The sequence below is a fragment of the Phyllobates terribilis genome, unplaced genomic scaffold (genome assembly GCF_046119375.1).
Source record: "Phyllobates terribilis strain yellow unplaced genomic scaffold, ASM4611937v1 Scaffold_13__5_contigs__length_258822181, whole genome shotgun sequence".
Lineage (NCBI taxonomy): Eukaryota > Metazoa > Chordata > Amphibia > Anura > Dendrobatidae > Phyllobates > Phyllobates terribilis.
The window spans coordinates 137,440,243-137,512,331 of NW_027362773.1; positions in this window are offsets into that span (position 1 = coordinate 137,440,243).

Sequence of the window (72,089 nt, forward strand, 5' to 3'; positions counted from 1 at the left end):
GAGTAGTTAGAGGAGCCTTTCTGCAGCATTGGGCCCTGCAGCCCCAGCCAGATTAGTATTAGCCTATTTTTTGCAGCCTCATCTATTGCATTGTAGGTTACCTTCCTACATTGTAATAGCTACAAAAAGTTTGTGATACTATCGTTATTACATCTTTAGGCACATCCAGTGTCTTTTTGTGACAAAAAAAACCTAAATAAAGTTCACCAAACACTCCACTTTACAGTTGTGTAGGCCACATTAGCTCATATTAAAGTCTAGTCCACACTTTATAAAATTAGTGTTTCTTATACCTGTTAGCAGCTGTTCAGGAATAAGCACACTAAGCCCTTAGTACTTTTCTGCCTATCTTTATCAGTCTACCAAGATGAAGAAGGCAGGGAGTAAGGCATGTGGTCGTGGGCGTGGGCGTGGAGTTTCTGCAGGGAGAGGACGTGAGGATTCTGTGCCTGCAGGGAGAGGACGTGGGGATTCTGTGCCTGCTGCGGGCACCAGTGACTCAGCATCCCCCAGTTTTACCAGGGAACAGTCCTTTATGCGCAGCTTTGTAGGAGCTAGCCGTACCCCACTGCTGCGCGAGGACCAAATTGAAGCCGTTGTCGGATGGATGGCAGCTAACGCATCGACTTCAATTAGTTCCAGATCCTCTCAGGTCCTGAGCACTGAAGAGCACCCATCTGTCTCTTCACCACCTGCCAAATTGCCCAGGCAGTCAGTCAGAGAGCCCTGGACAGGAGCCATCACTACTTCTGTTCTCTGAATCTCTTGGCTTGGAAAGAGGGGGCCAGCCAAGCAGAATTCTAGAATTTGAAGAAGAGGTAGTATGCAGTGATGCGCAACCGTTTTGTCTCTCTGAATCTGAAGAGGCGGGTGGGCCAGTGCCTATGGTCAGCAGCACACCTCAGTACGCATCTGATGATGAGACTCAGGTGCCACTTTCTGGTGCGTACTGTGCTGTCGAGACTACCCAGGAGAAGCAGTTGTTTGAAGAGGGTGGTGTAGATGATGAGGTCCTTGACCCATCATGGCGTGAGGGACAGGAAGGTGGTGGGAGCAGCTCTGAGGAAGAGATTCCCCGAACGGCCCAAAAAGGAGGGAGAGGGAGGGGGCAGACTTGGTTGCCTGTAGCCTCCACTTCGGCACCCATTAGGAGCATGGCTCTTCCAAAATCCAAAGCAGGCGCTCCCAAGACTTGCAGTGCCTGGTCCTTTTTTGACACAGTTGCAGATGACATTTGCTTTGTCAAATGCAAGCTGTGTAATCAGAAGGTGAAAAGAGGGAAAAGTGTCAGCAACCTCAATACCACAAATATGTGGAAACATGTGCGGACCAAGTACGTGGTGGACTTACAAAAACACACTGAAGACCTAGGCCAACCTACAGCGCCACCTACCACCTCTTCAGTTCGTGTTGTAGCCTCTTCCTCCAGCTCACACACAGCTGGTTCGGCTTCCTCACAGGATCGCCATGGAATAATCTCTGGCACTGTTGTACAGAGACACAGTGTAATTCCACCCACAGCACCACTTTCCCAGTCATCCTCACACTCCTAGGCCAGTCTACAGCCATCGTTAGCACAGGCATGGGAGAAAAGGCGCCCATACTCGGCAAACCACCCCCGAGCACAGGCTCTGAATGCTGGCATTGCTAAACTACTGGCCCTTGAAATGCTATCATTCAGGCTGGTGGAGACTGACACATTCCGTAACTTTATGGCATTGGCAGTCCCACAATACAACGTGCCCAGCCGCATTTATTTCAGCAGGCAAGCCGTCCCTGCCCTGCAACATCATGTGGAGGGAAAAATTAAACATGCGCTACAAAACGCCGTCAGTAGTGTTGAGCCACCCCCGTAGTGTTCGAGTTCGGTTCGGTTCGTCGAACACCCGTGTGTTCGCCGAACTGTTCGTCGAACACCTTCGAACACCGTTAAAACCAATGGCAGGCAAACAAAAACACATAGAAACACATAGAAAACACCTTCAAAGGTGTCCAAAAGCTGACAAACTGCTCAGAAGACACATGGAAAAGTCACATGGAAAAGTGACAAGTACATATAGTCATGCGAAAATAAAAGAGGTGGAGGAGTAAAAGGAGGGGGAGACACAGATATAGGCATGTCATGCCCTTCTAAAATCCAAAAAGTGAGAAGCCGACACGGCCAGTCCGCTCCTGCCCGTGCCACCTCCGTGTCGCCGGGTTTGTGCCAGAGCCGCGGTGAACCCTGACGGCCAGCCTCCCTCTCCCAATACTGGTGCCTGTACGCTGGTGGGTCGAGCGAGCCCCCCTGTGGTGGAGGCAGCTCTAAGCTTTTTAATTTAAATTGTCTCTCTAATTTGAATGAATACACTTTAAATCCATTTACAAGGATCTATTGGAGGGCAAGTCTCATGCCAGCAGCCGCGGTAATTCCAGCTCCAGTAGCGTCCACTAAACTGCTGCAGTTAAAAAGCTTTTATAAGGATCGAGCTCGGCTGTCCACCGCAAGGCATCCTACTGCCAGTCCCAGCCCCTATGCCTTGGGGTGCCTCCTGATGCTCTTCACTAAGTATCCCATGGTCCCGAAGCATTTCCTTTGAAAAAATTAAGTGTCTAAACTACAGGTGGTGCAGCTTGCTTAACAGCCGGGATAATCCGCTGACTAGCAGACACTGCTACTAGGCACAAAGTATTTCCTGGGCTAGATGCAGTTAAAAATTTGTAATTAGATACTCTCGTTGAATGCTGAGAAAGCATTCCATAGAGTCTCCTGGCACGCCATATATGATTCTCTTAAAAAGCTTGGGGTAGGGGTCTAGGGGACCCTTTTATAGCCAAAATCACGGCCCTGTATCGCAATACGTCACCTAGGCTGAAGATAAATGGAACTGTAGCACCCTGAGGGCTCGGTTGCTACAGACGTATTGCACCTCACCCAGAGGTGTGATATCTCACTCTCAGGTAAGGATGGAGTGTGGATCAGGACCCGACACCTGCATGCATTACACCACATTGCCGTGGGGCAGGGCGACCAATATGCCCCTGAGATGGGCACGACAGTCCCTGTCCCTGGCTGGAGTGGGGGGAGGGAACACTGAGGAAGGGGAACCCTGTAGTGCAGGAGCAGGGAGGAAGCAGTTCCTGGGTGCATTGAGAAGGGAGTATAAAAGGTGGGCACCATCTTAGTTCAGTGCAGAGAAGTCTGAGCAGAAGTGGCAGGGAGCAGGGGCTCTGCATGAGCTCTGCTCCGGAGGCGGGCCTAGTAACAGAGGCCCAGGCCTGGAAGAGGGAGAAGGAAGGAAGAGGAGCGGAGAAGGCTCCAGGAACGAGGAATGAAGGGATCCCAGGGGTGCGGACGGGCGAGTCGCCACCGCACGCCCGAATCCACCTGCGTGGAGGGGTCAGGCCAAAGGGGGAGACAGGTGCCCGAACTAGTGGAGGCAGGAAACGACCCTCAGCTAGAAACCGGAGGCTCTGACATTTTATGTGGCGCAGCCCCTCGCTACACCCGCTAGGAAGGCACCACATAGGGTCAGGGAAACTGGCGCCAAGTTTACCAAGAGGAGGCCCGAGGCAGCCGGACAGAAGTGTTGGTAAGAAAGGCCAGACAAAGGACACACAAAGGGGGTCCTGTGAAGTGCTCCAAAGTTATCTGGGAGTTGTCTGTGCCCCTCACCTGGTGAGCACAGTACGACGTGGGCAGCCGTTACCTGCAGACGTGGTCTGGATAATAAGAACTGTGAGTAAAGGCCCTGAACTGCATCACTGACTCCGTGTCGTTACTGCTGCTGCCCTGCACCATCACCCCCATCCTCCGCATACACTGCCCTGAGGCTATACTCCTCCCGTGGGGAGTTATGCTACGCTCTGCTGCACTCACAACACCAGCCTCAGCGGTCTGCCCTGTAGCGGCGGTTCACTCTGACCGCAATCCACGGGTGGCGTAGTCGGACATTTAAACATCAAAACCACATAAATAGTTCCGCCACTGGTTTGACCGCCCTGAGCCACGGAACCGGGTCGCCGCCACGAAGACTACAACCACCAGCATCCACCAAAAAGGGTCCGGCTCCGGGTGTCCCAAGGCCCAGGGGGTGCGTCAGAACATTTTCATCACCTTTCACAATCACCAATGGGACAAGGCAGTGATGTCCTCTGTCCCCTCTCTTATACATCCTAGTGACGGAGCACCTGCTCTCATCAATTCGCCATAACCCCAATATTAGGTGGATTGAGGTGGGAGGCACCGAGTACAAGTGCTCTCTATTTGCTGATGATGTCCTAGTATATATCACTCAATCACATATATCCATCCATGCTGTTATGGCTGAAATAGATCACTTTGTTACATGGTAAAATTTTAAAATCAATGCAGCGAAGTCTGAGGCCCTCGATGTCTCCCTCCCCAAATCCATATAGGATTCCATCCAGTCCAACTTTCCCTTTGCCTGGCCCTCACAGGGTATCAAATACAAAGGAATTCCTATTCATAGAGACCTCTCCCATCTATGTTATCTTAATTTTGGGCCCTTTATTGAACAACTCCATACAGACCACGGTTGGCAAGTTAGAACTGTAAGATTCACTACGTGAACCACTGGTGTTTTGTGGAAAAGCACATGTACACTGCGTTCCAAATTATTATGCAAAAAGTGTTTAGGAGTGATAAGGGAAGAATTTGTTTGTTTGTCAGTTAAACTCATTGATGGTGATGTGTGTCAGGGCTCTTTATATCACTGTAAGCAATTGCAGACACCTGTGCTAATTAGTTTGGCAGGTGTGTCCAATGAAAGGCAAGACTACTTAAGAAGGCTCTCTCACATTATTAAGCAGCCTACATTTTCTGCCAAAATGGGAAAGAAAAAGGATGTGTCGGCTGCTGAGAAGCAACAAATTGTGGAGTGTTTAGGTCAAGGCATGACTACAATCAACATTGTGCGATGATCAGGAAGAAGTGTCTTGGCAATCAAGAAGTATGTAGCTGATTCACAGTACACACGTGTGCGTGCTGATAAGGGCAAATTGAGGACTCTTTCCTACAGGCAATTACGTCAGGTTGAAAGAGCAGCGGCAAAAAAGCCTTGTCATAGCAGCAGACAAGTTTTTGAAGCTGCTTGTGCCTCCAACGTCCCCCGAACAACAAGATGCAGGGTCCTTCAGAGGTTTGCAGCTGTGCATGCGCCATCCTGTCGACCTCCTCTATCCACTTCACACAAGCAGAAACGGCTCCAGTGGGCCAAACATTACATGAAGACTGATTTCAAAACTGTTTTGTTCACGGATGAGTGCCGTGCAGCGCTCGATGGTCCAGATGGATGGAGTGGAGGATGGCTGGTTGATGGACACCCCAAGCAAACACGGCTACAGCGCCAACAAGGAGGAGGTAGAGTAATGTTTTGGGCTGGAATCATGGGGAGAGAGATTGTCGGCCCCTTTAGGATCCCTGAAGGCGCTAAAGATGAACTCCATAATGTATGTGGATTTTCTCAAACAGCACTTCCTGCCATGGTTCAAGAAGAAGAACCGTGTATTTCACAGCAAGATCATTTTTCTGCATGATAATGCACCATCTCATGCTGCACATAAAACATCTGCATCTCTGGCTGATATGGGCATAAAAGGGGACAAACTTATGGTGTGACCCCCATGCTCCCCTGACCTCTACCCCATTCAGAACATTTGGAGCATCATTAAAAGGAGTGTCTATGATGGCGGGAGGCAGTTCACATCTAAGCAACAGCTCTGGGAGGGTATTCTGTCCTCATGCAAAACAATTGAAGCAGAAACCATCCAAAACCTGACAAATTCAATGGACGAGAGAGTTCAGAAGCTCCTTTCGAACAAGGGGTCCTATGTGAAAATGTAACATCACCTAGAATAAAGTTTTGAGTTGAAAACTGTTTGATTTCAGTTTCTAACAACCTGCTAATGCTTATAATTTCAAAAATGACCATTTTTTTGGTCTTTATTAAAATGAAAAGGTTGATCGAAAACTTTGGGGGATCTAAGAGTGTGGCAACCCAGTAGTCATGATTAGAGATGAGCGTTGTTCTACTCGAACTGTTCGCCAATCTCAAATTCGAGCTGTTTTGGGCGGTGTTCGAGCCGTTCGGCGAACACGAACAATTTGAGAAAAATTCGGCTGTTCGAGGTTATGTTCGATAACTGTTCGTGCACCAAAATCATAACTGGATTTTTTCTCAGTAATGATGAAAATTAATGTTAATATGCAGTTTGAGTGTACAGCGGGGTGGGGGGAGGGGCAGGGGATGGATCTCTGCAGGAAAAATGAAGATCTCCATTTTTTTTTCTCTTTCCCGCATTTGCAGTGGGGAGGTGCAATCTGTCAGCCTATCAGCAGCGCACACACGGAGCGAAGTGCTTGTTTTCACACAAGCAAGGGCATGTGTCATTGGCAGTGTATGTCACATGTCCTTGCCCTATAAGACCAAGCCATTTTCATTTTTCCCGTCGCCACCATTTTCTCACTGCTGCAGCTGCGTGTTAGACGGCACCGCTGTTGCTGTGTGCGCTATACCTTGTTAATTTCAAGCCAATTTTCGCACAAATATACAGATAGCTTGGGAGTAGGGAATAGTTGTGATTGCAGTCCTTTTAAGGACTAGGTTACAGCATTTCCTACGACTTTTATCAGGGAGGTCTGTGCTCTTAAATAGATAGGTTGTGGGAGTAAAGACTAATTGTAATTGGAGTCCTTTTCAGGAATAGGTTACATCAGTTCCTATCAGTTTTTGCCAGGCAGGTCTGTGCCAGTGCTGTGCAAGTTTTTTTCACAGCATTTGGCTGAATCTAGCAAAGCTAATCCTTTTTGGCCTATTGCAGAGTGTGTTAGTCAGTGGAGTAGCCTATCTGTGTTGCAAGATATACCACCTGTGTATAGAATACCAATTTTTTTACTGCACCTAGTGAAGTAAAATCTTTTGGGCATAGCATCATTCTATTAGTCCATCTATACTGACCTCCATCAGGTTGCAAATTAAAACTAATTTTTATCTGCATCTACAGTACCTCTGAAAAAATATTTGGGCTTCTACCTGTGTGTGGGACTTGTTGTATTAGTCCATCTATGCTGACCTCCATCAGGTTGCAAACTGAATATATTTTTTTCCTGCATCTACCTCTGAAAAAATACGGGGCTTCTAGCTGTGTGTGGGTCTTGTTCTATTAATCCATCTATACTGACCTCCATCAGGTTTCAAACTGAATATAATTTTTTTCTGCATCTAGCTCTGAAAAAATATTTGGCCTTCTAGTAGTGTATCGGACTTTCTCTATTAGTCCATCTATACTGACCTCCATCAGGTTGCAAACTGAATATAATTTTTTTCTGCATCTATCTCTGAAAAAATATTTGGCCTTCTAGTAGTGTGTCAGACTTTCTCTATTAGTCCATCTATACTGACCTCCATCAGGTTGCAAATTAAAACTAATTTTTATCTGCATCTACAGTACCTCTGAAAAAATATTTGGGCTTCTAGCTGTGTGTGGGACTTGTTGTATTAGTCCATCTATACTGACCTCCATCAGGTTGCAAACTGAATATATTTTTTTCTGTATCTACCTCTGAAAAAATATTGGGCTTCTAGCTGTGTGTGGGACTTGTTGTATTAGTCCATCTATACTGACCTCCATCAGGTTGCAAACTGAATATATTTTTTTCTGCATCTACCTCTGAAAAAATATTGGGCTTCTAGCTGTGTGTGGGTCTTGTTCTATTAATCCATCTATACTGACCTCCATCAGGTTGCAAACTGAATATAATTTTTTTCTGCATCTAGCTCTGAAAAAATATTTGGCCTTCTAGTAGTGTGTCGGACTTTCTCTATTAGTCCATCTATACTGACCTCCATCAGGTTGCAAATTAAAACTAATTTTTATCTGTATCTACAGTACCTCTGAAAAAATATTTGGGCTTCTAGCTGTGTGTGGGACTTGTTGTATTAGTCCATCTATACTGACCTCCATCAGGTTGCAAACTGAATATATTTTTTTCTACATCTACCTCTGAAAAAATATTGGGCTTCTAGCTGTGTGTGGGACTTGTTGTATTAGTCCATCTATACCGACCTCCATCAGGTTGCAAACTGAATATATTTTTTTCTGCATCTACCTCTGAAAAAATATTGGGCTTCTAGCTGTGTGTGGGTCTTGTTCTATTAATCCATCTATACTGACCTCCATCAGGTTGCAAACTGAATATAATTTTTTTCTGCACCTAGCTCTGAAAAAATATTTGGCCTTCTAGTAGTGTGTCGGACTTTCTCTATTAGTCCATCTATACTGACCTCCATCAGGTTGCAAACTGAATATATTTTTTTCTGCATCTACCTCTGAAAAAATATTTGGCCTTCTAGTAGTGTGTCGGACTTTCTCTATTAGTCCATCTATACTGACCTCCATCAGGTTGCAAATTAAAACTAATTTTTATCTGCATCTACAGTACCTCTGAAAAAATATTTGGGCTTCTAGCTGTGTGTAGGACTTGTTGTATTAGTCCATCTATACTGACCTCCATCAGGTTGCAAACTGAATATATTTTTTTCCTGCATCTACCTCTGAAAAAATATTGGGCTTCTAGCTGTGTGTGGGTCCTGTTCTATTAATCCATCTATGCTGACCTCCATCAGGTTGCAAACTGAATATAATTTTTTTCTGCATCTAGCTCTGAAAAAATATTTGGCCTTCTAGTAGTGTGTCGGACTTTCTCTATTTGTCCATCTATACTGACCTCCATCAGGTTGCAAATTAAAACTAATTTTTATCTGCATCTACAGTACCTCTGAAAAAATATTTGGGCTTCTAGCTGTGTGTGGGGCTTGTTGTATTAGTCCATCTATACTGACCTCCATCAGGTTGCAAACTGAATATATTTTTTTCTGCATCTACCTCTGAAAAAATATTGGGCTTCTAGCTGTGTGTGGGACTTGTTGTATTAGTCCATCTATACTGACCTCCATCAGGTTGCAAACTGAATATATTTTTTTATGCATCTACCTCTGAAAAAATATTGGGCTTCTAGCTGTGTGTGGGTCTTGTTCTATTAATCCATCTATACTGACCTCCATCAGGTTGCAAACTGAATATAATTTTTTTCTGCATCTAGCTCTGAAAAAATATTTGGCCTTCTAGTAGTGTGTCGGACTTTCTCTATTAGTCCATCTATACTGACCTCCATCAGGTTGCAAACTGAATATATTTTTTTCTGCATCTACCTCTGAAAAAATATTTGGCCTTCTAGTAGTGTGTCGGACTTTCTCTATTAGTCCATCTATACTGACCTCCATCAGGTTGCAAATTAAAACTAATTTTTATCTGCATCTACAGTACCTCTGAAAAAATATTTGGGCTTCTAGCTGTGTGTGGGACTTGTTGTATTAGTCCATCTATACTGACCTCCATCAGGTTGCAATCTGAATATATTTTTTTCCTGCATCTACCTCTGAAAAAATATTGGGCTTCTAGCTGTGTGTGGGTCTTGTTCTATTAATCCATCTATACTGACCTCCATCAGGTTGCAAATTCAAAATAAGTTTTTTCTGCATCTAACCCAGCCAATAGTTTTGGCCTAATACCACAGTTTGGCCACTCAGCTCTGCTCGGTTACCATCCATTGTTTTTTTGTGCAAACAACTCCAGAGTTGTGAATTAGTTAACCACCAAAATGAGTGGAAAAAGGCCTGCTGCTGGTGGAAAGGGGAATAGGCGTGTTGGGAAGCGGAAAAAAGGTTGTGTCCGTGGGGTAGGTGTTAAAGCAACAGTAACATCTGCAGAAGAAAGACCATCTTCCAGCCAAACTAAAATGTCTACTTCTTTTAGCGGACAATGTGATAAGATCCCTTTCTTACGGCCACGCCAATCGCTACAAATTCCAGATGAGGCACAAAAACAGCAGGTGCTTCAACGGATATCAAGTGCTCCTTTAAGTGGGCTCTCCTCCACATCAACTTCAACATCACAAATACTCCAGTCCTCAAAGGTGTCACCCAAATCGCACTTGCTTCCTCACAGCTCCCAAATCTCCAGCTGCCCGTCTGAGTATGAGGTAGAACAGATGGTTGAGTCTGCAGAGCTGTTTACTCATACTATAGCCTGGGAATCAGAGGTCGACTCCAGCGCTTCTGTGAATCCAGACGAGGAAATGATCTGCACTGATGCCCAGAATCTTTATGAGTCGGATCCAGGACCAGACGCAGAAGGTTCTGACCATAATGTAGACCCTCATTCCCAAACTGTAACTCCTGTTGGTGGAGACAATGAGGAAGACGATGATAAGACTCAAATACCTGATTGGAGCGACAACTTTAGTTTTTTGTCAGGGCAGGAACAGGTTGGCTCTGAGGACGACGGGTGTGATAACGCACAGGGTGATGATGATGAGGTCGGAGATCCCACTTACTGTCAACCCACAGTCAGCCAAGAGATGAGGTCAGCAGAGGAGGTGGAGGAAGATGCTAGTGACGACGAGGTCAGGTTGCGCCTTCCTGGACAGAGACGTAGTACTGGAAGCACGTCAACAACTGCATCCTCAAACACAACTCTGCCTCTCACCACAAGTCGTGGTGGCTCTTCAGGTCGCATAGGTGCTAAGCCTTGCATAGCCTGGGCATTTTTTCAGATCGATAAAGATGACCCAACTCGTGTTATCTGTAACATTTGTCAGCAAAAGCTAAGTAGAGGCCAAAAAATACATAGTTTGAGTACTTCATGCATGAACCGGCACATGGACATGAAGCATAAGTTGCAGTGGGAAGCTCAGTGTGCTACAATGCGGCCTAGCCGGCCGGGCCAACCACCGTCTGCCATATCTTGTGCATCCGCGGCCTCTTCATCCTCTGTGACTGGGGGGACAGCAGTCACACCTGTTTTGGGGCGCAGACCTGCCACCTCTTTACCCGCAACAGCCAGCGTGATTGGCAGGTCATCATTTTCTTTGGAGGTGGTAACACCAGCTGGTGTTGAGCGCTGTCCGACATCGATAGCACCACCTTTGGATCAAGGCAACCTAACATGTCCGCCTGCATCTTCCTCACAGACCGGCAGTTTGCCGGGGACACCCTTATCAACCCCGTCTAAGCACAATAGCCAGCCCTCGGTCCCTCAGATGTGGACAAGTAAAAGACCATTTCCTCCTAGCCATGAGAAAGCTAAGAGGTTGAATTTCACCATCTGCAAGCTCTTGGCTACAGAAATGCTGCCTTTCCGCCTGGTGGACACAGAGGATTTTCGAGACCTTATGTCCGTCGCAGTGCCCCAGTACCAGATGCCCAGTTGGCACTACTTCTCAAAGAAAGGTGTGCCTGCGCTCCACCAGCATGTCGCACATAACATCACCGCTTCTTTGAGAAACTCTGTGTGTGACAGGGTGCATTTCACCACAGACACTTGGACGAGTAGGCATGGACAGGGGCGTTACATGTCGCTGACTGGGCACTGGGTAACTATGGTGACAGCAGGACAAGGGGCTGCTGTCCAAGTCTTGCCGTCCCCACGAGTAGAGATGAGCGGTGTTCGACTAGAACTGTTCGCCAATCTCAAATTCGAGCTGTTTTGGGCGGTGTTCGAGTTGTTCGACGAACCCGAACGATTTGCAAAAAATTCGGCTGTTCGAGGTTATGTTCGATAACTGTTCGTGCACCAAAAGCGTGTCCTGCATGTCTGGCGCTATTTAGAGCACCAATCATGCAGGGATTGTCTGCCACTCACTGTAATGCCACAGCCATGGTGGTTGTGGCATTACAGTGATTGCCCAAATCGATGGGAACAGTGCCAACAGTGAAACATGAAAAGCCGGCAATTCAGCAGCGGCATACACCTGTACCCGACAATTTAGAACCGAAAGAATAGAGCTTCACACATAGATTAGATAGATATAAACATGTCAGCCACATATATACGAAGTACAGTGAAAGTGCTGCTTACTGTACTTGTCATTTAGCGTAAAGGATTTATCAAAAAAAATAATAGTGTTTTCATGCACCGTCTCTTTAAAAAAGCCGGCCGGCAATTCAGCAGCGGTACCCGACAATTTATAACAGACAGAATAGAGCTTCACACATAGATTAGATAGATAGAAACAAGTCAGCCACATATATACAAAGTACAGTGACAGTGTTGCTTACTGTACTTGTCATTTAGCGTAAAGGATTTATCAAAAAAAATAATAGTGTTTTCATGCACCGTCTCTTTAAAAAAGCCGGCCGGCAATTCAGCAGCGGTACCCGACAATTTATAACAGACAGAATAGAGCTTCACACATAGATTAGATAGATAGAAACATGTCATTCACATATATATGAAGTACAGTGATAGTGTTGGTTACTGTACTTGTCATTTAGTATTAAAATAAAGGATTTATTATTAAAAAAATTGGCGTGGGGTTCCCCTTAATTTTAGGCTCTAGCGGAGGTTAAGCAGACGGCTGGGGCAGATGTTTGAAGCCTGGGAAGGGGGTAATACCCACGGAGCTTCCCAGGCTACTAATATCAGCCCCGCTACTAATATCAGCCCCCAGCTGAATACATAGCCTTTACTAGCTATTAAAATGGGGGACCCCCCCAAAAAAATGACGTGGGGTCCCCCCTAATTTAATAGCTAGCAAAGGCTAGGCAGACAGCTGGGGGCTGATATTAATAGCCCAGGAAGGGAGCCATGAATATTGGCCCCCTCCCAGGCTAGAAACACCAGCCGTCAGCCGCCCCAGAAATGGCGCATTCATAGGATGCGCCAATTCTGGCACTTAGCCTCGCTCTTCCACGCTGCCCTGGTGCGGTGGCAGGGGGTAATAGGGTTGGGGTTGATGTCAGCTTATAATGCCAGCTGACATCAAGCCCAGGTTAGTAATGGTGAGGCGTCTATAAGACACCCCCATTACTAACCCCATAGTCAAAGTTAAAAAAAACACAAACACCCAGAATAAAGTCCTTTAATTGAAATAAAGACACAATCCTTTATTGTTCTAAATTAAACCATACTTACCGTCACGCCCATTCCAGCTGAAGCCAACGATCTCCTGCAATAAAAGAAAAATAATAAAGCAACCTCATCCTTACCTTTCCATGGTTCCCACGACAGCTTCAGCTCTGCTACATCGAGATGACAGGCTGGACCGCAGCAGAACGCTGCCATCCAGCCTGTCATCCCGCAGACACTGAGAAGCGCAGGCTTGCTTGCGCTCCACAGTGTCTCTCTGTGAGGGCATCCAGATGAGCCGAGTTAATGTCCAATGAACTCGGCTCACCTCATGCACGTCACTGACAGCGTGGGAAAATTCTCCTGCACTCAGCGCTTCAGCGTGGGAGAATTCTCACACTGAAGCGCTGAGTGCAGGAGAATTCTCCCACGCTGTCAGTGACGTGCAGGAGGTGAGCTGAGTTCATTGGACATGAGCTCACCTTATGCACGTCACTGACAGCGTGGGAAAATTCTCACGCTGAAGCGGTGAGTGCAGGAGAATTCTCCCACGCTGTCAGTGACATGCATAAGGTGAGCTCATGTCCAATGAACTCAGCTCACCTCCTGCACGTCACTGACAGCGTGGGAGAATTCTCCTGCACTCAGCGCTTCAGCGTGAGAATTCTCCCACGCTGAAGCGCTGAGTGCAGGAGAATTTTCCCACGCTGTCAGTGACGTGCATAAGGTGAGCTCATGTCCAATGAACTCAGCTCACCTCCTGCACGTCACTGACAGCGTGGGAGAATTCTCCTGCACTCAGCGCTTCAGTGTGAGAATTCTCCCACGCTGAAGCGCTGAGTGCAGGAGAATTTTCCCACGCTGTCAGTGACGTGCATGAGGTGAGCCGAGTTCATTGGACATTAACTCGGCTCATCTGGATGCCCTCACAGAGAGACACTGTGGAGCGCAAGCAAGCCTGCGCTTCTCAGTGTCTGCGGGATGACAGGCTGGATGGCAGCGTTCTGCTGCGGTCCAGCCTGTCATCTCGATGTAGCAGAGCTGAAGCTGTCATGGGAACCATGGAAAGGTAAGGATGATGTTGCTTTATTATTTTTCTTTTATTTCAGGAGATCGTTGGCTTCAGCTGGAATGGGCGTGATGGTAAGTATGGTTTAATTTAGAACAATAAAGAATTGTGTGTTTATTTCAATTAAAGGACTTTTTTCTGGGTGTTGTGTTTTTTTTAAATACTTTACTAGAAATTCATGGTGGTCATGTCTAATATTGGCGTGACCCCATGAATTTCGGGCTTAGGGCCAGCTGATAATTCCAAGCTGGCCCTAACCCCTTTATTACCCAGTGAGCCACCGCATCAGGGCCCTGGATGAGTTGGGTACAGCGCCAGAAGATGGCGCTTCTATGAACACGCCATTTTCCGGGGTGGCTGTGGACTGCAATTTGCAGCGAGGGTGGCCCAGAAAGCTTGGGCCTCCCTGCGCTGCGGATTCCAGCCCCCAGCTGCCTAGTTGTACCTGGCTGGACACAAAAACAGGGCGAAGCCCCACGTCAATTTTCTTTAAATTATTTCATGAAATAATTAAGAAAAAAAGGGCTTCCCTATATTGTTGTGTCCGGCCAGGTACAAATAGGCAGCTGGTGGTTGGGGGCAGCCCGTTCCTGCCTGCTGTACCTGGCTGGACACAAATATAGTGCGAAGCCCCACGTCAATTTTTTTTTAATTATTTCATGAATTTCCTGAAATAATTTAAAAAAATTGAAGTGGGGCTTCGCACTATATTTGTGTCCAGCCAGGTACAGCAGGCAGGAACGGGCTGCCCCCAACCACCAGCTGCCTATTTGTACCTGGCCGGACACAACAATATAGGGAAGGCCTTTTTTTCTTAATTATTTCATGAATTTCATGAAATAATTAAAAAAAAAGTACGTGGGGCTTCGCCCTATTTTTATGTCCAGCCAGGTACAACTAGGCAGCTGGGGGCTGGAATCTGCAGCGCAGGGAGGCCCAAGCTTTCTGGGCCCCTCCCCGCTACAAATTGCAGTCCGCAGCCACCCCGGAAAATGGCGCGTTCATAGAAGCGCCATCTTCTGGCGCTGTACCCAACTCATCCAGGGCCCTGGTGCGGTGGCTCATTGGGTAATAAAGGGGTTAGGGCCAGCTTGGTATTATCAGCTGGCCCCAAGCCCAAAATTCATGGGGTCACGCCAGTATTAGACATGACCGCCATGAATTTCTAGTAAAGTATTTAAAAAAAACACAACACCCAGAATAAAGTCCTTTAATTGAAATAAAGACACAATTCTTTATTGTTCTAAATTAAACCATACTTACCATCACACCCATTCCAGCTGAAGCCAACGATCTCCTGCAATAAAAGAAAAATAATAAACCAACCTCATCCTTACCTTTCCATGGTTCCCACGACAGCTTCAGCTCTGCTACATCGAGATGACTGGCTGGACCGCAGCAGAACGCTGCCATCCAGTCTGTCATCCCGCAGACACTGAGAAGCGCAGGCATGCTTGCGCTCCTCACTGTCTCGCTGTGACGGCATCCAGATGAGCCGAGGTCATGTCCAATGAACTCGGCTCACCTCATGCACGTCACTGACAGCGTGGGAAAATTCTCACGCTGAAGTGCTGAGTGCAGGAGAATTCTCCCACGCTGTCAGTGATGTGCATGAGGTGAGCTCATGTCCAATGAACTCAGCTCACCTCCTGCACGTCACTGACAGCGTGGGAAAATTCTCCTGCAATCAGCGCTTCAGCGTGAGAATTTTCCCACGCTGTCAGTGACGTGCATGAGGTGAGCCGAGTTCATTGGACATGAACTCGGCTCATCTGGATGTCGTCACAGAGAGACGCTGAGCAGCGCAAGCAAGCCTGCGCTTCTCAGTGTCTGCGGGATGACAGGCTGGATGGCAGCGTTCTGCTGCGGTCCAGTCTGTCATCTCGATGTAGCAGAGCTGAAGCTGTCGTGGGAACCATGGAAAGGTAAGGATGAGGTTGCTTTATTATTTTTCTTTTATTGCAGGAGATCATTGGCTTCAGCTGGAATGGGCGTGATGGTAAGTATGGTTTAATTTAGAACAATAAAGGATTGTGTCTTTATTTCAATTAAAGGACTTTATTCTGGGTGTTTGTGTTTTTTTTAACTTTGACTATGGGGTTAGTAATGGGGGTGTCTTATAGACGCCTCTCCATTACTAACCTGGGCTTGATGTCAGCTGGCATTATAAGCTGACATCAACCCCAACCCTATTACCCCCTGCCACCGCACCAGGGCAGCGTGGAAGAGCGAGGCTAAGTGCCAGAATTGGCGCATCCTATGAATGCGCCATTTCTGGGGCGGCTGACGGCTGGTGTTTCTAGCCTGGGAGGGGGCCAATATTCATGGCTCCCTTCCTGGGCTATTAATATCAGCCCCCAGCTGTCTGCCTAGCCTTTGCTAGCTATTAAATTAGGGGGGACCCCACGTCATTTTTTTTGGGGGGTCCCCCATTTTAATAGCTAGTAAAGGCTATGTATTCAGCTGGGGGCTGATATTAGTAGCCTGGGAAGCTCCGTGGGTATTACCCCCTTCCCAGGCTTCAAACATCTGCCCCAGCCGTCTGCTTAACCTCCGCTAGAGCCTAAAATTAAGGGGAACCCCACGCCAATTTTTTTAATAATAAATCCTTTATTTTAATACTAAATGACAAGTACAGTAACCAACACTATCACTGTACTTCATATATATGTGACTGACATGTTTCTATCTATCTAATCTATGTGTGATGCTCTATCTTTCTGTTCTAAATTGTCGGGTACCGCTGCTGAATTGCCGGCCGGCTTTTTTAAAGAGACAGTGCATGAAAACACTATTATTTTTTTAAATAAATCCTTTACACTAAATGACAAGTACAGTAAGCAACACTATCACTGTACTTATTATATATGTGACTGACATGTTTCTATCTATCTAATCTATGTGTGAAGCTCTATTCTTTCTGTTCTAAATTGTCGGGTACAGATGCTGAATTGCCGGCCGGCTTTTTTAAAGAGACGGTGCATGAAAACACTAATATTTTTTTTAATAAATCCTTTACACTAAATGACAAGTGCAGTAACCAACACTGTCACTGTGTTTCTTATATGTGTGACTGACATGTTTCTATCTATCTAATCTATGTGTGATGCTCTATTCCTTCTTGACTAAATTGTCGGGTACCGGTGTATGCCGCTGCTGAATTTGCCGGCCGGCTTTTTTAAAGAGAGTGTCTTCTGAGCAGTTTGTCAGCTTTTGGACACCTTTGCAGGTATTTTCTATGTGTTTCTATGTGTTTTTGTTTGCCTGCCATTGGTTTTAACGGTGTTCGACGGTGTTCTAACGTGTTCGACGAACAGTTCGACGAACAGTTCCTCGAACATCCCGGTGTTCGACGAACCGAACCGAACCCGAACACTACGGGGGTGGCTCAACACTACCCACGAGTTGTGCGTCAATCCTCTTTATGTCAAAGTTCCTCCACTGCTTCTGCCTTTTCAACCTCCTCTCGGTCTTCCACCTGCACCCAAAGCCTGTCTGGTCATGCCACAAGCTTTCTAACTGCGCAGAAGGGATCCTGCACACCTCCTTACTATGCTGGCAGTAGGGCTCAACGTCATCAGGCGGTTTTTACATTGAAATGTCTGGGAAATGTGAGTCACACAGCTGAGGAGTTGTGGTCAGCTCTGGAGAACCAATTTCATGAATGGTTGTCTCCACTGGACCTGAAACCAGGGAAGGCCGTGTGCGACAATGCTGCAAACCTGGGTGCGGCCCTTCGCCGGGGCAATGTCACACACGTGCCTTGTATGGCTCACGTGTTGAACCTGGTTGTCCAGCAATTTTTAGCCCACTATCCCAGACTAGATGGCCTTCTGCAGAGGGCACGGTCGCTGTGTGCTCACTTCCGCTGTTCGCATCCCGCAGCTCAGCGACTTACATCTCTACAGAAGTCGTTGGGCCTGCCACTTCACCGGCTAAAATGCGATGTGCCTACCCGGTGGAATTCAACTCTGCACATGTTGCAGCGACTGTGGCAGCACCGACAAGCCCTGGTGCAATACGTTCTGACGTATAGCCTGGGCCAACGAGATTCAGAGGTGGGGCAAATCACGCTGGAGGAGTGGTCTCAGATCAGGGACCTATGCACCCTTCTGCACAGTTTTGAAATGGCGACGAAGATGTTTAGTGCTGACGATGCCATTATCAGCATGACTATTCCGGTGATTTACATGCTGGAGCACATGTTAAACAGAATTCGGAGTCAGGTGGTGGCACAAGAGGAGGTGGAGGAAGTAGAGGAGGAGGAGTTGTATGCGGAAGGGCTAACATCTGCAAGGTCCAGACGGTCGGCAGCACCAAGGCGGCAAGCATGTGAGGGTGGGGGAGATGGTTTTACCAGGGCGCATGGTAGCAGCCAAACTAGTGAGGAAGGTGCAGGAGCCCAGGAAGAAGTGGAGGACGAACTGATGGAAGACTCATCAGATGAGGGAGACCTTGATCACATTTCTGTTGTGCGAGGTTGGGGGGAGAGGACAGAGGAAGGAAGCATGATTGTTACCTCGCCACCAACACAACAGGGACTTGGTGCTCCTGGATGCGCAACACACATGAGTGCCTTCTTGCTGCACTACCTGCAACATGACCCTCGAATTGTGAGAATTAGAAATAATCCTGACTATTGGGTTGCCACACTGTTAGATCCCCGGTACAAAAGTAAATTTGCAGAAATTATTCCTGCCATAGAAAGGGATGCACCCATGCAGGAGTATCAGCAGAGACTGTTGCAGAATCTTACATGTGCTTTTCCACAAAATACCAGTGGTGCACGTAGTGAATCTCACAGTTCCAACTTGCCAACCGTGGGACCGTCAAGTGTTCAGCACTCAAACCGTAACAGAACCACAGTATCTGCTGGTAACATCAATTTTGCGGAATCATTTCACCACTTTTTTAGCCCATCCTTTGCAAGGCCACAGGAGACAAGAAGTCTGACACATAGTCAACGCCTAGAGACGATGGTACAGGAGTATCTCCAAGTAAACATTGAAGCCACGACTGTGTCACTGGACCCTTGCTCTTTTTGGGCTTCCAATCTGGATAAATGGCCGGAGCTAGCCACTTACGCCTTGGAGATCTTGTCATGCCCCGCAGCCAGCGTTCTGTCTGAACGTGTGTTCAGCGCTGCTGGTGGTGTGCTGACAGATAAGCGCACGCGGCTCTCCACTGATAATGTAGACAGACTCACGTTCATAAAGATGAACAAATCATGGATCCGAAACGACTTTTCTACCCCTGTGTCATCCTGGGGAGAGTAAAAGCTTGATGATTGGTTAAAATCACCCTACCAACCGTTTTAAGCTTTCAAATTACTAATCATGTTTATCTGTATCTTGACTGGAAAATAATTTGGGCTTTGTAGCAGTGTGCAGCACTGATCCTATTAGGCCATCTATACTAAAGCTTCACCAGATTTAAAATTAAAAATAATTTTTAGCTGCATCTAGCCCGGAAAATAATTTTGGGGCTCCGAGATGCGCAAGGCACATAAGTGCCTTCTTGCTGCACTACCTGCAGCATGACCCTCATATTGTCAGAATTCGAAGTAATCATGACTAGAGATGAGCATTGTTCTACTCGAACTGTTCGCCAATCTCAAATTCGAGCTGTTTTGGGCGGTGTTCGAGCCGTTCGGCGAACACGAACAATTTGATAAAAATTCGGCTGTTCGAGGTTATGTTCGATAACTGTTCGTGCACCAAAATCATAACTGGATTTTTTCTCAGTAATGATGAAAATTAATGTTAATACGCAGTTTGAGTGTACAGCGGGGTGGGGGGAGGGGCAGGGGATGGATCTCTGCAGGAACAATGAAGATCTCCATTTTTTTTTCTCTTTCCCGCATTTGCAGTGGGGAGGTGCAATCTGTCAGCCTATCAGCAGCGCACACACGGAGCGAAGTGCTTTTTTTCACACAAGCAAAGGCATGTGTCATTGGCAGTGTATGTCACATGTCCTTGCCCTATAAGACCAAGCCATTTTCCCCGTCGCCACCAATTTTTTTACTGCACCTAGTGAAGTAAAATCTTTTGGGCATAGCATCATTCTATTAGTCCATCTATACTGACCTCCATCAGGTTGCAAACTGAATATATTTTTTTCTGCATCTACTTCTGAAAAAATATTGGGCTTCTAGCTGTGTGTGGGTCTTGTTCTATTAATCCATCTATACTGACCTCCATCAGGTTGCAAACTGAATATATTTTTTTCTGCATCTACCTCTGAAAAAATATTGGGCTTCTAGCTGTGTGTGGGACTTGTTGTATTAGTCCATCTATACTGACCTCCATCAGGTTGCAAACTGAATATATTTTTTTCTGCATCTACCTCTGAAAAAATATTGGGCTTCTAGCTGTGTGTGGGTCTTGTTCTATTAATCCATCTATACTGACCTCCATCAGGTTGCAAACTGAATATATTTTTTTCTGCATCTACCTCTGAAAAAATATTGGGCTTCTAGCTGTGTGTGGGTCTTGTTCTATTAATCCATCTATACTGACCTCCATCAGGTTGCAAACTGAATATATTTTTTTCTGCATCTACCTCTGAAAAAATATTGGGCTTCTAGCTGTGTGTGGGTCTTGTTCTATTAATCCATCTATACTGACCTCCATCAGGTTGCAAACTAAATATATTTTTTTCTGCATCTACCTCTGAAAAAATATTGGGCTTCTAGCTGTGTGTGGGACTTGTTGTCTTAATCCATCTATACTGACCTCCATCAGGTTGCAAACTGAATATAATTTTTTTCTGCATCTAGCTCTGAAAAAATATTTGGCCTTCTAGTAGTGTGTCGGACTTTCTCTATTAGTCCATCTATACTGACCTCCATCAGGTTGCAAATTAAAACTAATTTTTATCTGCATCTACAGTACCTCTGAAAAAATATTTGGGCTTCTAGCTGTGTGTGGGTCTTGTTCTATTAATCCATCTATACTGACCTCCATCAGGTTGCAAACTGAATATATTTTTTTCTGCATCTACCTCTGAAAAAATATTGGGCTTCTAGCTGTGTGTGGGACTTGTTGTATTAGTCCATCTATACTGACCTCCATCCGGTTGCAAACTGAATATATTTTTTTCTGCATCTACCTCTGAAAAAATATTGGGCTTCTAGCTGTGTGTGGGTCTTGTTCTATTAATCCATCTATACTGACCTCCATCAGGTTGCAAACTGAATATAATTTTTTCTGCATCTACCTCTGAAAAAATATTGGGCTTCTAGCTGTGTGTGGGACTTGTTGTATTAATCCATCTATACTGACCTCCATCAGGTTGCAAACTGAATATAATTTTTTTCTGCATCTAGCTCTGAAAAAATATTTGGCCTTCTAGTAGTGTGTCGGACTTTCTCTATTAGTCCATCTATACTGACCTCCATCAGGTTGCAAATTAAAACTAATTTTTATCTGCATCTACAGTACCTCTGAAAAAATATTTGGGCTTCTAGCTGTGTGTGGGACTTGTATTAGTCCATCTATACTGACCTCCATCCGGTTGCAAACTGAATATATTTTTTTCTGCATCTACCTCTGAAAAAATATTGGGCTTCTAGCTGTGTGTGGGTCTTGTTCTATTAATCCATCTATACTGACCTCCATCAGGTTGCAAATTAAAACTAATTTTTATCTGCATCTACAGTACCTCTGAAAAAATATTTGGGCTTCTAGCTGTGTGTGGGACTTGTTGTATTAGTCCATCTATACTGACCTCCATCAGGTTGCAAATTCAAAATAATTTTTTTCTGCATCTAACCCAGCCAATAGTTTTGGCCTAATACCACAGTTTGGCCACTCAACTCTGCTCAGTTACCATCCATTGTTTTTTTGTGCAAACAACTCCAGAGTTGTGAATTAGTTAACCACCAAAATGAGTGGAAAAAGGCCTGCTGCTGGTGGAAAGGGGAATAGGCGTGTTGGGAAGGGGAAAAAAGGTTGTGTCCGTGGGGTAGGAGTTAAAGTAACAGTAACATCTGCAGAAGAAAGACCATCTTCCAGCCAAACTAAAATGTCTACTTCTTTTAGCGGACAATGTGATAAGATCCCTTTCTTACGGCCACGCCAATCGCTACAAATTCCAGATGAGGCACAAAAACAGCAGGTGCTTCAACGGATATCAAGTGCTCCTTTAAGTGGGCTCTCCTCCACATCAACTTCAACATCACAAATACTCCAGTCCTCAAAGGTGTCACCCAAATCGCACTTGCTTCCTCACAGCTCCCAAATCTCCAGCTGCCCGTCTGAGTATGAGGTAGAACAGATGGTTGAGTCTGCAGAGCTGTTTACTCATACTATAGCCTGGGAATCAGAGGTCGACTCCAGCGCTTCTGTGAATCCAGACGAGGAAATGATCTGCACTGATGCCCAGAATCTTTATGAGTCGGATCCAGGACCAGAAGCAGAAGGTTCTGACCATAATGTAGACCCTCATTCCCAAACTGTAACTCCTGTTGGTGGAGACAATGAGGAAGACGATGATAAGACTCAAATACCTGATTGGAGCGACAACTTTAGTTTTTTGTCAGGGCAGGAACAGGTTGGCTCTGAGGACGACGGGTGTGATAACGCACAGGGTGATGATGATGAGGTCGGAGATCCCACTTACTGTCAACCCACAGTCAGCCAAGAGATGAGGTCAGCAGAGGAGGTGGAGGAAGATGCTAGTGACGACGAGGTCAGGTTGCGCCTTCCTGGACAGAGACGTAGTACTGGAAGCACGTCAACAACTGCATCCTCAAACACAACTCTGCCTCTCACCACAAGTCGTGGTGGCTCTTCAGGTCGCATGGGTGCTAAGCCTTGCATAGCCTGGGCATTTTTTCAGATCGATAAAGATGACCCAACTCGTGTTATCTGTAACATTTGTCAGCAAAAGCTAAGTAGAGGCCAAAAAATACATAGTTTGAGTACTTCATGCATGAACCGGCACATGGACATGAAGCATAAGTTGCAGTGGGAAGCTCAGTGTGCTACAATGCGGCCTAGCCGGCCGGGCCAACCACAGTCTGCCATATCTTGTGCATCCGCGGCCTCTTCATCCTCTGTGACTGGGGGGACAGCAGTCACACCTGTTTTGAGGTGCAGACCTGCCACCTCTTTACCCGCAACAGCCAGCGTGATTGGCAGGTCATCATTTTCTTTGGAGGTGGTAACACCAGCTGGTGTTGAGCGCTGTCCGACATCGATAGCACCACCTTTGGATCAAGGCAACCTAACATGTCCGCCTGCATCTTCCTCACAGACCGGCAGTTTGCCGGGGACACCCTTATCAACCCCGTCTAAGCACAATAGCCAGCCCTCGGTCCCTCAGATGTGGACAAGTAAAAGACCATTTCCTCCTAGCCATGAGAAAGCTAAGAGGTTGAATTTCACCATCTGCAAGCTCTTGGCTACAGAAATGCTGCCTTTCCGCCTGGTGGACACAGAGGATTTTCGAGACCTTATGTCCGTCGCAGTGCCCCAGTACCAGATGCCCAGTCGGCACTACTTCTCAAAGAAAGGTGTGCCTGCGCTCCACCAGCATGTCGCACACAACATCACCGCTTCTTTGAGAAACTCTGTGTGTGACAGGGTGCATTTCACCACAGACACTTGGACGAGTAGGCATGGACAGGGGCGTTACATGTCGCTGACTGGGCACTGGGTAACTATGGTGACAGCAGGACAAGGGGCTGCTGTCCAAGTCTTGCCGTCCCCACGAGTTGTGCGTCAATCCTCTTTATGTCAAAGTTCCTCCACTGCTTCTGCCTCCTCAACCTCCTCTCGGTCTTCCACCTGCACCCAAACCCTGTCTGGTCATGCCACAAGCTTTCTAACTGCGCAGAAGGGATCCTGCACACCTCCTTACTATGCTGGCAGTAGGGCTCAACGTCATCAGGCGGTTTTTACATTGAAATGTCTGGGAATTGTGAGTCACACAGCTGAGGAGTTGTGGTCAGCTCTGGAGAACCAATTTCATGAATGGTTGTCTCCACTGGACCTGAAACCAGGGAAGGCCGTGTGCGACAATGCTGCAAACCTGGGTGCGGCCCTTCGCCGGGGCAATGTCACACACGTGCCTTGTATGGCTCACGTGTTGAACCTGGTTGTCCAGCAATTTTTAGCCCACTATCCCAGACTAGATGGCCTTCTGCAGAGGGCACGGTCGCTGTGTGCTCACTTCCGCTGTTCGCATCCCGCAGCTCAGCGACTTACATCTCTACAGAAGTCGTTGGGCCTGCCACTTCACCGGCTAAAGTGCGATGTGCCTACCCGGTGGAATTCAACTCTGCACATGTTGCAGCGACTGTGGCAGCACCGACAAGCCCTGGTGCAATACGTTCTGACGTATAGCCTGGGCCAACGAGATTCAGAGGTGGGGCAAATCACGCTGGAGGAGTGGTCTCAGATCAGGGACCTATGCACCCTTCTGCACAGTTTTGAAATGGCGACGAAGATGTTTAGTGCTGACGATGCCATTATCAGCATGACTATTCCGGTGATTTACATGCTGGAGCACATGTTAAACAGAATTCGGAGTCAGGTGGTGGCACAAGAGGAGGTGGAGGAAGTAGAGGAGGAGGAGTTGTATGCGGAAGGGCTAACATCTGCAAGGTCCAGACGGTCGGCAGCACCAAGGCGGCAGGCATGTGAGGGTGGGGGAGATGGTTTTACCAGGGCGCATGGTAGCAGCCAAACTAGTGAGGAAGGTGCAGGAGCCCAGGAAGAAGTGGAGGACGAACTGATGGAAGACTCATCAGATGAGGGAGACCTTGATCACATTTCTGTTGTGCGAGGTTGGGGGGAGAGGACAGAGGAAGGAAGCATGATTGTTACCTCGCCACCAACACAACAGGGACTTGGTGCTCCTGGATGCGCAACACACATGAGTGCCTTCTTGCTGCACTACCTGCAACATGACCCTCGAATTGTGAGAATTAGAAATAATCCTGACTACTGGGTTGCCACACTGTTAGATCCCCGGTACAAAAGTAAATTTGCAGAAATTATTCCTGCCATAGAAAGGGATGCACGCATGCAGGAGTATCAGCAGAGACTGTTGCAGAATCTTACATGTGCTTTTCCACAAAACACCAGTGGTGCACGTAGTGAATCTCACAGTTCCAACTTGCCAACCGTGGGACCGTCAAGTGTTCAGCACTCACACCATAACAGAACCACAGTATCTGGTGGTAACATCAATTTTGCGGAATCATTTCACCACTTTTTTAGCCCATCCTTTGCAAGGCCACAGGAGACAAGAAGTCTGACACATAGTCAACGCCTAGAGACGATGGTACAGGAGTATCTCCAAGTAAACATTGAAGCCACGACTGTGTCACTGGACCCTTGCTCTTTTTGGGCTTCCAATCTGGATAAATGGCCGGAGCTAGCCACTTACGCCTTGGAGATCTTGTCATGCCCCGCAGCCAGCGTTCTGTCTGAACGTGTGTTCAGCGCTGCTGGTGGTGTGCTGACAGATAAGCGCATGCGGCTCTCCACTGATAATGTAGACAGACTCACGTTCATAAAGATGAACAATTCATGGATCCGAAACGACTTTTCTACCCCTGTGTCATCCTGGGGAGAGTAAAAGCTTGATGATTGGTTAAAATCACCCTACCAAACGTTTTAAGCTTTCAAATTACTAATCATGTTTATCTGTATCTTGACTGGAAAATAATTTGGGCTTTGTAGCAGTGTGCAGCACTGATCCTATTAGGCCATCTATAATAAGCTCCACCAGATTTAAAATTAAAAATAATTTTTAGCTGCATCTAGCCCGGAAAATAATTTTGGGGCTCCGAGATGCGCAAGACACATAAGTGCCTTCTTGCTGTACTACCTGCAGCATGACCCTCATATTGTCAGAATTCGAAGTAATCATGACTAGTGGGTTGCCACACTCTTAGATCCCCCAAACTTTTCGATCAACCTTTTCATTTTAATAAAGACCAAAAAAATGGTCATTTTTGAAATTATAAGCATTAGCAGGTTGTTAGAAACTGAAATCAAACAGTTTTCAACTCAAAACTTTATTCTAGGTGATGTTACATTTTCACATAGGACCCCTTGTTCGAAAGGAGCTTCTGAACTCTCTCGTCCATTGAATTTGTCAGGTTTTGGATGGTTTCTGCTTCAATTGTTTTGCATGAGGACAGAATACCCTCCCAGAGCTGTTGCTTAGATGTGAACTGCCTCCCGCCATCATAGACACTACTTTTAATGATGCTCCAAAGGTTCTGAATGGGGTAGAGGTCAGGGGAGCATGGGGGTCACAACATAAGTTTGTCCCCTTTTATGCCCATATCAGCCAGAGATGCAGATGTTTTATGTGCAGCATGAGATGGTGCATTATCATGCAGAAAAATGATCTTGCTGTGAAATACACGGTTCTTCTTCTTGAACCATGGCAGGAAGTGCTGTTTGAGAAAATCCACATACATTATGGAGTTCATCTTTAGCGCCTTCAGGGATCCTAAAGGGGCCGACAATCTCTCTCCCCATGATTCCAGCCCAAAACATTACTCCACCTCCTCCTTGTTGGCGCTGTAGCCGTGTTTGCGTGGGGTGTCCATCAACCAGCCATCCTCCACTCCATCCATCTGGACCATCGAGCGCTGCACGGCACTCATCCGTGAACAAAACAGTTTTGAAATCAGTCTTCATGTAATGTTTGGCCCACTGGAGCCGTTTCTGCTTGTGTGAAGTGGATAGAGGAGGTCGACAGGATGGCGTATGCACAGCTGCAAACCTCTGAAGGACCCTGCATCTTGTTGTTCGGGGGACGTTGGAGGCACAAGCAGCTTCAAAAACTTGTCTGCTGCTATGACAAGGCTTTTTGGCCGCTGCTCTTTCAACCTGACGTAATTGCCTGTAGGAAAGAGTCCTCAATTTGCCCTTATCAGCACGCACACGTGTGTACTGTGAATCAGCTACATACTTCTTGATTGCCAAGACACTTCATCCTGATCATCGCACAATGTTGATTGTAGTCATGCCTTGACCTAAACACTCCACAATTTGTTGCTTCTCAGCAGCCGACACATCCTTTTTCTTTCCCATTTTGGCAGAAAATGTAGGCTGCTTAATAATGTGAGAGAGCCTTCTTAAGTAGTCTTGCCTTTCATTGGACACACCTGCCAAACTAATTAGCACAGGTGTCTGCAATTGCTTACAGTGATATAAAGAGCCCTGACACACATCACCATCAATGAGCTTAACTGACAAACAAACAAATTCTTCCCTTATCACTCCTAAACACTTTTTGCATAATAATTTGGAACGCGGTGTACATGTGCTTTTCCACAAAACATCAGCGGTTCACGTAGTGAATCTTACAGTTCTAACTTGCCAACCGTGGTCTGTATGGAATTGTTCAATAAAGGGCCCAAAATTAAGATAACATAGATGGGAGAGGTCTCTATGAATAGGAATTCCTAAGTATTTGATACCCTGTGAGGGCCAGGCAAAGGGAAAGTTGGACTGGATGGAATCCTATATGGATTTGGGGAGGGAGACATCGAGGGCCTCAGACTTCGCTGCATTGATTTTAAAATTTTACCATGTAACAAAGTGATCTATTTCAGCCATAACAGCAGGGATGGATATATGTGATTGAGTGATATATACTAGGACATCATCAGCAAATAGAGAGCACTTGTACTCGGTGCCTCCCACCTCAATCCACCTAATATTGGGGTTATGGCGAATTGATGAGAGCAGGTGCTCCGTCACTAGGATGTATAAGAGAGGGGACAGAGGACATCCCTGCCTTGTCCCATTAGTGATTGTGAAAGGTGATGAAAATGTTCTGACGCACCCCCTGGGCCTTGGGACACCCGGAGCCGGACCCTTTTTGGTGGATGCTGGTGGTTGTAGTCTTCGTGGCGGCGACCCGGTTCCGTGGCTCAGGGCGGTCAAACCAGTGGCGGAACTATTTATGTGGTTTTGATGTTTAAATGTCCGACTACGCCACCCGTGGATTGCGGTCAGAGTGAACCGCCGCTACAGGGCAGACCGCTGAGGCTGGTGTTGTGAGTGCAGCAGAGCGTAGCATAACTCCCCACGGGAGGAGTATAGCCTCAGGGCAGTGTATGCGGAGGATGGGGGTGATGGTGCAGGGCAGCAGCAGTAACGACACGGAGTCAGTGATGCAGTCCAGGGCCTTTACTCACAGTTCTTATTATCCAGACCACGTCTGCAGGTAACGGCTGCCCACGTCGTACTGTGCTCACCAGGTGAGGGGCTCAGACAACTCCGAGATAACTTTGGAGCACTTCACAGGACCCCCTTTGTGTGTCCTTTTTCTGGCCTTTCTTACCAACACTTCTGTCCGGCTGCCTCGGGCCTCCTCTTGGTAAACTTGGCGCCAGTTTCCCTGACCCTATGTGGTGCCTTCCTAGCGGGTGTAGCGAGGGGCTGCGCCACATAAAATGTCAGAGCCTCCGGTTTCTAGCTGAGGGTCGTTTCCTGCCTCCACTAGTTCGGGGACCGGTCTCCCCCTTTGGCCTGACCCCTCCACGCAGGTGGATTCGGGCGTGCGGTGGTGACTCGCCCGTCCGCACCCCTGGGATCCCTTCATTCCTCGTTCCTGGAGCCTTCTCCGCTCCTCTTCCTTCCTTCTCCCTCTTCCAGGCCTGGGCCTCTGTTACTAGGCCCGCCTCCGGAGCAGAGCTCATGCAGAGCCCCTGCTCCCTGCCACTTCTGCTCAGACTTCTCTGCACTGAACTAAGATGGTGCCCACCTTTTATACTCCCTTCTCAATGCACCCAGGAACTGCTTCCTCCCTGCTCCTGCACTGCAGGGTTCCCCTTCCTCAGAGTTCCCTCCCCCCACTCCAGCCAGAGACAGGGACTGTCGTGCCCATCTCAGGGGCATATTGGTCGCCCTGCCCCACGGCAATGTGGTGTAATGCATGCAGGTGTCGGGTCCTGATCCACACTCCATCCTTATCTGAGAGTGAGATATCACACCTCTGGGTGAGGTGCAATATGTCTGTAGCAACCGAGCCCTCGGTGCTACAGTTCCATTTATCTTCAGCCTAGGTGACGTATTGTGATACAGGGCCGTGATTTTGGCTATAAAAGGGTCCCCTAGACCCCTACCCCAAGCTTTTTAAGAGAATCATATATGGCGTGCCAGGAGACTCTATGGAATGCTTTCTCAGCATCCAACGAGAGTATCTACTTACAAATTTTTAACTGCATCTAGCCCAGGAAATACTTTGTGCCTAGTAGCAGTGTCTGCTAGTCAGCGGATTATCCCGGCTGTTAAGCAAGCTACACCACCTGTAGTTTGGACACTTAATTTTTTCAAAGGAAATGCTTCGGGACCACGGGATACTTAGTGAAGAGCATCAGGAGGCACCCCAAGGCATAGGGGCTGGGACTGGCACTAGGATGCCTTGCGGTGGACAGCCGAGCTCGATCCTTATAAAAGCTTTTTAACTGCAGCAGCTTTAGTGGACGCTACTGGAGCTGGAATTACGCGGCTGCTGGCATGAGACTTGCCCTCCAATAGATCCTTGTAAATGGATTTAAAGTGTATTCATTCAAATTAGAGGGACAATTTAAATTAAAAAGCTTAGAGCTGCCTCCACCACAGGGGGGCTCTCTCGACCCACCAGCGGACAGGCACCAGTATTGGGAGAGGGGGGCTGGCCGTCAGGGTTCACCGCGGCTCTGGCACAAACCCGGCGACACGGAGGTGGCACGGGCAGGAGCGGACTGGCTGTCTCGGCTTCTCACTTTTTGGATTTTAGAAGGGCATGACATGCCTATATCTGTGTCTCCCCCTCCTTTTACTCCTCCACCTCTTTTCTTTTCGCATGACTATATGTACTTGTCACTTTTCCATGTGTTAGTTGTGTCTTCTGAGCAGTTTGTCAGCTTTTGGACACCTTTGAACGTGTTTTCTATGTGTTTCTATGTGTTTTTGTTTGCCTGCCATTGGTTTTAACGGTGTTCGAAGGTGTTCGACGAACAGTTCGACGAACAGTTCGGCGAACACACGGGTGTTCGACGAACCGAACCGAACTCGAACACTACGGGGGTGGCTCAACACTACTTGTCACTTTTCCATGTGTTAGTTATGTCTTCTGAGCAGTTTGTCAGCTTTTGGACACCTTTGAAGGTGTTTTCTATGTGTTTCTATGTGTTTTTGTTTGCCTGCCATTGGTTTTAACGGTGTTCGAAGGTGTTCGACGAACAGTTCGACGAACAGTTCGGCGAACACACGGGTGTTCGACGAACCGAACTCGAACACTACGGGGGTGGCTCAACACTAGTCATGATTACTTCGATTTCTGACAATATGAGGGTCATGCTGCAGGTAGTGCAGCAAGAAGGCACTTATGTGCCTTGCGCATCTCGGAGCCCCAAAATTATTTTCCGGGCTAGATGCAGCTAAAAATTATTTTTAATTTTAAATCTGGTGAAGCTTTAGTATAGATGGCCTAATAGGATCAGTGCTGCACACTGCTACAAAGCCCAAATTATTTTCCAGTCAAGATACAGATAAACATGATTAGTAATTTGAAAGCTTAAAACGGTTGGTAGGGTGATTTTAACCAATCATCAAGCTTTTACTCTCCCCAGGATGACACAGGGGTAGAAAAGTCGTTTCGGATCCATGATTTGTTCATCTTTATGAACGTGAGTCTGTCTACATTATCAGTGGAGAGCCGCGTGCGCTTATCTGTCAGCACACCACCAGCAGCGCTGAACACACGTTCAGACAGAACGCTGGCTGCGGGGCATGACAAGATCTCCAAGGCGTAAGTGGCTAGCTCCGGCCATTTATCCAGATTGGAAGCCCAAAAAGAGCAAGGGTCCAGTGACACAGTCGTGGCTTCAATGTTTACTTGGAGATACTCCTGTACCATCGTCTCTAGGCGTTGACTATGTGTCAGACTTCTTGTCTCCTGTGGCCTTGCAAAGGATGGGCTAAAAAAGTGGTGAAATGATTCCGCAAAATTGATGTTACCAGCAGATACTGTGGTTCTGTTACGGTTTGAGTGCTGAACACTTGACGGTCCCACGGTTGGCAAGTTGGAACTGTGAGATTCACTACGTGCACCACTGGTATTTTGTGGAAAAGCACATGTAAGATTCTGCAACAGTCTCTGCTGATACTCCTGCATGCGTGCATCCCTTTCTATGGCAGGAATAATTTCTGCAAATTTACTTTTGTACCGGGGATCTAACAGTGTGGCAACCCAGTAGTCAGGATTATTTCTAATTCTCACAATTCGAGGGTCATGTTGCAGGTAGTGCAGCAAGAAGGCACTCATGTGTGTTGCGCATCCAGGAGCACCAAGTCCCTGTTGTGTTGGTGGCGAGGTAACAATCATGCTTCCTTCCTCTGTCCTCTCCCCCCAACCTCGCACAACAGAAATGTGATCAAGGTCTCCCTCATCTGATGAGTCTTCCATCAGTTTGTCCTCCACTTCTTCCTGGGCTCCTGCACCTTCCTCACTAGTTTGGCTGCTACCATGCGCCCTGGTAAAACCATCTCCCCCACCCTCACATGCCTGCCGCCTTGGTGCTGCCGACCGTCTGGACCTTGCAGATGTTAGCCCTTCCGCATACAACTCCTCCTCCTCTACTTCCTCCACCTCCTCTTGTGCCACCACCTGACTCCGAATTCTGTTTAACATGTGCTCCAGCATGTAAATCACCGGAATAGTCATGCTGATAATGGCATCGTCAGCACTAAACATCTTCGTCGCCATTTCAAAACTGTGCAGAAGGGTGCATAGGTCCCTGATCTGAGACCACTCCTCCAGCGTGATTTGCCCCACCTCTGAATCTCGTTGGCCCAGGCTATACGTCAGAACGTATTGCACCAGGGCTTGTCGGTGCTGCCACAGTCGCTGCAACATGTGCAGAGTTGAATTCCACCGGGTAGGCACATCGCATTTTAGCCGGTGAAGTGGCAGGCCCAACGACTTCTGTAGAGATGTAAGTCGCTGAGCTGCGGGATGCGAACGGCGGAAGTGAGCACACAGCGACCGTGCCCTCTGCAGAAGGCCATCTAGTCTGGGATAGTGGGCTAAAAATTGCTGGACAACCAGGTTCAACACGTGAGCCATACAAGGCACGTGTGTGACATTGCCCCGGCGAAGGGCCGCACCCAGGTTTGCAGCATTGTCGCACACGGCCTTCCCTGGTTTCAGGTCCAGTGGAGACAACCATTCATGAAATTGGTTCTCCAGAGCTGACCACAACTCCTCAGCTGTGTGACTCACATTTCCCAGACATTTCAATGTAAAAACCGCCTGATGACGTTGAGCCCTACTGCCAGCATAGTAAGGAGGTGTGCAGGATCCCTTCTGCGCAGTTAGAAAGCTTGTGGCATGACCAGACAGGCTTTGGGTGCAGGTGGAAGACCGAGAGGAGGTTGAGGAGGCAGAAGCAGTGGAGGAACTTTGACATAAAGAGGATTGACGCACAACTCGTGGGGACGGCAAGACTTGGACAGCAGCCCCTTGTCCTGCTGTCACCATAGTTACCCAGTGCCCAGTCAGCGACATGTAACGCCCCTGTCCATGCCTACTCGTCCAAGTGTCTGTGGTGAAATGCACCCTGTCACACACAGAGTTTCTCAAAGAAGCGGTGATGTTGTGTGCGACATGCTGGTGGAGCGCAGGCACACCTTTCTTTGAGAAGTAGTGCCGACTGGGCATCTGGTACTGGGGCACTGCGACGGACATAAGGTCTCGAAAATCCTCTGTGTCCACCAGGCGGAAAGGCAGCATTTCTGTAGCCAAGAGCTTGCAGATGGTGAAATTCAACCTCTTAGCTTTCTCATGGCTAGGAGGAAATGGTATTTACTTGTCCACATCTGAGGGAACGAGGGCTGGCTATTGTGCTTAGACGGGGTTGATAAGGGTGTCCCCGGCAAACTGCCGGTCTGTGAGGAAGATGCAGGCGGACATGTTAGGTTGCCTTGATCCAAAGGTGGTGCTATCGATGTCGGAGAGCGCTCAACACCAGCTGGTGTTACCACCTTCAAAGAAAATGATGACCTGCCAATCACGCTGGCTGTTGTGGGTAAAGAGGTGGCAGGTCTGCGCCCCAAAACAGGTGTGACTACTGTCCCCCCAGTCACAGAGGATGAAGAGGCCGCGGATGCACAAGATATGGCAGACGGTGGTTGGCCCGGCCGGCTAGGCCGCATTGTAGCACACTGAGCTTCCCACTGCAACTTATGCTTCATGTCCATGTGCCGGTTCATGCATGAAGTACTCAAACTATGTATTTTTTGGCCTCTACTTAGCTTTTGCTGACAAATGTTACAGATAACACGAGTTGGGTCATCTTTATCGATCTGAAAAAATGCCCAGGCTATGCAAGGCTTAGCACCCATGCGACCTGAAGAGCCACCACGACTTGTGGTGAGAGGCAGAGTTGTGTTTGAGGATGCAGTTGTTGACGTGCTTCCAGTACTACGTCTCTGTCCAGGAAGGCGCAACCTGACCTCGTCGTCATTAGCATCTTCCTCCACCTCCTCTGCTGACCTCATCTCTTGGCTGACTGTGGGTTGACAGTAAGTGGGATCTCCGACCTCATCATCATCACCCTGTGCGTTATCACACCCGTCGTCCTCAGAGCCAACCTGTTCCTGCCCTGACAAAAAACTAAAGTTGTCGCTCCAATCAGGTATTTGAGTCTTATCATCGTCTTCCTCATTGTCTCCACCAACAGGAGTTACAGTTTGGGAATGAGGGTCTACATTATGGTCAGAACCTTCTGTGTCTGGTCCTGGATCCGACTCATAAAGATTCTGGGCATCAGTGCAGATCATTTCCTCGTCTGGATTCACAGAAGCGCTGGAGTCGACCTCTGATTCCCAGGCTATAGTATGAGTAAACAGCTCTGCAGACTCAACCATCTGTTCTACCTCATACTCAGACGGGCAGCTGGAGATTTGGGAGCTGTGAGGAAGCAAGTGCGATTTGGGTGACACCTTTGAGGACTGGAGTATTTGTGATGTTGAAGTTGATGTGGAGGAGAGCCCACTTAAAGGAGCACTTGATATCCGTTGAAGCACCTGCTGTTTTTGTGCCTCATCTGGAATTTGTAGCGATTGGCGTGGCCGTAAGAAAGGGATCTTATCACATTGTCCGCTAAAAGAAGTAGACATTTTAGTTTGGCTGGAAGATGGTCTTTCTTCTGCAGATGTTACTGTTGCTTTAACACCTACCCCACGGACACAACCTTTTTTCCCCTTCCCAACACGCCTATTCCCCTTTCCACCAGCAGCAGGCCTTTTTCCACTCATTTTGGTGGTTAACTAATTCACAACTCTGGAGTTGTTTGCACAAAAAAACAATGGATGGTAACCGAGCAGAGCTGAGTGGCCAAACTGTGGTATTAGGCCAAAACTATTGGCTGGGTTAGATGCAGAAAAAAATTATTTTGAATTTGCAACCTGATGGAGGTCAGTATAGATGGATTAATAGAACAAGACCCACACACAGCTAGAAGCCCAATATTTTTTCAGAGGTAGATGCAGGAAAAAAATATATTCAGTTTGCAACCTGATGGAGGTCAGTATAGATGGACTAATACAACAAGTCCCACACACAGCTAGAAGCCCAAATATTTTTTCATAGGTACTGTAGATGCAGATAAAAATTAGTTTTAATTTGCAACCTGATGGAGGTCAGTATAGATGGACTAATAGAGAAAGTCCGACACACTACTAGAAGGCCAAATATTTTTTCAGAGGTAGATGCAGAAAAAAATATATTCAGTTTGCAACCTGATGGAGGTCAGTATAGATGGACTAATAGAGAAAGTCCGACACACTACTAGAAGGCCAAATATTTTTTCAGAGCTAGATGCAGAAAAAAATTATATTCAGTTTGCAACCTGATGGAGGTCAGTATAGATGGATTAATAGAACAAGACCCACACACAGCTAGAAGCCCAATATTTTTTCAGAGGTAGATGCAGAAAAAAATATATTCAGTTTGCAACCTGATGGAGGTCAGTATAGATGGACTAATACAACAAGTCCCACACACAGCTAGAAGCCCAATATTTTTTCAGAGGTAGATGCAGAAAAAAATTATATTCAGTTTGCAACCTGATGGAGGTCAGTATAGATGGACTAATAGAGAAAGTCCGACACACTACTAGAAGGCCAAATATTTTTTCAGAGCTAGATGCAGAAAAAAATTATATTCAGTTTGCAACCTGATGGAGGTCAGTATAGATGGATTAATAGAACAAGACCCACACACAGCTAGAAGCCCAATATTTTTTCAGAGGTAGATGCAGGAAAAAAATATATTCAGTTTGCAACCTGATGGAGGTCAGTATAGATTGACTAATACAACAAGTCCCACACACAGGTAGAAGCCCAAATATTTTTTCAGAGGTACTGTAGATGCAGATAAAAATTAGTTTTAATTTGCAACCTGATGGAGGTCAGTATAGATGGACTAATAGAATGATGCTATGCCCAAAAGATTTTACTTCACTAGGTGCAGTAAAAAAATTGGTATTCTATACACAGGTGGTATATCTTGCAACACAGATAGGCTACTCCACTGACTAACACACTCTGCAATAGGCCAAAAAGGATTAGCTTTGCTAGATTCAGCCAAATGCTGTGAAAAAAACTTGCACAGCACTGGCACAGACCTGCCTGGCAAAAACTGATAGGAACTGATGTAACCTAGTCCTGAAAAGGACTCCAATTACAATTAGTCTTTACTCCCACAACCTATCTATTTAAGAGCACAGACCTCCCTGATAAAAGTCGTAGGAAATGCTGTAACCTAGTCCTTAAAAGGACTGCAATCACAACTATTCCCTACTCCCAAGCTATCTGTATATTTGTGCGAAAATTGGCTTGAAATTAACAAGGTATAGCGCACACAGCAACAGCGGTGCCGTCTAACACGCAGCTGCAGCAGTGAGAAAATGGTGGCGACGGGGAAAATGGCTTGGTCTTATAGGGCAAGGACATGTGACATACACTGCCAATGACACATGCCCTTGCTTGTGTGAAAAAAAGCACTTCGCTCCGTGTGTGCGCTGCTGATAGGCTGACAGATTGCACCTCCCCACTGCAAATGCGGGAAAGAGAAAAAAAAATGGAGATCTTCATTGTTCCTGCAGAGATCCATCCCCTGCCCCTCCCCCCACCTCAAACTGCGTATTAACATTAATTTTCATCATTACTGAGAAAAAATCCAGTTATGATTTTGGTGCACGAACAGTTATCGAACATAACCTCGAACTGCCGAATTTTTCTCAAATTGTTCGTGTTCCCCGAACGGCTCGAACACCGCCCAAAACAGCTCGAATTTGAGATTGGCGAACAGTTCGAGAAGAACAACGCTCATCTCTAGCCGTCAGTAGCAAGGTCCACCTGACCACCGAAGCGTGGACCAGTAAGCATGGACAGGGACGATACCTTTCCCTCACTGCCCATTGGGTAAATGTTGTGGAGCCGGGTGCAAATCTTGAGAGTGGCGCTGTACGTGTTCTGCCAACTCCAAGGATTGCAGGAATCCAGTCTGTACACATTGACTCCTCCTCATACTCCAGTTCCTCTGAATCAGCGCTGCAGGAGCCGTCACGGTCTACCTCCACATCGACCCGTGAACGGTTACCTGTTATGGTGACCGATATGAGCACAGCCGTGGCCAAACGTCAACAGGCCGTATTAAAATTAATTTCTTTGGGGAATCGAAGCCACACAGCGCAGGAGCTCTGGAATGCCATCAAGCAGCAGAGCGACGTGTGGTTTGTGCCAGCGAATCTCCAGCCAGGCATGGTAGTGTGTGACAATGGCCGAAATCTGGTGGCAGCTCTGGGCCTAGGCAACCTCACTCACATCCCATGTCTGGCACATGTGCTCAACTTGGTCGTGCAGAGTTTTTTGAGGGACTATCCGGATCTTGATGCACTGCTTCACAAGGTCCGCATAGAGTGCGCTCACTTGCGGCGTTCCAGCAATGCAAGATCACGCATTGCAGCTCTGCAGCGCCGATTACGTCTTCCGGAACATCGCATCATATGTGACCTACCCACCAGGTGGAATTCAACGTTACATATGTTGGAGAGGTTGTGTGAGCAGCAGGCAGCAGTAATGGAGTACCAGCTGCAGCAGGCGCAAACAAGTCGCAGTGCGCGCCGTTCACACTTCACCACCACTGAGTGGGCCTCTATGAAGGACATTTGCCACGTTTTGCGTGCCTTCGATTATTCCACGTGGATGGCGAGTGCAGATGATGCACTAGTCAGCATGACTATCCCCCTTATCTGCCTGCTTGAAAAAACACTGCAAGCACTAAGGGACGAGGTTTTGGAAGAGGTGGAGGATGAGGAGTCACAAATGCCATCTGCTTCTCTACAGTCTGCGCAACGTGGTTCCTCACAAAGGCCTAGGCAGGGGACACTTTGTGAGGAGGATGAGGAGGAGTCAATGGATGAGGAAGACATCTGTCCAGAGGAGGGAGGTACACAATGCTCTAGTAGTCAGTATCTAGAGCGAGGGTGGGGTGATGCAGAGCAGGCAGAGATCACGCCTCAAGCAGGGGACAGCGTTTCTTGGCCAGTTGGCAGTCTGCAGCACATGGTTGATTTCATGCTGCAGTGCCTGAGAAACGACCGCTGCATCGCCCACATTCTCAACACGGCTGATTATTGGGTGTCCACCCTCCTAGATCCTCGCTACCGGGACAACTTACAAAGCCTTATAACACCGTTTAACCGTGAGCGTAAAATGCGGGAGTACCAAGACGCACTGGTGCATTCCATCATGTTCTCCATTCCAACCGAGAGCAGTGCTGCTAGTGCTTTACAAAGCAGCTCAGTGCGTCGAGGCAGTGGAGGAAGCTCTGCACAAAGAGGGAGCAGAAGCAGCGCCTCAGCACAAGGCAAGACAAGTATGGCCGAAATGTGGCAAAGTTTTGTGTCCCCGCCGCCACAAATGTCTACACCATCACAGACGGCTCCAGTCAGCAGGAGGCAACGTTTCCGTCAGATGGTGACAGACTACATGTCTTGCCCTCTTAGTGTACTCCCAGATGGCTCTTCTCCCTTCAAGTTTTGGGTCTGTAAGCTGGATACATGGCCAGAGCTTAGTCAGTATGCATTGGAGGTGCTAGCTTGCCCTGCTGCTAGTGTATTATCGGAACGCGTCTTTAGTGCCGCAGGTGGTGTACTAACAGACCGTCGCATGCGACTATCCTCCGATAACGTTGACCGGCTTACTTTTCTCAAAATGAACAAGGCCTGGATCTCTCATGAATTTGCCAGTCCTCTTCCAGAATAAATAATTGGTTGGCAACAGTATCCAGGTCTCCTGTTCTGTTCATGTTTCTACCACCTGAACTGTAATCCCTGAGCTCCAACACCGCCAGTTGGCGCTCGGAAGTGCCGTCTGCACAGTCAACACTTGCTGCCGTATTATTGGGGTTCAGTAACGTCAGCTGTTCCCCTGCTGTGCGGATGGCAATTTCTCCTGCTCTGTCCACATTTTCACTACTACAGATTTGAAAGTTTCTCCAATTACACCTCTGGCTCCTCTGTTTTCAGTATTATCCCTGAGCTCCAACACCGCCAGTTGGCGCTCGGAAGTGCCGTCTGCACAGTCAACACTTGCTGCCGTGTTATTGGGGTTCAGTAACGTCAGCTGTTCCCCTGCTGTGCGGACGGCAATTTCTCCTGCTCTGTCCACATTCTCACTACTACAGATTTGAAAGTTTCTCCAATTACACCTCTGGCTCCCCGTGTTTTCAGTATTATCCCTGAGCTCCAACACCGCCAGTTGGCGCTCGGAAGTGCCGTCTGCACAGTCAACACTTGCTGCCGTGTTATTGGGGTTCAGTAACGTCAGCTGTTCCCCTGCTGTGCGGACGGCAATTTCTCCTGCTCTGTCCACATTCTCACTACTACAGAATTGAAAGTTTCTCCAATTACACCTCTGGCTCCTCTGTTTTCAGTATTATCCCTGAGCTCCAACACCGCCAGTTGGCGCTCGGAAGTGCCGTCTGCACAGTCAACACTTGCTGCCGTGTTATTGGGGTTCAGTAACGTCAGCTGTTCCCCTGCTGTGCGGACGGCATTTTCTCCTGCTCTGTCCACATTCTCACTACTACAGATTTGAAAGTTTCTCCAATTACACCTCTGGCTCCTCTGTTTTCAGTATTATCCCTGAGCTCCAACACCGCCAGTTGGCGCTCGGAAGTGCCGTCTGCACAGTCAACACTTGCTGCCGTGTTATTGGAGTTCAGTAACGTCAGCTCTTCCCCTGCTGTGCGGACGGCAATTTCTCCTGCTCTGTCCACATTCTCACTACTACAGATTTGAAAGTTTCTCCAATTACACCTCTGGCTCCTCTGTTTTCAGTATTATCCCTGAGCTCCAACACCGCCAGTTGGCGCTCGGAAGTGCCGTCTGCACAGTCAACACTTGCTGCCGTGTTATTGGGGTTCAGTAAAGTCAGCTGTTCCCCTGCTGTGCGGACGGCAATTTCTCCTGCTCTGTCCACATTCTCACTACTACAGATTTGAAAGTTTCTCCAATTACACCTCTGGATCCTCTGTTTTCAGTATTATCCCTGAGCTCCAACACCGCCAGTTGGCGCTCGGAAGTGCCGTCTGCACAGTCAACACTTGCTGCCGTGTTATTGGGGTTCAGTAACGTCAGCTGTTCCCCTGCTGTGCGGACGGCATTTTCTCCTGCTCTGTCCACATTCTCACTACTACAGATTTGAAAGTTTCTCCAATTACACCTCTGGCTCCTCTGTTTCAAGTATTATCCCTGAGCTCCAACACCGCCAGTTGGCGCTCGGAAGTGCCGTCTGCACAGTCAACACTTGCTGCCGTGTTATTGGGGTTCAGTAACGTCAGCTGTTCCCCTGCTGTGCGGACGGCAATTTCTCCTGCTCTGTCCACATTCTCACTACTACAGATTTGAAAGTTTCTCCAAATACACCTCTGGCTCCTCTGTTTTCAGTATTATCCCTGAGCTCCAACACCGCCAGTTGGCGCTCGGAAGTGCCGTCTGCACAGTCAACACTTGCTGCCGTGTTATTGGGGTTCATTAACGTCAGCTGTTCCCCTGCTGTGCGGACGGCAATTTCTCCTGCTCTGTCCACATTCTCACTACTACAGATTTGAAAGTTTCTCCAATTACACCTCTGGCTCCTCTGTTTTCAGTATTATCCCTGAGCTCCAACACCGCAGTTGGCGCTCGGAAGTGCCGTCTGCACAGTCAACGCTTGCTGCCGTGTTATTGGGGTTCAGTAACGTCAGCTGATCCCCTGCTGTGTGTCCGGCAAATTCTCCTGCTTTGTCCACATCCACTGTACTACGGATTTAAAACCTCCTCCAAATACACCTCTGGCTCCTCCGTTTTTAGTATTTACCCTTGGCTCCAATACCGCTAGTTGCTGCTCAGAAGTGCTGTCTGCACAGTCAACGCTTGCTCCAGTGTTATTGGGGTTCAGTAACGTCAGCTGATCCCCAGCTGTGTGTCCGGCAAATTCTCCTGCTTTGTCCACATCCACTGTACTACGGATTTAAAACCTCCTCCAAATACACCTCTGGCTCCTCCGTTTTTAGTATTTACCCTGGGCTCCAATACCGCTAGTTGCTGCTCAGAAGTGCTGTCTGCACAGTCAACGCTTGCTCCAGTGTTATTGGAGTTCAGTAATGTCAGCTGATCCCCAGCTGTGTGTCCGGCAAATTCTCCTGCTTTGTCCACATCCACTGTACTACGGATTTAAAACCTCCTCCAAATACACCTCTGGCTCCTCCGTTTTTAGTATTTACCCTGGGCTCCAATACCGCTAGTTGCTGCTCAGAAGTGCTGTCTGCACAGTCAATGCTTGCTCCAGTGTTATTGGGGTTCAGTAACGTCAGCTGATCCCCTGCTGTGTGTCCGGCAAATTCTCCTGCTTTGTCCACATCCACTGTACTACGGATTTAAAACCTTCTCCAAATACACCTCTGGCTCCTCCGTTTTTAGTATTTACCCTGGGCTCCAATACCGCTAGTTGCTGCTCAGAAGTGCTGTCTGCACAGTCAACGCTTGCTCCAGTGTTATTGGGGTTCAGTAACGTCAGCTGATCCCCAGCTGTGTGTCCGGCAAATTCTCCTGCTTTGTCCACATCCACTGTACTACGGATTTAAAACCTCCTCCAAATACACCTCTGGCTCCTCCGTTTTTAGTATTTACCCTGGGCTCCAATACCGCTAGTTGCTGCTCAGAAGTGCTGTCTGCACAGTCAACGCTTGCTCCAGTGTTATTGGGGTTCAGTAACGTCAGCTGATCCCCAGCTGTGTGTTCGGCAAATTCTCCTGCTTTGTCCACATCCACTGTACTACGGATTTAAAACCTCCTCCAAATACACCTCTGGCTCCTCCGTTTTTAGTATTTACCCTTGGCTCCAATACCGCTAGTTGCTGCTCAGAAGTGCTGTCTGCACAGTCAACGCTTGCTCCAGTGTTATTGGGGTTCAGTAACGTCAGCTGATCCCCAGCTGTGTGTCCGGCAAATTCTCCTGCTTTGTCCACATCCACTGTACTACGGATTTAAAACCTCCTCCAAATACACCTCTGGCTCCTCCGTTTTTAGTATTTACCCTGGGCTCCAATACCGCTAGTTGCTGCTCAGAAGTGCTGTCTGCACAGTCAACGCTTGCTCCAGTGTTATTGGAGTTCAGTAACGTCAGCTGATCCCCAGCTGTGTGTCCGGCAAATTCTCCTGCTTTGTCCACATCCACTGTACTACGGATTTAAAACCTCCTCCAAATACACCTCTGGCTCCTCCGTTTTTAGTATTTACCCTGGGCTCCAATACCGCTAGTTGCTGCTCAGAAGTGCTGTCTGCACAGTCAACGCTTGCTCCAGTGTTATCGGAGTTCAGTAACGTCAGCTGATCCCCAGCTGTGTGTCCGGCAAATTCTCCTGCTTTGTCCACATCCACTGTACTACGGATTTAAAACTTGCTCCAATTACACCTCTGGCTCCACTCTGTTTTTAGTATTTACCCTGGGTTCCAGCACCGCCAGCTGGTTCTCGGTAGTTCCATTTGCTCTTGTACCTTCTACTACCCATCCGGGTTCCAGTACCGTCAGCTGGTTCTCGGCAGTGACTTTGGCACGGGTACTCCCTCCTGCCCAGCCTGGTTCCAGCACGCCAGCTGTTTCCGGGTAGTGTCAACGTCACTTTGCCTCCAATGCGTTGTCCTGTCGTGTTGCGGTCGGGTTAGCCGACTCTATGGTGCCTGCAGTTTAGGTGACTCCTATGTGGGCTGCGGGATCTGGCAATGAAGGCTGGTTCCATAGTGCCAATAGGACAAGCACCCCCTGTAGGACTGTGGGTTTTGGTAACTGCGGCCGGCTCGCGGCCTTGAACTTTTTTTTACATGGGTACCTTCTGCTACCCATCCGGGTTCCAGTACCGTCAGCTGGTTCTCGGCAGTGCCTTTGGATTAGGTGCCTCCTTCTCGGTATCCAAGTTCCACCAACGTCTGCTGGTCCTTGGTAGTGCTTTCTGGCACAGGTACCTCCTGCTTAGTAACCGAGTTCCAGTACCGTCAGCTGGTCTTCGGCAGTTCCATTGGCTCTTGTACCTTCTGCTACCCATCCAGGTTCCAGTACCGTCAGCTGGTTCTCGGCAGTGACTTTGGCACGGGTACTCCCTCCTGCCCAGCCTGGTTCCAGCACGCCAGCTGTTTCCGGGTAGTGTCAACGTCACTTTGCCTCCAATGCGTTGTCCTGTCGTGTTGCGGTCGGGTTAGCCGACTCTATGGTGCCTGCAGTTTAGGTGACTCCTATGTGGGCTGCGGGATCTGGCAATGAAGGCTGGTTCCATAGTGCCAATAGGACAAGCACCCCCTTTAGGACTGTGGGTTTTGGTAACTGCGGCCGGCTCGCGGCCTTGAACTTTTTTTTACATGGGTACCTTCTGCTACCCATCCGGGTTCCAGTACCGTCAGCTGGTTCTCGGCAGTGCCTTTGGATTAGGTGCCTCCTTCTCGGTATCCAAGTTCCACCAACGTCTGCTGGTCCTTGGTAGTGCTTTCTGGCACAGGTACCTCCTGCTTAGTAACCGAGTTCCAGTACCGTCAGCTGGTCTTCGGCAGTTCCATTGGCTCTTGTACCTTCTGCTACCCATCCGGGTTCCAGTACCGTCAGCTGGTTCTCGGTAGTTCCTCAGCTTTCTTGTACCTTCTGCTACATTTCCAAGTTCAAGCTTTTTGAAATGGTTCTTGGTAATCACTCTAGATCTCCCTGACGAGGACGCTGAAGACGAGGACCCCGAAGACCAACCCTAAGAAGACGAGGACCCCGAAGACGACGACCCTGAATACGAGGACCCTGAAGACCACCCCGAAGAAGACGAGGACCCTGAAGACCACCCCGAAGAAGACGAGGACCCTGAAGACCACCCCGAAGAAGACGAGGACCCTGAAGACCACCCCGAAGAAGACGAGGACCCCGAAGACGAGGACCCAGAAGACCAACCCGAAGAAGACGAGGACCCCGAAGACGAGGACCCCCGAAGACGACGACCCTGAAGACCACCCCGAAGAAGACCAAGAAGATGACCCTGAAGAAGTTGACCAAGAGGACAAAGAAGAGAAGACAAGCACCAAGATACAGAAGAACAAGAGACAGAAAGCCAAGAAGCAGAAATACAAGACGCTGCAGAACAAAAAGCGGAAGAACATTAAGCATAAGACTAAAAATCAGAACAAAAGATAATATCTAAATTATAAGCAGAAGATGACTAAGCAGTGTATGGGGGTGAGTCCGTTCCTCCTCGTGGTGCCCCTGGAAAAGACCTGCTGCTGCAGGCCAAACTGAACGCGGACAAATCCTGTTGTAAATCTTTTGTGACGGGCAGAACGAAAGGTGTAATGTCCAACCTTTTATAGATAACAACTACAGGAATGCCTGCCACAAATAAGAATATGATGAAGAAGAAGAAGATGAAGAAGATGAAGAAGTAGAATATGAAGAATGTAAAAAAAAAGAATAATACGAAGAAGGTGAAGAAGAAGAAGCATGGAAGTAGTGAAACATAAATATATAAAAATACTTAACATAGTCAATATTTCCGTAACTCAGAACGTCTTAAAAAAAAATAATAATTCCTGCAATTCCATTTGATTGGGCTAAACCTCTATGCCTTTATTGTCTCCCCCACCTCCCCCAATACATTCTACATTATTCTTAGTTGTTTTCCTTCATGTAGAATTAACCTACAAGGAAAGAAAGGGTTTATTTTCATTCCGATATTTCTGTCCCATTGACTTGCATTGGTTTCCGGTATCGGAATCGGCGATATCCGATACTTTTTCGGTATCGGTCCGATCCAATCCGATCCGATATTTCCCGATATCGGAAGGTATCGCTCAACACTAGTGATAAGGGAAGAATTTGTTAAACTCATTGATGGTGATGTGTGTCAGGGCTCTTTATATCACTGTAAGCAATTGCACACACCTGTGCTAATTAGTTTGGCAGGTGTGTCCAATGAAAGGCAAGACTACTTTAGAAGGCTGTCCCACATTATTAAGCAGCCTAAATTTTCTGCCAAAATGGGAAAGAAAAAGGATGTGTTGGCTGCTGAGAAGCAACAAAGTGAGGAGTGTTTAGGTCAAGGCATGACTACAATCAACATTGCCAAGACACTTCATCCTGATCATCGCACAATCAAGAAGTATGTATCTGATTCACAGTACACATGTGTGCTTGCTGATAGGGGAAAATTGAGGACTCTTTCCTACAGGCAATTACATAAGGTTAAAAGAGCAGCGGCAAAAAAGCCTTGTCATAGCAGCAGACAAGTTTTTGAAGTTGCTGGTGCCTCCAACGTCCCCCGAACAACAAGATGCAGAGTCCTTCAGAGGTTTGCAGCTGTGCGTAAGCCATCCTGTCTACCTCCTCTATCCACTGCACACAAGCAGAAACGGCTCCAGTGGGCCAAACAATACATGAAGACTGACTTCAAAACTGTTTGGTACACCGATGAGTGCCATGCAACGCTCGATGGTCCAGATGGATGGAGTGGAGGATGGCTGGTTGATGGACACCCCACGCAAAGACGGCTACAGCGCCAACAAGGAGGAGGTGGAGTAATGTTTTGGGCTGGAATCATGGGGAGAGAGATTGTCGGCCCCTTTAGGATCCCTGAAGGGGTAAAGATGAACTCCAAAAAATGTATGTTGAATTTCTCACACAGCACTTCCTGCCATGGTTCAAGAAGAAGAAGCATGTATTCCACAGCAAAATCATTTTCATGCATGATAATGCACCGTCTCATGCTGCACATAACACATCTGCATCTCTGACTGCTATGGACATAAAAGGGGACAAACTTATGATGTGACCCCCATGCTCCCCTGACCTCAACCCCATTGAGAACCTCTGGAGCATCATCAAAAGGAGTGTCTATGATGGCGGGAGGCAGTTCACATCTAAGCAACAGCTCTGGGAGGGTATTCTGTCCTCATGCAAAACAATTGAAGCAGAAACCATCCAAAACCTGACAAATTCAATGGACGAGACAGTTCAGAAGCTCCTTTCGAACAAGGGGTCTTATGTGCAAATGTAACATCACCTCGAATAAAGTTTTGAGTTGAAAACTGTTTGATTTCAGTTTCTAATAACCTGCTAATGCTTATAATTTCAAAAATGACCATTTTTTTGTTGTTTATTAAAATGAAAAGGTTGATCGAAGAGTGTGGGGGATTTATGAGTGTGGCAACCCAGTAGTCAGGATTACTTCGAAATCTGACAATCTGAGGGTCATGTTGCAGGTAGTGCAGCAAGAAGGCACTCATGTGTCTTGCGCATCTAGGAGACCCAAAATAATTTTCCGGGCTAGATGCAGCTAAAAATTATTATTAATTTGAAAGCTGGTGGAGCTTAGTATAGATGGCCTAATAGAATCAGTACTGCACACTGCTACAAAGCCCAAATTATTTTCCAGCCAAGATACAGGTTAACATGATTAGTAATTTTAAATCTGGTGGAGCTTAGTATAGATGGCCTAATAGAATCAGTACTGCACACTGCTACAAAGCCCAAATTATTTTCCAGCCAAGATACAGATAAACATGATTAGTAATTTTAAATCTGGTGGAGCTTAGTATAGATGGCCTAATAGAATCAGTACTGCACACTGCTACAAAGCCCAAATTATTTTCCAGCCAAGATACAGATAAATATGATTAGTAATTTTAAAGCTTAAAACGGTTGGTGAGGTGATTTTAACAAATCATCAAGCTTTTACTCTCCCCAGGATAACACAGGGGTAGAAAAGTCATTTCGGATCCATGATTTGTTCATCTTTATGAACGTGAGTCTGTCTACATTATCAGTGGAGACAAAACCTACAAAAGACAAAAAATATATCTCATACCCTACCATCATTATATATACATGTAAAGCAAAGTTGCATATTAAATATAGGGTACTTAGTGAACTATTTTTGATCAAAAAAAGTATACAAGCCGTCCCACCAATGACAAGGGACGGCTTGTATACTTTTTTTGATCAAAAATAGTTCACTAAGCACCCTATATTTAATATGCAACTTTGATTTACATTTATATATAATGATGGTAGGGTATAAGATATATTTTTTGTCTTTTGTAGGTTTTGCTTCTTTTTGCTAGTGTGAACATGCTCCTATTTCTGGCATGTGTACCATCTTAGACCTCAGTTCACATTGCTTGGTTTTTTGTCTTGCTTTCATTCTGTGCAAATTAAGGGTGTGGCATCCCCTTTGTTGAGCTGATTAGTATATATGTAGCTTACCACTAGAGATGAGCGGTGTTCGACTAGAACTGTTCGCCAATCTCAAATTCGAGCTGTTTTGGGCGGTGTTCGAGTTGTTCGACGAACCCGAACAATTTGCAAAATATTCGGCTGTTCGAGGTTATGTTCGATAACTGTTCGTGCACCAAAAGCGTGTCCTGCATGTCTGGCGCTATTTAGAGCACCAATCATGCAGGGATTGTCTGCCACTCACTGTAATGCCACAGCCATGGTGGTTGTGGCATTACAGTGATTGCCCAAATCGATGGGAACAGTGCCAACAGTGAAACATGAAAAGCCGGCAATTCATCAGCGGCATACACCTGTACCCCACAATTTAGAACCGAAAGAATAGAGCTTCACACATAGATTAGATAGATATAAACATGTCAGCCACATATATACGAAGTACAGTGAAAGTGCTGCTTACTGTACTTGTCATTTAGCGTAAAGGATTTATCAAAAAAAATAATAGTGTTTTCATGCACCGTCTCTTTAAAAAAGCCGGCCGGCAATTCAGCATCTGTACCCGACAATTTATAACAGACAGAATAGAGCTTCGCACATAGATTAGATAGATAGAAACATGTCAGCCACATATATACGAAGTACAGTGACAGTGTTGATTACTGTACTTGTCATTTAACGTAAAGGATTTATCAAAAAAAATAATAGTGTTTTCATGCACCGTCTCTTTAAAAAAGCCGGCCGGCAATTCAGCAGCGGTACCCGACAATTTATAACAGACAGAATAGAGCTTCACACATAGATTAGATAGATAGAAACATGTCAGTCACATATATATGAAGTACAGTGATAGTGTTGGTTACTGTACTTGTCATTTAGTATTAAAATAAAGGATTTATTATTAAAAAAATTGGCGTGGGGTTCCCCTTAATTTTAGGCTCTAGCGGAGGTTAAGCAGGCGGCTGGGAAGGGGGTAATACCCACGGAGCTTCCCAGGCTACTAATATCAGCCCCCAGCTGAATACATAGCCTTTACTAGCTATTAAAATGGGGGACCCCCCCAAAAAAATGACGTGGGGTCCCCCCTAATTTAATAGCTAGCAAAGGCTAGGCAGACAGCTGGGGGCTGATATTAATAGCCCAGGAAGGGAGCCATGAATATTGGCCCCTCCCAGGCTAGAAACACCAGCCGTCAGCCGCCCCAGAAATGGCGCATTCATAGGATGCGCCAATTCTGGCACTTAGCCTCGCTCTTCCACGCTGCCCTGGTGCGGTGGCAGGGGATAATAGGGTTGGGGTTGATGTCAGCTTATAATGCCAGCTGACATCAAGCCCAGGTTAGTAATGGAGAGGCGTCTATAAGACACCCCCATTACTAACCCCATAGTCAAAGTTAAAAAAAACACAAACACCCAGAATAAAGTCCTTTAATTGAAATAAAGACACAATCCTTTATTGTTCTAAATTAAACCATACTTACCGTCACGCCCATTCCAGCTGAAGCCAACGATCTCCTGCAATAAAAGAAAAATAATAAAGCAACCTCATCCTTACCTTTCCATGGTTCCCACGACAGCTTCAGCTCTGCTACATCGAGATGACAGGCTGGACCGCAGCAGAACGCTGCCATCCAGCCTGTCATCCCGCAGACACTGAGAAGCGCAGGCTTGCTTGCGCTGCTCAGCGTCTCTCTGTGACGACATCCAGATGAGCCGAGTTCATGTCCAATGAACTCGGCTCACCTCATGCACGTCACTGGACATGAACTCGGCTCATCTGGATGTCGTCACAGAGAGACGCTGTGCAGCGCAAGCAAGCCTGCGCTTCTCAGTGTCTGCGGGATGACAGACTGGATGGCAGCGTTCTGCTGCGGTCCAGCCTGTCATCTCGATGTAGCAGAGCTGAAGCTGTCGTGGGAACCATGGAAAGGTAAGGATGAGGTTGCTTTATTATTTTTCTTTTATTGCAGGAGATCGTTGGCTTCAGCTGGAATGGGCGTGACGGTAAGTATGGTTTAATTTAGAACAATAAAGGATTGTGTCTTTATTTCAATTAAAGGACTTTATTCTGGGTGTTTGTGTTTTTTTTAACTTTGACTATGGGGTTAGTAATGGGGGTGTCTTATAGACGCCTCTCCATTACTAACCTGGGCTTGATGTCAGCTGGCATTATAAGCTGACATCAACCCCAACCCTATTACCCCCTGCCACCGCACCAGGGCAGCGTGGAAGAGCGAGGCTAAGTGCCAGAATTGGCGCATCCTATGAATGTGCCATTTCTGGGGCGGCTGACGGCTGGTGTTTCTAGCCTGGGAGGGGGCCAATATTCATGGCTCCCTTCCTGGGCTATTAATATCAGCCCCCAGCTGTCTGCCTAGCCTTTGCTAGCTATTAAATTAGGGGGGACCCCACGTCATTTTTTTGGGGGGGTCCCCCATTTTAATAGCTAGTAAAGGCTATGTATTCAGCTGGGGGCTGATATTAGTAGCCTGGGAAGCTCCGTGGGTATTACCCCCTTCCCAGGCTTCAAACATCTGCCCCAGCCGTCTGCTTAACCTCCGCTAGAGCCTAAAATTAAGGGGAACCCCACGCCAATTTTTTTAATAATAAATCCTTTATTTTAATACTAAATGACAAGTACAGTAACCAACACTATCACTGTACTTCATATATATGTGACTGACATGTTTCTATCTATCTAATCTATGTGTGATGCTCTATCTTTCTGTTCTAAATTGTCGGGTACCGCTGCTGAATTGCCGGCCGGCTTTTTTAAAGAGACAGTGCATGAAAACACTATTATTTTTTTAAATAAATCCTTTACACTAAATGACAAGTACAGTAAGCAACACTATCACTGTACTTATTATATATGTGACTGACATGTTTCTATCTATCTAATCTATGTGTGAAGCTCTATTCTTTCTGTTCTAAATTGTCGGGTACAGATGCTGAATTGCCGGCCGGCTTTTTTAAAGAGACGGTGCATGAAAACACTAATATTTTTTTTAATAAATCCTTTACACTAAATGACAAGTGCAGTAACCAACACTGTCACTGTGCTTCTTATATGTGTGACTGACATGTTTCTATCTATCTAATCTATGTGTGATGCTCTATTCCTTCTTGTCTAAATTGTCGGGTACCGGTGTATGCCGCTGCTGAATTGCCGGCCGGCTTTTTTAAAGAGAGTGTCTTCTGAGCAGTTTGTCAGCTTTTGGACACCTTTGCAGGTGTTTTCTATGTGTTTCTATGTGTTTTTGTTTGCCTGCCATTGGTTTTAACGGTGTTCGACGGTGTTCTAAGGTGTTCGACGAACAGTACGACGAACAGTTCCTCGAACATCCCGGTGTTCGACGAACCGAACCGAACCGAACACTATGGGGGTGGCTCAACACTACTTACCACGGGCCTAGGTGGTCTGAAGTTGGGACCCGGTCCTATTTGTCTACCCTTTTATATGCATTACTTCAACTTTGATATACAGTAAGGTTTTTAATATAGACAGTGTAGGTACCGTCCCAATTTAGGGTCACCTTGTCGCTGGTGTGACAGCTTGTATCCTTTTATTGATAAAAAATAGTTCACTAAGTACCCTATATTTAATATGCAACTTTGCTTTACATTTATATATAATGATTAGTGTTGAGCGAGCACTAAAATGCTCGGGTGCTCGAAGCTGGGGCCGAGCTCACTGTGATACTCGGGTGCTCGACCCGAGCAACGAGCCCAATGTTAGTCTATGGGAGACCCGAACATTTTTGTGGCGGCTCCCCCGGCAGTCTGTAGAAAGCCTAAAAAGTGCCCAAAACGATAGTGACAGTGCTCAAATGACATGGGGACAGCATGGGGATCGCCCCTGGAAGCATTTCTGACCCCCAGGTCACTGCTGTCAACAACGTGGTCAGAGGTATTAAGCCACTTTTACAGGCTCACAATAAAATGTTCAAAAACGAAATTGAAAGTGCTTTCCTGTGAAATATGTTAACCCCTTAACGACCATGGGTCTTTCTGTTTTTGTGTTTTCCTTTTTTGCTCCCCTTCTTCCCAGAGCCAGAACTTTTTTAATTTTCGTTCAATATGGCCATGTGAGGGCTTATTTTTTGCGGGACGAGTTGTACTTTTAAACGCCATCACTGGTTTTACCATATCCTGTGCTGGAAAATGGGAAAAAAATTCCAAGTGCAGTGAAACTGCAAAAAAAATGCAATTCCACAGTTGTTTTTTGGGTCCTTTTTTTACCACGTTCACAGATTGCTAAAACTGACCTGCCATCATTATTTTCCAGGTCGTTACGAGTTCATAGACACCAAACATGTATAGGTTATTTTTTATTTAAGTGGTGAAAAAAAAATCCAAAGCTTGCTAAAAAAAACAAAAAAAATGACGCCATTTTCCGAGACCCTTAGCTTCTCCATTTTTCGGGATCTGGGGCTAGGTGAGGGCTTATTTTTTGCGTGCCGGGCTGACGTTTTTATTGATACCATTTTGGGGTAGATCCGATGTTTTGATCGCCCGTTATTGCATTTTATTGCAAAGTTGTAACGACCAAAAATACTTAATTCTGGCGTTTAAAATTTTTTTCTCGTTACGCCGTTTACTGATTGTATTAATTCTTCTTTTATATTGATAGATCGGGTGATTCTGACCGCGACGATACCAAATATGTGTATGTGGTTTTTTTTTTATATATATTTTTATTTTGAATGGGGCGAAAGGGGGTGACTTAAACTTTTATATATTTTTTATTTTTTAATTTTTCTAAAAACTTTTTTTTACACTTTCTGCTTGCTTCTATAGTCTCCAGAGGACACTAGAAGCAGCAGTTGTCTGATTGCTTCTACTGCATACAAGCGATGAGCAGATCGCTTGTATGCAGGAGAAATGCTCACTTGCTATGAGCGCTGACCACTAGGTGGCGCTCATAGCAATTGAGAAATGACAACCACAGGCGTCTGCTGCAGACCCTGAGTTGTCATGCCCACCCATTGGTGACCCGCGATCACGTGACGGGGTCACTGATGGGCGGGGCTTAGGACTCCCGGAAGCGCGAGTTAAATGCCACTGTCAGAGATTTAACATGTTAACAGCCGCGGGTGGATTGCGATTCCAATAATCAGCTGACATGTGCTCACTTCAGTGCGGGCTCACCGCTGGAGCCCCCGCTGAACCGGCCTTCCCGACCTGGTGCGTACTATTACTGACCAGGTCGGAAAGGGGTTAAGGAACATCCTTTCCAGGGTAAAGACTTGTGTATAAGGTAAAATAAATAACCAAAAACAAAAATACTCCTCCACACCTTGGGCTATGTTCACAAGTAGCATTTTTTATGCGTTTTTGCACGTTTGTATTGCTTTCAACCGTGACAAATGCATTCACCGGGAAATGTCATTTTAACATTTTACAACCTTATCTGGCCATGTGCTGTGTGACACATGCATACAGTGCTAAAAAGACATGGGAACAGCATGGGGAAGACCCCTGGAAGCATCTCTGACACCCAGGTCACTGCCTAAAAGTGTGACCATCAGAAGTGATCCTTGCCGCATCAGAAGATGCAGACTTGCAACTATCCCTGTGCAAGTCCTTGTCCCAGGTCAGTGTTCAATTGTACCTCCCCAGTAACTTGCAATACAAGCGCAAGTATGCAGCCTGCCACCCACCCACCCCCAGGCTGCAATACCATACTGCTAGCTTGCTTGCACTTGAAATTGGGCCTTTTATGCATGTGGAGTTGGAATCTGGCCACCTCGTCATGGCTGCGTCGGTAGCCTGGTGTTCATACTCAGTCCCCAGCCGCCCGGCGGCCGGGTGTCCACGCTTGGTCCCCAGCCGCCTGGGGGCGGCCGGGTGTCCATACTCAGTCCCCAGCCGCCCCGCGGCCGGGTGCCCACACAAAAGTCCCCAGCCGCGTGGGGGTGGCCGGGTGTCCATAAACGGTCCCCAGCCGCCCCTATTTGTCCCTGTGCGCCTTATACACAAACGTGCATACCAAAACATTACCTGTGCCCTCCCCAGTGCATTTAGTGGGAAGGACAGCCTAACCACAAACACGTGGACAAGTGAATGTGGCCAGGAATGGTCCATCTCACTGACGCCTTCACACTGGGTTAATATTGTGGAAGCCGGGACACAGTTTTACACTGGGATGCAACACGTCCTCCAGACATAGAGGATTGCGGGTCCTGGGTCAATCAGGCTTCAACACAAAGTTCAGAAGGTAGACAGCAGCAGTGGTCGGCCTCCTACACAACGAGTAAATTATTCATGATAATGAGGCCATCCACCTCCTTAGCTTTCTGTTCCTTGGAATGCAAGCGCATGTATGTAGTACCAGCTAGGTCTTAGGTGGTCAGCGTTTTGGCACATATTCTACCTCCTTCGAGGATTGCTGGATGTTTTCCTGCTACTATCCCAGTTCTATGACTCCCGATAAAACAAAGTTTAGGTGATGAATGATGGATGAGGTGGTGGCAAAGGAGAAAGAGCAGGAGGAACAGGGACCATTCACATCAATATCAGGCCAGACAACCACACAAGTCTTGTAGGATATGTTTCTGTACCAAAAGGAGCGGTTCAGCTACACAGTTATAAGGCATACAGTGAATGCAATGCCTACCAAAAATTTCGAGGCACTCCAGTGCCCCTTGGAAGTGACATGGAAGTCAGAGGGCCTTAACTAAACCGTTTTTTCCATTTATAGCAACTGGGTCTCCTATACACTGTTGGCCTAAGCAGGGAATGGAAGGCTTTCCAAAAATTATTAGGCACTGCAATGCCCCTTGAAACAGACGTGGATTACAGCGTATTAAAAACCTTCTACCCATTATTGGGGAGTGGGTCTCCCTTAGTGTTCGCCTATGCATTGAAAAGAAAAAGCTGACAAAAATTAGGAGGAAATGCAATGCCCGTTGCAAGAGTCGTGGAGGTTAGAAGTAATTAAAAACAACATGTCAATGCCCCTTGGAAGAGCTGTGGAGTTCAGAGTGGTTTAACAAGACGGTTTTAATGCCCCTTAGAAGAGACGTGGAGTTCAGAGTGGTTTAACAAGACAGTTTTAATGCCTCTTGGAAGAGATGTGGAGGTCGCAGTAGCTTAACAAGACAGTTTTAATGCCCCTTGGAAGAGTGGTGGAGGTCGCAGTGGAATAAAAAGACAATATCAATGCCCCTTGGAAGAGTGGTGGAGGTTACAGTGGAATAAAAAGACAATATCAACGCCCTGTGGAAGAGACGTGGAGGTCACAGTAGCTTAACAAGACGGTTTTAATGCCCCTTGGAAGAGTGGTGGAGGTCGCAGTGGAATAAAAAGACAATATCAATGCCACTTGGAAGAGTGGTGGAGGTTACAGTGGAACAAAAAGACAATATCAACGCCCTGTGGAAGAGACGTGGAGGTCACAGTAGCTTAACAAGACACTTTTAATGCCCCTTGGAAGAGTGGTGGAGGTTACAGTGGAATAAAAAGACAATATCAACGCCCTGTGGAAGAGACGTGGAGGTCACAGTAGCTGAACAAGACGCTTTTAATGCCCCTTGGAAGAGTGGTGGAGGTCGCACTGGAATAAAAAGACAATATTAACGACCCTTGGAAGAGACGTAGAGGTCACAGTAGCTTAACAAGACTATTTTAATGCCCCTTACAAGAGCCATGCAGTACAGCATATTAAAAACATTATTCCCATTATTGGGGTGTGGGTCTCCCATAGTCTTTGCCTATGCCTTCCAAGCAAAAGCTGCCAACAATTAGGAAGGGGGAACTTGCAATGTCCCTTACAAGAGCCATGCAGTACAGCATATTAAAAACATTATTCCCATTATTGGGGAGTGGGTCTCCCATAGTCTTTGCCTACGCCTTCCAAGCAAAAGCTGCCAAAAATTAGGACAGAGGAACTTGCAATGCTGGCAACATGGACCACGGTCAACCTGGTGGTATAGTGGTCGTGGAGGCTGAGGATAAGGAGAAGAGCAAAAAACAGCCGAAATGAGGAAGCGTATACCCATGTGTGTGTCACGCTGTCTCAGCGTGCAGGAGGTCAGGGGCCTGAGCTGACCCTAAACGGGGGCCCTGACTAATCCCTCAACCTGGAGGTACTGTTAATGGTACAGAGGTCCAGGCCGCCAGCGTAACCCTAAACTCATGAATATCCCTGAACCTCAGTAATCTAGTCCTGAGAAGGACCCCGATCACAACAATGGGGAACAGGATAGAAAATGCCCAAAACACAGTACTAGACAAACGAGACAGTACAAGGGGAAAAGCAAAAACCACCTTGCATACAAAAACTCACACCACAATTACAGAGGGAACAACAACAGGTTAGAAGATAAATTATAAAGGGAGGAAGGGAAGAAACCACACCGTATACTCTTCGCTCCGAACTCCACCAAACAACAATCCGCTCTGAAGGTCTGCAAGAAATGCTTTCACCGACAACTTCCCTATCAGACCAGCAGGTATTTGAAGGAATCCCAATACTGCAGCATTAACTGCAGTTGGGCGAGGCTGAGCCTCGTCAAGCACAGAGAGAGAGAATTAACTCCCTCACTACCAAAAAACACAAAGCACCAAAAACTCAGCTGCGAGAAGTCAGGCTGTGTAGTCGCGATGATCTTCGTGGCGACACACCCATGACAGTGTGGGTGTGAAGCGATGCATGGGAATACACCTCCCGAAATAACACAGTGGATTTGACTTTATGTTACTCTGCTGTCATTTGGTGGTGATGAGAAGTCTGGCCCAATCCAGCCCTTGTTCATTTTGATAAGGGTCAGCTTGTCAGCATTGTCAGTTGACAGGCGAGTGCGCTTATCAGTTATAATGCCCCCAGCGGCACTAAAAACACGCTCCGATAACACGCTAGCAGCAGGGCAGGCCAGGACCTCCAAGGCATACAGAGTGAGTTCATTCCAAGTGTCCAGCTTGGATACCCAATAATTAAAAGGCACAGAGGAATCACGGAGGACGCTGGTACTCACTCACCATCTTTTGAAACTTTCCACCCCTTGTGAGAGTACCCTGCACCTCAGGGCCTGTAAGCTGGGCAGGTCTCAGAAAACTGTCCTAGAACATTGACAGTGTTCCCCTGCCTCTGCTGGATTGGAGTTGCGTCTCTCTCGCCTGTATGCCTTAGTTGGGCAGCGAACTATGACCTCTGCAACTACCGTGTTCAGATGGGAATTTTTTTAATAGTTCTGCAGCAAGGGCCTTCTGGTACTGCTCCATTTTTGTAGACCTCTCCAACTCAGGAATAAGAGAGTGAAAGTTCTCCTTGTAGCGGGGGTCTACAAGTGTCATCAACCAGTAATGACTGTCACCCAACATTTTGACAACGCGAGGGTCACGGTTAAGGCAGCGTAACATAAAGTCAGCCATGTGTGCCAGACTGGTAACAGGCAAGACTTCCGTGTCCTCACCAAGATGACTACTGACCATGCTCTCCTCCTCCTCCTCCTCTTCCTCCTCCTCCCTGTCCCCAGGCCACCCACGCTGAACCGACGGTATGACACTTGTACAGGTACTACCATCTACAACGCATGATAGCAGCTCCTGTTCTTCCTCCTCCTCCTCCTCTCCCTCATTGTCCCCCAATGCACGTTGGGATGAGATGAGGCTGGGCTGTGTGTAATCGCCCGCTATGGCTTCTTGATCCATCTCATCATACTCTGGCTGCAATGCCTCCTCTTTAATTCTTTGCAGAGAGCGTTGCAAAAAGCCAGACAAGTGGGATGCTGACACTAATGATGGCGTCATCGCCACTCACCATCTTGGTGGCCTCCTCAAAGTTTTTCAGGATGGTACATATGTCAGACATCCAGGTCCACTCCTGAGGTCTTATGTGTGGAGTCTGACCTGAATATCGACGGCCTTGTTGCAGCTGGTACTCCACAACTGCTCTCTTCTGCTCACAAATCCTCTGTAACATGTGGAGGGTAGAGTTCCAACGTGTGGGGACATCACACACCAGTCGGTGTGCCGGAAGCTGCAAACACTGCTGCAACACAGCAAGGGCGGCGGAAGCTGTAGCCGACTTGCGAAAATGAGCTGACAGGTGGCGTACTTTGACGAGCAGATCTGGCAACTCGGGGTACGATTTAAGAAACCGCTGAACCACGAGGTTAAGCACATGAGCCAGGCATGGTACGTGTGTGATCTCACCTCGCCTCAGAGCCGCCACCAGGTTACGGCCATTGTCACACACGACCATGCCGGGATGTAGGTTCAGCGGTCTCAGCCACAGATCTGCCTGCTCTTTCACAGCTGTCCACAACTCACAAGCAGTGTGAGGTTTATCACCTAAGCTTATGAGTTTCAGCACAGCCTGTTGCCGCTTGGCGGAGGCAGTACTGCAATGCTTCCAGCTTGTAACTGATGTGGTGATATCTGAGATGGAGGCTGAACATGAGGAGGAGGAGGAGGAGGATGCGCAGGAGCTGTACACAGTGGGGGCAACTCTGACTGACATAGGGCCCGCAATCCTCGATGTGGGGAGGATGTGTTCCGACCCAAGGTCCGACTGGGTCCCGGCTTCCACTATGTTTACCCAGTGTGCCATCAGAGAGATGTACCGTCCCTGGCCAAAAGCACTTGTCCACGTGTCCGTTGTCAGGTGGACTCTCCCAGTAACTGCGTTGTTGAGGGCACGGCAGATGCTTTGGGACACGTGCTTGTGTAGTGCGGGGATGGCACACCGGGTAAAATAGTGTCGGCTGGGGACCGAGTACCGAGGGACGGCCACCGCCATAAGATGTGGGACGTGGACGTTGATGCTGTTTCTTGAGAAACTGCCATAACAAGTGAAGACTGAGAGGAGGGGGCATCTTTACATGCAGTATGGAAAGGGGATTGCCTTGCACACACAACAGGGGGTTCTATTGCACGCACAACAGTGGAAGAAGCAGTGGTGACACCCGCTGACACTGGTCGTGGACCCTGGGTTTCGCCCCACAAAGTCGGGTGCTTTGCTGCCATGTGCCTGATCATGCTGGTGGTGGTCAGGCTGGTAGTTTTGTCACCCCTGCTGATGCTGGCATGGCAGGTGGAACATATGGCCTTTTTGGGGTTATCAGCAGAGTCTTTAAAAAAATTCCAGACTCTGGAAGACCTACCGCTTGTACTGGCAACGTCCCTCATGTTGGTGTTACGGGGAACGGTTGCCTGCCTTCTGTCTGCGGCCACCACACTGCTTCTTCCTGCCTGTTGGGGTACTCTGCCTCCCTCCCCCTGTGTGCTGCTGGCCTCACTCTGCATGTCCTCCTTCCACGTTGGGTCAGTTACTAGATCATCCACCACCTCCTCCTCTTCCACTTGAGCACCACGATCCTCCTCCTCACTTCCTGGTAATTGTGTCTCGTCATCGTCCACCTCTTGTGACAGATTGCCAACGTCGACTTCCTGTGGCCTTGGCTGTTCAAATTTTTGGGCATCGCAACATGGGATCTCCTCTTCCACCACTTCAAGCGTATCAGGCGAGGGGTCCAAATATGGAAATGGACCAGTGAACAGCTCTTCAGAGTGTCCAAGTGTGGGATCACTTGCTGTCTGACGACACTCGACATGGTGGGAGGAAGGAGCATCAGGGTGAGGAGGAGTATGCGGTCGAGTCTCACGGCTACTAAGAGTTGACCGTGTGGAAGACAGACCGGAGGAGGTGGTGCCCAGGTAACTGGAAGTATTATCTGCTATCCAATTAATAACCTGTTCACACTGATCAGTTCTCAATACTGGTGTTGTTCTGTGCTTCCCTAGTAATTCGGTCAAGAAGTGGGAGCGAGAAGATGTGGCTGTTGGTTGTGGCACATTTTCACCTTGGCCACGGCCCCGTCCTCTGCACGAACCATCACCAGAACGTCCACTTCCACGTCCCTTGCCACGCGCCTTGCCCATTGTAAATGAAGTAAAATATCTTACACTTGCACTATCAATGGAAAAAGGGTAATAAAGAGTAGATTAGAACCGTGGAAGAGGAAAACCACAGTTATTGTTTACTGGGGTATACCACACTTTTTTAAATAGAGATATTTGCGGCTGAACAGTGAGCGACACACTCAAACTGCTTTTTTTTTAGATACCAAAGGCCCAAAACTGGATAGTACAGCGATTTGACCCATGGAACTGCGAAACCACACTGGGATGTCGGGCCTACACAAGACTATTTTCAACAGATATATTTTTGTGTCACAACAGTCAGGAGACATTACTGTTTTTCTTTACGGAAAAAACTACCAAAACCTAAATAATAGAGATTTTTTTACCGTGGGATGGCAAAACCGCAGTTATAATTTACTGGTGTATACCAGGCTTTTTAAAATATATATATATTTGCGGCTGAACAGTGAGCGACACACTCAAACTGTTTTTTTTAGATACAAATGGCCCATAGAACTTCAAAACCACACTTCTATTTCTCTGGCCTACACCAGACTATTTTCAACAGATATATTTGTGTCTGAAAAATCAGAGGCACACTTTTTTTTTTTTGGGGGGGGGGGACACCAAAAGGTTAATAAGATGGGTATTTGTACATTGTGAAGGAGGAAAAAAAAAAGAGGCTTTAGATAAAAAAAAAAAGGATTTTTCCTGGCCCCCGGGACCTGGAGCTAAGTCCAGCAATTTCAGCAACAGGAGCAGCACACAGGACTGTAATGCAGCGTTTGCTGGTATAACCACTGCGTCTCCTATACAGCCTGCCTGCCTGCCTGCCTGATATACCTGGGATGGATATTAGTCCTGAGAAGGACTGTTTGTTTGATCTGGCAGCCTTTACAGACCCTACACTAACTATTTTGCAGGATATATCTCTCCCTAAATCAGCAGCGCTGTCCCTACACTGTCTGATCTGGAGCAACTGTGTCCAAGATGGCGGCGCCCGATTTTAAATACTCGAGGTGACGCTGTGCGGCCAGCCAATTACTGTAATGCCCACAAACAACATGGCTGCGGCATTACAGTGACTGGCTGGCAATCCCTGCATGTTCATTGGCTCTGTAAAGAGCGCCAAACATGCAGGGCGGAGACCCGAGCTCCCGCCCGAGTAATCCGGAAATGCTCGGTGCTCGCCGAACATCCCGAGTAGCATGATGCTCGGGCGAGTACCGAGCAGTGTCGAGCATGTTCGCTCAACACTAATAATGATGGTAGGGTATGAGATATATTTTTTGTCTTTTGTAGGTTTTGCTTCTTTTTGCTAGTGTGAACATGCTCCTATTTCTTGCATGTGTACCATCTTAGACCTCAGTTCACATTGCTTGGTTTTTTGTCTTGTTTGCATTCTGTGCAAATTAAGGATGTGGCATCCCCTTTGTTGAGCTGATTAGTATATATGTAGCTTACCACGGGCCTAGGTGGTCTGAAGTTGGGACCCGGTCTTATTTGTCTACCCTTTTATATGCATTACTTCAACTTTGATATACAGTAAGGTTTTTAATATAGACAGTGTAGGTACCGTCCCAATTTAGGGTCACCTTGTCGCTGGTGGGACGGCTTGTATACTTTTTTTGATCAAAAATAGTTCACTAAGTACCCTATATTTAATATGCAACTTTGCTTTACATTTATATATAATGATGGTAGGGTATGAGATATATTTTTTGTCTTTTGTAGGTTTTGCTTCTTTTTGCTAGTGTGAACATGCTCCTATTTCTTGCATGTGTACCATCTTAGACCTCAGTTCACATTGCTTGGTTTTTTGTCTTGTTTGCATTCTGTGCAAATTAAGGGTGTGGCATCCCCTTTGTTGAACTGATTAGTATATATGTAGCTTACCACGGGCCTAGGTGGTCTGAAATTGGCACCCGGTCCTATTTGTCTACCCTTTTATATGCATTACTTCAACTTTGATATACAGTAAGGTTTTTAATATAGACAGTGTAGGTACCGTCCCAATTTAGGGTCACCTTGTCGCTGGTGGGACGGCTTGTATAATTTTTGATCAAAAATAGTTCACTAAGTACCCTATATTTAATATGCAACTTTGCTTTACATTTATATATAATGATGGTAGGGTATGAGATATATTTTTTGTCTTTTGTAGGTTTTGCTTCTTTTTGCTAGTGTGAACATGCTACTATTTCTTGCATGTGTACCATCTTAGACCTCAGATCACATTGCTTGGTTTATTATCAGTGGAGAGCCACATGCGCTTATCTGTCAGCACACCACCAGCAGCGCTGAACACACGTTCAGAGAGAACGCTGGCTGCGGGGCATGAAAAGATCTCCAAGGCGTAAGTGGCGAGCTCCGGCCATTTATCCAGATTGGAAGCCCAAAAAGAGCAAGGGTCTAGTGACACAGTCATGGCTTCAATGTTTACTTGGAGATACTCCTGTACCATCGTCTCAAGGCGTTGACTATGTGTCAGTCTTCTTGTCTCCTGTGGCCTTGCAAAGGATGGGCTAAAAAAGTGGTGAAATGATTCCGCAAAATTGATGTTACCAGCAGATACTGTGTTTCTGTTACGGTTTGAGTGTTGAACACTCGACGGTCCCACGGTTGGCAAGTTGGAACTATGAGATTCACTACGTGCACCACTGGTGTTTTGTGGAAAAGCACATGTAAGATTCTGCAACAGTTTCTGCTGATAATCCCGCATGCGTGCATCCCTTTCTATGGCAGGAATAATTTCTGCAAATTTACTTTTGTACCGGGGATCTAACAGTGTGGCAACCCAGTAGTCAGGATTATTTCTAATTCTCACAATTCGAGGGTCATGTTGCAGGTAGTGCAGCAAGAAGGCACTCATGTGTCTTGCGCATCCAGGAGCACCAAGTCCCTGTTGTGTTGGTGGCGAGGTAACAATCATACTATCATCCTCTGTCCTCTCCCCCCAACCTCGCACAACAGAAATGTGATCAAGGTCTCCCTCATCTGATGAGTCTTCCATCAGTTCGTCCTCCACTTCTTCCTGGGCTCCTGCACCTTCCTCACTAGTTTGGCTGCTACCATGCGCCCTGGTAAAACCATCTCCCCTATCCTCACATGCCTGCCGCCTTGGTGCTGCCGACCGTCTGGACCTTGCAGATGTTAGCCCGTCTGCATACAACTCCTCCTCCTCTACTTCCTCCACCTCCTCTTGTGCCACCACCTGACTCCGAATTCTGTTTAACATGTGCTCCAGCATGTAAATCACCGGAATAGTCATGCTGATAATGGCATCATCAGCACTAAACATCTTCGTCGCCATTTCAAAACTGTGCAGAAGGGTGCATAGGTCCCTGATCTGAGACCACTCCTCCAGCGTGATTTGCCCCACCTCTGAATCTCATTGGCCCAGGCTATACGTCAGAACGTATTGCACCAGGGCTTGTCGGTGCTGCCACAGTTGCTGCAACATGTGCAGAGTTGAATTCCACCGGGTAGGCACATCGCAGTTTAGCCAGTGAACTGGCAGGTCCAACGACTTCTGTAGAGATGTAAGTCGCTGAGCTGCGGGATGCGAACGGCGGAAGTGAGCACACAGCGACCGTGCCCTCTGCAGAAGGCTATCTAGTCCGGGATAGTGGGCTAAAAATTGCTGGACAACCAGGTTCAACATGTGAGCCATACAAGGCATGTGTGTGACATTGCCCTGGCGAAGGGCCGCACCCAGGTTTGCAGCATTGTCGCACACGGCCTTCCCTGGTTTCAGGTCCAGTGGAGACAACCATTCATGAAACTGGTACTCCAGAGCTGACCACAACTCCTCAGCTGTGTGAATCACATTTCCCAGACATTTCAAAGTAAAAACCGCCTGATGACGTTGAGCCCTGCTGCCAGCATAGTAAGGAGGTGTGCAGGATCCCTTCTGCGCAGTTAGAAAGCTTGTGTCATGACCTGACAGGCTTTGGGTGCAGGTGGAGGACCGAGAGGAGGTTGAGGAGGCAGAAGCAGTGGAGGAACTTTGAGATAAAGAGGATTGACGCACAACTCGTGGGGACGGCAAGACTTGGACAGCAGCCCCTTGTCCTGCTCTCACCATAGTTACCCAGTGCCCAGTCAGCGACATGTAACGCCCCTGTCCATGCCTATTCGTCCAAGTGTCTGTGGTGAAATGCACCCTGTCACACACAGAGTTTTTCAAAGAAGCTGTGATGTTGTGTGCGACATGCTGGTGGAGCGCAGGCACACCTTTCTTTGAGAAGTAGTGCCGACTGGGCATCTGGTACTGGGGCACTGCGACGGACATAAGGTCTCGAAAATCCTCTGTGTCCACCAGGCCGAAAGACAGCATTTCTGTAGCCAAGAGATTGCAGATGGTGAAATTCAACCTCTTAGCTTTCTCATGGCTAGGAGGAAATGGTCTTTTACTTGTCCACATCTGAGGGACCGAGGGCTGGCTGTTGTGCTTAGACGGGGTTGAGAAGGGTGTCCCCGGCAAACTGCCAGTCTGTGAGGAAGATGCAGGCGGACATGTTAGGTTGCCTTGATCCAAAGTTGGTGCTATCGATGTCGGACAGCGCTCAACACCAGCTGGTGTTACCACCTCGAAAGAAAATGATGACCTGCCAATCACGCTGGCTGTTGCGGGTAAAGAGGTGGCATGTCTGCGTCCCAAAACAGGTGTGACTGCTGTCCCCCCAGTCACAGAGGATGAAGAGGCCGTGGACGCACAAGATGTGGCAGACGGTGGTTGGCCCGGCCGGCTAGGCCGCATTGTAGCACAGTGAGCTCCCTACTGCAACCTATGCTTCATGTCCATGTGCCGGTTCATGCATGAAGTACTCAAACTATGTATTTTTTGGCCTCTACTTAGCTTTTGCTGACAAACGTTACAGATAACACGAGTTGGGTCATCTTTATCGATCTGAAAAAATGCCCAGGCTATGTAAGGCTTAGCACCCATGCGACCTGAAGAGCCACCACGACTTTTGGTCAGAGGCAGAGTTGTGTTTGAGGATGCAGTTGTTGACGTGCTTCCAGTACTACGTCTCTGTCCAGGAAGGCGCAACCGGACCTCGTCGTCACTAGCATCCTGCTCCACCTCCTCTGCTGACCTCATCTCTTGGCTGACTGTGGGTTGACAGTAAGTGGGATCTCCAACCTCATCATCATCACCCTGTGTGTTATCACACCTGTCGTACTCAGAGCCAACCTGTTCCTGCCCTGACAAAAAAACTAAAGTTGTCGCTCCAATCAGGTATTTGAGTCTCATCATCGTGTTCCTCATTGTCTCCACCAACAGGAGTTACAGTTTGGGAACGAGCGTCTACATTATGGTAAGAACCTTCTCGTCTGGTCCTGGATCCGACTCATAAAGATTCTGGGCATCAGTGTAGATCATTTCCTCGTCTGGATTCACAGAAGCTCTGGAGCCGACCTCTGATTCCCAGGCTATAGTATGAGTAAACAGCTCTGCAGACTCAACCATCTGTTCTACCCCATACTCAGACGGGCAGCTGGAGACTTGGGAGCTGGGAGGAAGCAAGTGCGATTGGGGTGGCATGTCTGAGGACTGGAGTATTTGTCATGTTGAAGTTGAGGTGGAGGAGAGCCCACTTAAAGGAGCACTTGATATCCGTTGAAGCACCTGCTGTTTTTGTGCCTCATCTGGAATTTGTAGCGATTGGCGTGGCCGTAAGAAAGGAATCTTATCACCATGTCCGATAAAAGAAGTAGACATTTTAGTATGGCTGGAAGATGGTCTTTCTTCTGCAGATGTTACTGTTGCTTTAATACCTACCCCACGGACACAACCTTTTTTCCCCTTCCCAACACGCCTATTCCCCTTTCCACCAGCAGCAGGCCTTTTTCCACTCATTTTGGTGGTTAACTAATTCACAACTCTGGAGTTGTTTGCACAAAAAAACAATGGATGGTAACCGAGCAGAGCTGAGTGGCCAAATTGTGGTATTAGACCAAAAGTATTGGCTGGGTTAGATGCAGATAAAAATTATATTGAATTTGCAACCTGATGGAGGTTAGTATAGATGGACTAATAGAACAAGTCCCACACACTGCTAGAAGCTGAAATATTTTTTCAGAGCTAGATGCAGAAACAAATTATATTGAATTTGCAACCTGATGGAGGTTAGTATAGATGGACTAATAGAACAAGTCCCACACGCTGCTAGAAGCTGAAATATTTTTTCAGAGCTAGATGCAGAAAAAAATATATTGAATTTGCAACCTGATGGAGGTCAGTATAGATGGACTAATAGAACAAGTCCCACACACTGCTACAAGCTGAAATATTTTTTCAGAGCTAGATGCAGAAAAAAATTATATTGAATTTGCAACCTGATGGAGGTCAGTATAGATGGACTAATAGAACAAGTCCCACACACTGCTACAAGCTGAAATATTTTTTCAGAGCTAGATGCAGAAAAAAATTATATTGAATTTGCAACCTGATGGAGGTCAGTATAGATGGACTAATAGAACAAGTCCCACACACTGCTACAAGCTGAAATATTTTTTCAGCGCTAGATGCAGAAAAAAATTACATTGAATTTGCAACCTGATGGAGCTTCGTATAGATGGACTAATAGTACAAGTCCCACACACTGCTAGAAGCCTAAATATTTTTTCAGAGCTAGATGCAGAAAAAAATTATATTGAATTTGCAACCTGATGGAGGTTAGTATAGATGGGCTAATAGAATGATGCTATGCCCAAAAGGTTTTACTTCACTAGGTGCAGTAAAAAAATTTGTATTCTATACACAGGTGGTGTAGCTTGCAACACAGATAGGCTACTCCACTGACTAACACACTCGGCAAGAGGCCAAAAAGGATTTGCTTTGCTAGATTTAGCCAAATGCAAAAAATGAAAAAAACTTGCACAGCACTGGCACAGACCTGCCTTGCAAAAAGTGATAGAAACTGATGTAACCTAGCCCTGAAAAGGACTGCAATTACAATTAGTCTTAGAAAAAAATGAACATTTTAATTTTTCTAACAAAAATTTTCTTTTAGCCTAAATTTTTTAATTTTCCCATGGGTAATAGGATAAAATGCATCCTAAAATTTGTTGGGCAATTTCTCCTGAGTACACTGATACCTCACATGTGGTCATAAACCACTGTTTGGGCACATGGCAGGGCTCAGAAGGGAAGGAGCGCAATTTGACTTTTGGAGCTAATTTTCCATTCAAAAAGTGAAATGGCGCTCCTTCCCTTATGAGCCCTGCCATGCGCCCAAACAGTGGTTTATGACCACATATGAGGTATTGGTGTACTCAGAAGAAATTGCCCAACAAATTTTAGGATGCATTTTTTCCTGTTACCCATGCGAAAATTAAAAAATTTAGGCTAAAAGAAAATTTTTGTTAGAAAAATTAAAATGTTCATTTTTTTCTTCCATGTTGCTTTAGTTCCTGTGTTGCACCTGAAGGGTTAATAATCTTCTTGAATGTAGTTTTGAGTAGCTTAAGGGGTGCAGTTTTTGGAATGGTGTCACTTTTGGGTGTTTTCTGTCATGTACACCCCTCAAAGGGACTTCAAATGTGATGTGGTCACTAAAAAAATGGTTTTGTAAATTTTACTGGAAAAAAGATAAATTGCTGATGAACTTTGAACCCTTCAAACTTCCCACCCCCCAATTTTTTTTCCAAAATTGTGCTGATGTAAAGTAGACATGTGGGAAATGTTATTTATTAACTATTTTGTGTCACATCATTCTCTGATTTAGCAGAATAAAAATTCAAAATTTGAAAATTGCGAAATTTTCAAATTTTTTTGCAAAATTTTTGATTTTTTCACAAATAAACACAAAAATTATCGACCTAAATTTAATACTAACATGAAGCCGAATATGTCACGAAAAAACAGTCTCAGAATCGCTAGGATCCGTTGAAGTGTTCCAGAGTTTTTACTTCGTAAAGGGACACTGGTCAGAATTGACAAAAATGCCAAGGTCTTTAGGGTCAAAATAGGCTGGGTCCTGAAGGGGTTAAGAATGGTAAGGGCCGCCTGATGATCCTATAAAAATAGGCTTTGTGACTTTCAGAGTCCCTCTATCATAAATAAAACAGGATGTGTCTGATGATGTGTCACACACCACATGGCCAGATAAGGTTGTAAAATGTTAAAATTACATTTCCTGGTGAATAATAATAATCTTTATTTTTATATTGCGCTAACATATTCCGCAGCGCTTTACATACATTATCGTCGCTGTCCCCATCGGGGCTCACAATCTAGATTCCCTATCAGTATGTCTTTGGAGTGTGGGAGGAAACCAGAGAACCCGGAGGAAACCCACGCAAACACAGGGAGAACATACAAACTACTTGCAGATGTTGTCCTTGGTGGGATTTGAACCCAGGACCCCAGCGCTGCAAGTTTGCAGTGCGAACCACTGTGCCCCCGTGCCACCCATGGTGAATGCATTTGTCTTAAAAAATAATGTCAAATAAAATAAAATAAAAAATAAACACAGTAGGATCTTTGTTTAGTATTATAACTAGACTCGCCAATGTAACCTCAATGTAATCACATTGTTCAGCTCCTGCACCTCCTCCTGCATGGAGAAATGACAGCTGGAGTAGATAGACTTTCCCTCTATGCCAGTCCTTTCACTGAGCTAAAGAATATGGCTGTGGTGAAATACAACTCCCACTGAGAAGCAGTTTCAAACTAAAAAACATTGGGCTCACCAGAGGATTTGATTCTGAGGGCCCACCTTTCTCCCCCGCTCAAGAGCCACATAACAACTGCAAAGTTTGAACCTATCATGAACTCTGCTGATGGAGAAGCCAGGGCCCAGCAGAGGATTCTCGGTTGGGCCTGTCCAACCCTGCCATGAAGCAGCCCTGGCTAAGAAATGTGTTTGGGAAGGTTCCGGGACACTCTGTGGCTGCATTTTTAATGTGGACTGGCTCCGTACTGTCCCTGGCCACATTCACCTGTCCACGTGTCTGTGGTTAGGCGGTACTTCCCACTTAAGCGCACTGGGGAGGGCACCGGTAATGTTATGGGACCCGTGCTTGTGGAAGGCGGAGACGACACTGGGAGAAATAGTGGCGGCTGGGGACCGAGTATGGACACCAGGCCATCACCATGAGGTTGTGGACAGCTTCCGCCTCCACGAGCCTAAAAGGCCACATTTCAAGTGCAAGCAGCTGCCCAGAAATCTGGCAGTTTACTATTGTGGCCTGTGGGTGGGTGGATGGCTCACTGCATACTTGCGCTTGCATTTCAAGTAACAGAAAACTAAGCAGATGGTGGCATCTATTATCATCATGGCCTCACCTCGGCACTATAACCTCTCCCAATGGAGAAGCCAGGGCCCACCGGAGGAGTCTCCGGTTCTCTGTTGGGCCCGTCCAACTCTGCCGAGAAGCAGCCCTGGCTAAGAAATGTGTGTGGGAAGGTTCCCGGACACTCTATGGCTTCTTTTTTAATGTGAATTGGACATGCTTATGCATGTTATTTCTTAAACCGCATTGCAGATCAGTCCATTGCCCAACTCTGTAATCATGAAATTAAAGGCTCAAAGAAAGATGTTTGTATGTCGAATCATCACCGACAAGTGCAAGCTGATGTTGGACAGGCTGTCATTGCTTAGAGGACTTCCTGTGAGAAATGACACCCAGAGTAAATACGGTTTTCCTCTATGCCAGTCCTTTCACCAAGCTAAAGAATATGGCTGGGGTGAAATACAACTGTCACTGAGAAGCAGTGTCAGACTGAAAAACATTGGACCCACCAGAGGATTTGATTCTGAGGGCTCACCTTTCTCCCCCAATCAAGAGCTCCATAGCAGCTGCAAAGATTGCGCCTATCATGAACTCTCCTGATAGAGAAGCCAGAGCCCACTCGAGAATTCTCTGGTGGGCCCATTCAACCCTGCCGAGAAGCAGCCCTGGCAAAGAAATGTGTTTGGGAAGGTTTCTGGACACTCTATGGCTGCATTTTTAATGTAGACTGGCTCCGTACTGTCCCCAGCCACATTCACCTGTTCACGTGCTTGTGGTTAGGTGGTACTTCCCACTTAAGTGAACTGGGGAGGGCACGGGTAATGTTCTGGGACCCGTGCTTGAGGAAGGCGGAGACGACACCAGGAGAAATAGTGGCGGCTGGGGACCAAGTATGGACACCAGGTCGCCGCCATGAGGTTGTGGACAGCTTCCGCCTCCACGAGCCTAAAAGGCCACATTTCAAGTGCAAGCAGGTGTCAAAAATTTGGCAGTATAGTATTGCAGCCTGTTGGTGGGTGGGTGGCTGGCTGCATACTTGCGCTTGCATTCCAAGGATTGGGGTAGGGACAACTGAACGCTGCGCTTGGGACAAGGACGTGGATGGTGATTGTTGCAAGTCTGCAACAACAGGTGCATGGCGGGAGGCATCTTTGCTTGCGCCAATGATCACTTATGATGGGCACACTTTTAGGCAGTGACCTGGGAGTCAGAGAAGTTCCAGGCGTCTTCCCGATGCTATTCCCATGTCTTTTCAGCACTGTATGCATGTGTCTGATGATGTTTCACACACCACATGGCCAGATAAGGTTGTAAAATGTTAAAATGACATTTCCCAGTGAATGCATTTATCTTGGTTGAAAGCAATGCAAAAGTGCAAAAACGCATCAAAAATAGCCCAAGGTCTGGAGGAGCATTTTTGTTTTTGGTTATTTATTTTGCCTTCTATACAACTCATTACCCTGGAAAGGATGTTCTTTAACATATTTCCCAGGAAAATTCATTTTGGTTTCGTTTTTGCATGTTTTATTGTGAGTCTGTAAAAGTGGCGTAATACCTGTCACAACATTGTTGACAGCAGTGACCTGGGAGTCAGAAATGCTTCCAGGGGTCTTCCCGATGCTGTTCCCATGTCATTTGAGCATTTTTCCCATCGATTTGGGCAATTTTTAGGCCCTCTGCAGACCGCCGGGGGGAGCCACCGGAAAAATGCTCGAGTTTCCCATAAACTGACATTGAGCTTGCTACTCGGACTGAGCACTCGAGCATTCCAATTTGCTTGACTCGAACAACGAGTACCCGAGCGTTTTAGTGCTCGCTGATTACTAGTCTTCATCTATTGGGTTGGCTGTAGTGGAAGTGGTTTTGGTTACCTTTGCAATACTTATACTCTAGTGAAATTTATGCCACTTCGGTGGTGTTAGGCCCTCATTTAGGGAAATGTGAACACTCCTGGTTAGGTCTCCATCTCTTCGGTTGTCTGTACCCGAAGAGGTGTGGGTCTTATTTACACTATTTCTACTGTAGTGAAATTGATGCCACTTTGCTGGTGTCTGCCACTAATTGTTGCTAATGTGGAGAATCCTGATTGGGTCTCCATCTATTGGGTTGGCTGTAGTGGAAGAGGTTTGGGTCTCCTTTGCGTTACTTATACTCTAGTGACATTTATGCCACTTCGGTGGTGTTAGGCCTTCATTTAGGGAAATGTGAACTATCCTGGTTAGGTCTCCATCTCCTGGGTTGCCTGTACTGGAAGAGGTGTGGGTCTTATTTACACTATTTCTACGGTAGTGAAATTGATGCCACTTTGCTGGTGTCTGCCGCTAATTTTTGGAAATGTGGAGAATCCTGATTGGGTCTCCATCTATTGGATTGGCTGTAGTGGAAGAGGTTTGGCTCTCCATGCATTTGTACAGTTATACTCTAGTGAATTTTAGTATTTGGTGCAGATATTGTTCTCCCAAAATGGATACATAAACATGATAAACTCTAAATTGATTTTCAATAAACAACCATCAGCCGCCCCATCAAACACCTCTGCTGTTTCTTCCTCCTCCGCTGTTACCGTGCCAAGTATTGTCACGCAGGTCTCCGACAGAACCTGCTGTATAGCCGCTGCAGTTAGGCTGAGTGAGAGCCCGTCAGCTGTAACAGAAGTGGACATGCCTAGTATGTTTGTCTCACTGAGCACACCACATGTTTCTTAATCCACCGTAATATCTGTGCCTGCACCTCACTCACTGTCTATCAGTTTGTCCGTTTCACCATACTTTGCCCACTCTCAGCACTGCAGCCAGCCCTCAGTCCCGCAGTTGCAGTCACATAAAAGATTGTTTCATCCTACACATGACAAAGCTAAGAGGTAAATCTCCACCATCTCCAATCTCTATGCCACGGAAATACTGATCTTAGGCCCTATGAGTCTCCATCTCCTGGGTTGGCTGTACTGGAAGAGGTGTGGGTCTTATTTACACTATTTCTACTGTAGTGAAATTGATTACACACTGCTAGTGTCTGCCGCTAATTTTTGGAAATTTGGAGAATCCTGATTGGGTCTCTGTCGATTGGGTTGGCTGTAGTGGGAGAGGTGTCTGTCTCCTTTACAATAGTTATACTCTAGTGAAATTGATGACACTTAATTACACTATTTCTACTATAGTAAAATTGATGACATTTTGTTGGTCTTAGGCCCTAATTTAGGGACATGTGAACACTCCTGGTTAGGTCTCCATGTCCTGGGTTGGTCGTAGTGAAAGAGGTTTTGGTCATCATCCATTTGTATAGCTATACTGTAGTGAAATCAATTATTTGGTGCAGATATTGATCTCCACGAAGGGGTACACAAACATGATAAACTCAAAATTGGTTTTCAATAGACAACCATCAGCCGCCCCATCAAATGCCTCTGCTACTTTCTCCTCCTCCTCTGTTACCATGCCAAGTATTGTCACACAGGTCTCTGACCACAGAAGATACGGTTGTATACTCACTCCAGTCAAGCTGAGTGAGAGTCCATCAGCTGTAACAGAAGTGAACATGCCTTCTGTGTTTGTGTGGCGCCCCTGAGGGTTCGACCGCCACAGGGATGCTGCACTTCTTCAATGGGGTGTGGTGTCCCTCCTTCGAGGTAAGAACGGTGCAATGGTCAGGACCCCACCTCCACATCCAACACCACACTTCTCCCACCAGAGAGGGCTAATAGGCACTAGTGTGCTGTCCCTCCCGGGAAATGGGAGACTGGGGAACCAAAAGATAGGGGGAACCATGTAGTGGGTGAGGGTGGAGGACTCACATTTAGTTTACACTTAATATTTCATATTTAATAAACAGCCATCTTGGGCTCATGGTCTTTTGATTGTGATCTTCATCCCTGAATGTGGCTTCTGGGTGAACATGCAGTGGATGGAGACACGGCCCTCGTACTCCGGCCTTGAGTCGAGGGGTGGATTGGAGTTAACGTATGTCTCAACCCGGTCAAGATCCATACTCAAGAAGGCCTGGAGCTTAGGAGTGTAGCTCCATCACAAAAGGATCCCAGGGGGATGCAGATGGAGCGGTATACGCCACCTGTCCTCGAAATTCTGGCCTAGTCAGAGGGATTCCGGCTGCAAGAGGGGTACCGGCCCCCGACACCTGACTTTGCTACTCTACGTCCTAGTCAGGGAAGCCCGGCAGGCCCAGAGAATCCCACCGGGTAACGGCAGGAGCGGAGTCGCCACCCATACCCTTTTT